The sequence below is a fragment of the Lasioglossum baleicum genome, unplaced genomic scaffold (genome assembly GCF_051020765.1).
Source record: "Lasioglossum baleicum unplaced genomic scaffold, iyLasBale1 scaffold0112, whole genome shotgun sequence".
NCBI lineage: Eukaryota > Metazoa > Arthropoda > Insecta > Hymenoptera > Halictidae > Lasioglossum > Lasioglossum baleicum.
Window position 1 is genome coordinate 176851 of NW_027469172.1, and position 72089 is coordinate 248939.

The 72089-nt window shown below is 46.8% G+C and overlaps 5 protein-coding genes across 5 annotated transcripts; 2 read left to right on the forward strand and 3 right to left on the reverse strand.

Moving 5' to 3' along the window:
• Positions 1 to 22939: 22939 nt before the first annotated feature.
• Positions 22940 to 26443, forward strand: LOC143219954 (uncharacterized). The gene has a single exon (XM_076445741.1). The coding sequence runs from the start codon at positions 22940 to 22942 to the stop codon at positions 26441 to 26443; it is 3504 nt and encodes a 1167-aa protein (XP_076301856.1).
• Positions 26444 to 27284: 841 nt separating this feature from the next.
• Positions 27285 to 29894, forward strand: LOC143219956 (uncharacterized). The gene has a single exon (XM_076445742.1). It carries the CDS (start codon positions 27285 to 27287, stop codon positions 29892 to 29894), a length of 2610 nt encoding a protein of 869 aa, XP_076301857.1.
• On the reverse strand, positions 29891 to 34933 carry LOC143219957 (uncharacterized). Its single transcript, XM_076445743.1, has one exon. The coding sequence runs from the start codon at positions 34931 to 34933 to the stop codon at positions 29891 to 29893; it is 5043 nt and encodes a 1680-aa protein (XP_076301858.1).
• Positions 34934 to 35774: 841 nt separating this feature from the next.
• LOC143219958 (uncharacterized) lies at positions 35775 to 41048 on the reverse strand. The gene has a single exon (XM_076445744.1). The coding sequence runs from the start codon at positions 41046 to 41048 to the stop codon at positions 35775 to 35777; it is 5274 nt and encodes a 1757-aa protein (XP_076301859.1).
• An 841-nt stretch (positions 41049 to 41889) lies between these two features.
• LOC143219959 (uncharacterized) lies at positions 41890 to 42669 on the reverse strand. The gene has a single exon (XM_076445746.1). It carries the CDS (start codon positions 42667 to 42669, stop codon positions 41890 to 41892), a length of 780 nt encoding a protein of 259 aa, XP_076301861.1.
• Between the last annotated feature and the right edge of the window lie 29420 nt (positions 42670 to 72089).

Sequence of the window (72089 nt, forward strand, 5' to 3'; positions counted from 1 at the left end):
GCATAATGCATAACGCATAATCCATAACGGATAACGCATAACCCATAACGCATAACGCATAACGGATAACGGATAACGCACAACGCATAACCCATACCGCACAACGCATAACCCATAACGCATAACGCATAACGCAAAACGCATAATGCATAACGCATAATCCATAACAGATAACGCATAACGCAAAGCCGATAACGCATAACGCATAACACATAACACATAGCGCATATCGCATAACGCATAACGCATAACCCATAACGGATAACGCATAACGCATAATGCATTACGCATAACCCATAACGGATAACGCATAACCCATAAAGCATAACGCATAACGCATAACGCAAAACGCAAAACGCATAACGCATATCGCATAACGCATAACGCATAACGCATAACGCATAACGCATAACGCACAACGCATAACGCATAACGCATAACGCATAACGCATAACGCATAACGCATAACGCATAACGCATAACGCATAACGCATAACGCATAACGCATAACGCATAACGCATAACGCATATCGCATAACGCATAACGCATAACGCATAACGCATAACGTATAACGCATAACGCATAACACATAGCGCATATCGCATAACGCATAATGCAAAAGTCATAACGCATAACGCATAATGCATAACGCATAATCCATAACGGATAACGCATAACCCATAACGCATAACGCATAACGCATAACGCATAACGCAAAGCCGATAATGCATAACGCATAACGCATAACACATAACGCATAATGCAAAATTCATAACGCATAATGCATAACGCATAATCCATAACGGATAACGCATAACCCATAACGCATAACGCATAACGCATAACGCATAACGCATAACGCATAACGCATAACGCATAACGCATAACGCATAACGCATAACGCATAACGCATAACCCATACCGCATTACGTATTACGCATAATGCATAACGCAAAACGCATAATCCATAACGGATGACGCATAACCCATAACGCATAACGCATAACGCAAAGCCGATAATGCATAACGCATAACGCATAACGCATAACGCATAACGCATAACGCATAACGCATAACGCATAACGCATAACGCATAACGCATAACGCATAACGCATAACGCATAACGCATAACGCATAACGCATAACGCATAACGCATAACGCATAACGCATAACGCATAACGCATAACGCATAACGCATAACGCATAACGCATAACGCATAACGCATAACGCATAACGCATAACGCATAACGCATAACGCATAACGCATAACGTATAACGCATAACGCATAACGCATAACGCATAACGCATAACGCATAACGCATAACGGATAACGGATAACGCACAACGCATAACCCGTACCGCATTACGCATTACGCATAATGCATAACGCAAAACGCATAATCCATAACGGATGACGCATAACCCATAACGCATAACGCATAACGCAAAGCCGATAATGCATAACGCATAACGCATAACACATAACGCATAATGCAAAATTCATAACGCATAATGCATAACGCATAATCCATAACGGATAACGCATAACCCATAACGCATAACGCATAACGGATAACGGATAACGCACAACGCATAACCCATACCGCACAACGCATAACCCATACCGCATTACGTATTACGCATAATGCATAACGCAAAACGCATAATCCATAACGGATGACGCATAACCCATAACGCATAACGCATAACGCAAAGCCGATAATGCATAACGCATAACGCATAACGCATAACGCATAACGCATAACGCATAACGCATAACGCATAACGCATAACGCATAACGCATAACGCATAACGCATAACGCATAACGCATAACGCATAACGCATAACGCATAACGCATAACGCATAACGCATAACGCATAACGCATAACGCATAACGCATAACGCATAACGCATAACGCATAACGCATAACGCATAACGCATAACGCATAACGCATAACGCATAACGCATAACGCATAACGCATAACGCATAACGCATAACGCATAACGCATAACGCATAACATATAACGCATAACGCATAACGCATAACGCATAACGCATAACGCATAACGCATAACGCATAACGCATAACGCATAACGCATAACGCATAACGCATAACGCATAACGCATAACGCATAACGCATAACGCATAACGCATAACGCATAACGCATAACGCATAACGCATAACGGATAACGGATAACGCACAACGCATAACCCATACCGCACAACGCATAACCCATAACGCATAACGCATAACGCAAAACGCATAATGCATAACGCATAACGCATAACGCATAACGCATAACGCATAACGCATAACGCATAACGCATAACGCATAACGCATAACGCATAACGCATAACGCATAACGCATAACGCATAACGCATAACGCATAACGCATAACGCATAACGCATAACGCATAACGCATAACGCATAACGCATAACGCATAACGCATAACGCATAACGCATAACGCATAACGCATAACGCATAACGCATAACGCATAACGCATAACGCATAACGCATAACGCATAACGCATAACGCATAACGCATAACGCATAACGCATAACGCATAACGCATAACGCATAACGCATAACGCATAACGCATAACGCATAACGCATAACGCATAACGCATAACGCATAACGCATAACGCATAACGCATAACGCATAACGCATAACGCATAACGCATAACGCATAACGCATAACGCATAACGGATAACGGATAACGCACAACGCATAACCCGTACCGCATTACGCATTACGCATAATGCATAACGCAAAACGCATAATCCATAACGGATGACGCATAACGCATAACGCAAAGCCGATAATGCATAACGCATAACGCATAACACATAACGCATAATGCAAAATTCATAACGCATAATGCATAACGCATAATCCATAACGGATAACGCATAACCCATAACGCATAACGCATAACGGATAACGGATAACGCACAACGCATAACCCATACCGCACAACGCATAACCCATAACGCATAACGCATAACGCAAAACGCATAATGCATAACGCATAATCCATAACAGATAACGCATAACGCAAAGCCGATAACGCATAACGCATAACACATAACACATAGCGCATATCGCATAACGCATAACGCATAACCCATAACGGATAACGCATAACGCATAATGCATTACGCATAACCCATAACGGATAACGCATAACCCATAAAGCATAACGCATAACGCATAACGCAAAACGCAAAACGCATAACGCATATCGCATAACGCATAACGCATAACGCATAACGCATAACGCATAACGCACAACGCATAACGCATAACGCATAACGCATAACGCATAACGCATAACGCATAACGCATAACGCATAACGCATAACGCATAACGCATAACGCATAACGCATAACGCATAACGCATAACGCATATCGCATAACGCATAACGCATAACGCATAACGCATAACGTATAACGCATAACGCATAACACATAGCGCATATCGCATAACGCATAATGCAAAAGTCATAACGCATAACGCATAATGCATAACGCATAATCCATAACGGATAACGCATAACCCATAACGCATAACGCATAACGCATAACGCATAACGCAAAGCCGATAATGCATAACGCATAACGCATAACACATAACGCATAATGCAAAATTCATAACGCATAATGCATAACGCATAATCCATAACGGATAACGCATAACCCATAACGCATAACGCATAACGCATAACGCATAACGCATAACGCATAACGCATAACGCATAACGCATAACGCATAACGCATAACGCATAACGCATAACGCATAACGCATAACCCATACCGCATTACGTATTACGCATAATGCATAACGCAAAACGCATAATCCATAACGGATGACGCATAACCCATAACGCATAACGCATAACGCAAAGCCGATAATGCATAACGCATAACGCATAACGCATAACGCATAACGCATAACGCATAACGCATAACGCATAACGCATAACGCATAACGCATAACGCATAACGCATAACGCATAACGCATAACGCATAACGCATAACGCATAACGCATAACGCATAACGCATAACGCATAACGCATAACGCATAACGCATAACGCATAACGCATAACGCATAACGCATAACGCATAACGCATAACGCATAACGCATAACGCATAACGCATAACGCATAACGCATAACGCATAACGCATAACGCATAACGCATAACGCATAACGCATAACGTATAACGCATAACGCATAACGCATAACGCATAACGCATAACGCATAACGCATAACGGATAACGGATAACGCACAACGCATAACCCGTACCGCATTACGCATTACGCATAATGCATAACGCAAAACGCATAATCCATAACGGATGACGCATAACCCATAACGCATAACGCATAACGCAAAGCCGATAATGCATAACGCATAACGCATAACACATAACGCATAATGCAAAATTCATAACGCATAATGCATAACGCATAATCCATAACGGATAACGCATAACCCATAACGCATAACGCATAACGGATAACGGATAACGCACAACGCATAACCCATACCGCACAACGCATAACCCATACCGCATTACGTATTACGCATAATGCATAACGCAAAACGCATAATCCATAACGGATGACGCATAACCCATAACGCATAACGCATAACGCAAAGCCGATAATGCATAACGCATAACGCATAACGCATAACGCATAACGCATAACGCATAACGCATAACGCATAACGCATAACGCATAACGCATAACGCATAACGCATAACGCATAACGCATAACGCATAACGCATAACGCATAACGCATAACGCATAACGCATAACGCATAACGCATAACGCATAACGCATAACGCATAACGCATAACGCATAACGCATAACGCATAACGCATAACGCATAACGCATAACGCATAACGCATAACGCATAACGCATAACGCATAACGCATAACATATAACGCATAACGCATAACGCATAACGCATAACGCATAACGCATAACGCATAACGCATAACGCATAACGCATAACGCATAACGCATAACGCATAACGCATAACGCATAACGCATAACGCATAACGCATAACGCATAACGCATAACGCATAACGCATAACGGATAACGGATAACGCACAACGCATAACCCATACCGCACAACGCATAACCCATAACGCATAACGCATAACGCAAAACGCATAATGCATAACGCATAACGCATAACGCATAACGCATAACGCATAACGCATAACGCATAACGCATAACGCATAACGCATAACGCATAACGCATAACGCATAACGCATAACGCATAACGCATAACGGATAACGGATAACGCACAACGCACGACGCATAACGCATAACGCATAACGCATAACGCATAACGCATAACGCATAACGCATAACGCATAACGCATAACGCATAACGCATAACGCATAACGCATAACGCATAACGCATAACGCATAACGCATAACGCATAACGCATAACGCATAACGCATAACGCATAACGCATAACGCATAACGCATAACGCATAACGCATAACGCATAACGCATAACGTATAACGCATAACGCATAACGCATAACGCATAACGCATAACGCATAACGCATAACGGATAACGGATAACGCACAACGCATAACCCGTACCGCATTACGCATTACGCATAATGCATAACGCAAAACGCATAATCCATAACGGATGACGCATAACCCATAACGCATAACGCATAACGCAAAGCCGATAATGCATAACGCATAACGCATAACACATAACGCATAATGCAAAATTCATAACGCATAATGCATAACGCATAATCCATAACGGATAACGCATAACCCATAACGCATAACGCATAACGGATAACGGATAACGCACAACGCATAACCCATACCGCACAACGCATAACCCATACCGCATTACGTATTACGCATAATGCATAACGCAAAACGCATAATCCATAACGGATGACGCATAACCCATAACGCATAACGCATAACGCAAAGCCGATAATGCATAACGCATAACGCATAACGCATAACGCATAACGCATAACGCATAACGCATAACGCATAACGCATAACGCATAACGCATAACGCATAACGCATAACGCATAACGCATAACGCATAACGCATAACGCATAACGCATAACGCATAACGCATAACGCATAACGCATAACGCATAACGCATAACGCATAACGCATAACGCATAACGCATAACGCATAACGCATAACGCATAACGCATAACGCATAACGCATAACGCATAACGCATAACGCATAACGCATAACGCATAACGCATAACGCATAACGCATAACGCATAACGCATAACGCATAACGCATAACGCATAACGCATAACGCATAACGCATAACGCATAACGCATAACGCATAACGCATAACGCATAACGCATAACGCATAACGCATAACATATAACGCATAACGCATAACGCATAACGCATAACGCATAACGCATAACGCATAACGCATAACGCATAACGCATAACGCATAACGCATAACGCATAACGCATAACGCATAACGCATAACGCATAACGCATAACGCATAACGCATAACGGATAACGGATAACGCACAACGCATAACCCATACCGCACAACGCATAACGCATAACGCATAACGCATAACGCATAACGCATAACGCATAACGCATAACGCATAACGCATAACGCATAACGCATAACGCATAACGCATAACGCATAACGCATAACGCATAACGCATAACGCATAACGCATAACGCATAACGCATAACGCATAACGCATAACGCATAACGCATAACGCATAACGCATAACGCATAACGCATAACGCATAACGCATAACGCATAACGCATAACGCATAACGCATAACGCATAACGCATAACGCATAACATATAACGCATAACGCATAACGCATAACGCATAACGCATAACGCATAACGCATAACGCATAACGCATAACGCATAACGCATAACGCATAACGCATAACGCATAACGCATAACGCATAACGCATAACGCATAACGCATAACGCATAACGCATAACGCATAACGCATAACGCATAACGCATAACGCATAACGCATAACGCATAACGCATAACGCATAACGCATAACGCATAACGCATAACGCATAACGCATAACGCATAACGCATAACGCATAACGCATAACGCATAACGCATAACGCATAACGTATAACGCATAACGCATAACGCATAACGCATAACGCATAACGCATAACGCATAACGGATAACGGATAACGCACAACGCATAACCCGTACCGCATTACGCATTACGCATAATGCATAACGCAAAACGCATAATCCATAACGGATGACGCATAACCCATAACGCATAACGCATAACGCAAAGCCGATAATGCATAACGCATAACGCATATCACATAACGCATAATGCAAAATTCATAACGCATAATGCATAACGCATAATCCATAACGGATAACGCATAACCCATAACGCATAACGCATAACGGATAACGGATAACGCACAACGCATAACCCATACCGCACAACGCATAACCCATAACGCATAACGCATAACGCAAAACGCATAATGCATAACGCATAATCCATAACAGATAACGCATAACCCATAACGCATAACGCAAAGCCGATAACGCATAACGCATAACACATAACACATAGCGCATATCGCATAACGCATAACGCATAACCCATAACGGATAACGCATAACGCATAATGCATTACGCATAACCCATAACGGATAACGCATAACCCATAAAGCATAACGCATAACGCATAACGCAAAACGCAAAACGCATAACGCATATCGCATAACGCATAACGCATAACGCATAACGCATAACGCATAACGCACAACGCATAACGCATAACGCATAACGCATAACGCATAACGCATAACGCATAACGCATAACGCATAACGCATAACGCATAACGCATAACGCATAACGCATAACGCATAACGCATATCGCATAACGCATAACGCATAACGCATAACGCATAACGTATAACGCATAACGCATAACACATAGCGCATATCGCATAACGCATAATGCAAAAGTCATAACGCATAACGCATAATGCATAACGCATAATCCATAACGGATAACGCATAACCCATAACGCATAACGCATAACGCATAACGCATAACGCATAACGCAAAGCCGATAATGCATAACGCATAACGCATAACACATAACGCATAATGCAAAATTCATAACGCATAATGCATAACGCATAATCCATAACGGATAACGCATAACCCATAACGCATAACGCAAAGCCGATAACGCATAACGCATAACACATAGCGCATATCGCATAACGCATAACGCATAACGCATAACGCATAACGCATAACGCATAACGCATAACGCATAACGCATAACGCATAACGCATAACGCATAACGCATAACGCATAACGCATAACGCATAACGCATAACGGATAACGGATAACGCACAACGCATAACCCATACCGCACAACGCATAACCCATAACGCATAACGCATAACGCAAAACGCATAATGCATAACGCATAACGCATAACGCATAACGCATAACGCATAACGCATAACGCATAACGCATAACGCATAACGCATAACGCATAACGCATAACGCATAACGCATAACGCATAACGCATAACGCATAACGCATAACGCATAACGCATAACGCATAACGCATAACGCATAACGCATAACGCATAACGCATAACGCATAACGCATAACGCATAACGCATAACGCATAACGCATAACGCATAACGCATAACGCATAACGCATAACGCATAACGCATAACGCATAACGCATAACGCATAACGCATAACGCATAACGCATAACGCATAACGCATAACGCATAACGCATAACGCATAACGCATAACGCATAACGCATAACGCATAACGCATAACGCATAACGCATAACGCATAACGCATAACGCATAACGCATAACGCATAACGCATAACGCATAACGGATAACGGATAACGCACAACGCATAACCCGTACCGCATTACGCATTACGCATAATGCATAACGCAAAACGCATAATCCATAACGGATGACGCATAACCCATAACGCATAACGCATAACGCAAAGCCGATAATGCATAACGCATAACGCATAACACATAACGCATAATGCAAAATTCATAACGCATAATGCATAACGCATAATCCATAACGGATAACGCATAACCCATAACGCATAACGCATAACGGATAACGGATAACGCACAACGCATAACCCATACCGCACAACGCATAACCCATAACGCATAACGCATAACGCAAAACGCATAATGCATAACGCATAATCCATAACAGATAACGCATAACGCAAAGCCGATAACGCATAACGCATAACACATAACACATAGCGCATATCGCATAACGCATAACGCATAACCCATAACGGATAACGCATAACGCATAATGCATTACGCATAACCCATAACGGATAACGCATAACCCATAAAGCATAACGCATAACGCATAACGCAAAACGCAAAACGCATAACGCATATCGCATAACGCATAACGCATAACGCATAACGCATAACGCATAACGCACAACGCATAACGCATAACGCATAACGCATAACGCATAACGCATAACGCATAACGCATAACGCATAACGCATAACGCATAACGCATAACGCATAACGCATAACGCATATCGCATAACGCATAACGCATAACGCATAACGCATAACGTATAACGCATAACGCATAACACATAGCGCATATCGCATAACGCATAATGCAAAAGTCATAACGCATAACGCATAATGCATAACGCATAATCCATAACGGATAACGCATAACCCATAACGCATAACGCATAACGCATAACGCATAACGCAAAGCCGATAATGCATAACGCATAACGCATAACACATAACGCATAATGCAAAATTCATAACGCATAATGCATAACGCATAATCCATAACGGATAACGCATAACCCATAACGCATAACGCATAACGCATAACGCATAACGCATAACGCATAACGCATAACGCATAACGCATAACGCATAACGCATAACGCATAACGCATAACGCATAACGCATAACGCATAACCCATACCGCATTACGTATTACGCATAATGCATAACGCAAAACGCATAATCCATAACGGATGACGCATAACCCATAACGCATAACGCATAACGCAAAGCCGATAATGCATAACGCATAACGCATAACGCATAACGCATAACGCATAACGCATAACGCATAACGCATAACGCATAACGCATAACGCATAACGCATAACGCATAACGCATAACGCATAACGCATAACGCATAACGCATAACGCATAACGCATAACGCATAACGCATAACGCATAACGCATAACGCATAACGCATAACGCATAACGCATAACGCATAACGCATAACGCATAACGCATAACGCATAACGCATAACGCATAACGCATAACGCATAACGCATAACGCATAACGTATAACGCATAACGCATAACGCATAACGCATAACGCATAACGCATAACGCATAACGGATAACGGATAACGCACAACGCATAACCCGTACCGCATTACGCATTACGCATAATGCATAACGCAAAACGCATAATCCATAACGGATGACGCATAACCCATAACGCATAACGCATAACGCAAAGCCGATAATGCATAACGCATAACGCATAACACATAACGCATAATGCAAAATTCATAACGCATAATGCATAACGCATAATCCATAACGGATAACGCATAACCCATAACGCATAACGCATAACGGATAACGGATAACGCACAACGCATAACCCATACCGCACAACGCATAACCCATACCGCATTACGTATTACGCATAATGCATAACGCAAAACGCATAATCCATAACGGATGACGCATAACCCATAACGCATAACGCATAACGCAAAGCCGATAATGCATAACGCATAACGCATAACGCATAACGCATAACGCATAACGCATAACGCATAACGCATAACGCATAACGCATAACGCATAACGCATAACGCATAACGCATAACGCATAACGCATAACGCATAACGCATAACGCATAACGCATAACGCATAACGCATAACGCATAACGCATAACGCATAACGCATAACGCATAACGCATAACGCATAACGCATAACGCATAACGCATAACGCATAACGCATAACGCATAACGCATAACGCATAACGCATAACGCATAACGCATAACGCATAACATATAACGCATAACGCATAACGCATAACGCATAACGCATAACGCATAACGCATAACGCATAACGCATAACGCATAACGCATAACGCATAACGCATAACGCATAACGCATAACGCATAACGCATAACGCATAACGCATAACGCATAACGCATAACGCATAACGCATAACGGATAACGGATAACGCACAACGCATAACCCATACCGCACAACGCATAACCCATAACGCATAACGCATAACGCAAAACGCATAATGCATAACGCATAACGCATAACGCATAACGCATAACGCATAACGCATAACGCATAACGCATAACGCATAACGCATAACGCATAACGCATAACGCATAACGCATAACGCATAACGCATAACGCATAACGCATAACGGATAACGGATAACGCACAACGCACGACGCATAACGCATAACGCATAACGCATAACGCATAACGCATAACGCATAACGCATAACGCATAACGCATAACGCATAACGCATAACGCATAACGCATAACGCATAACGCATAACGCATAACGCATAACGCATAACGCATAACGCATAACGCATAACGCATAACGCATAACGCATAACGCATAACGCATAACGCATAACGCATAACGCATAACGTATAACGCATAACGCATAACGCATAACGCATAACGCATAACGCATAACGCATAACGGATAACGGATAACGCACAACGCATAACCCGTACCGCATTACGCATTACGCATAATGCATAACGCAAAACGCATAATCCATAACGGATGACGCATAACCCATAACGCATAACGCATAACGCAAAGCCGATAATGCATAACGCATAACGCATAACACATAACGCATAATGCAAAATTCATAACGCATAATGCATAACGCATAATCCATAACGGATAACGCATAACCCATAACGCATAACGCATAACGGATAACGGATAACGCACAACGCATAACCCATACCGCACAACGCATAACCCATACCGCATTACGTATTACGCATAATGCATAACGCAAAACGCATAATCCATAACGGATGACGCATAACCCATAACGCATAACGCATAACGCAAAGCCGATAATGCATAACGCATAACGCATAACGCATAACGCATAACGCATAACGCATAACGCATAACGCATAACGCATAACGCATAACGCATAACGCATAACGCATAACGCATAACGCATAACGCATAACGCATAACGCATAACGCATAACGCATAACGCATAACGCATAACGCATAACGCATAACGCATAACGCATAACGCATAACGCATAACGCATAACGCATAACGCATAACGCATAACGCATAACGCATAACGCATAACGCATAACGCATAACGCATAACGCATAACGCATAACGCATAACGCATAACGCATAACGCATAACGCATAACGCATAACGCATAACGCATAACGCATAACGCATAACGCATAACGCATAACGCATAACGCATAACGCATAACGCATAACGCATAACGCATAACATATAACGCATAACGCATAACGCATAACGCATAACGCATAACGCATAACGCATAACGCATAACGCATAACGCATAACGCATAACGCATAACGCATAACGCATAACGCATAACGCATAACGCATAACGCATAACGCATAACGCATAACGGATAACGGATAACGCACAACGCATAACCCATACCGCACAACGCATAACGCATAACGCATAACGCATAACGCATAACGCATAACGCATAACGCATAACGCATAACGCATAACGCATAACGCATAACGCATAACGCATAACGCATAACGCATAACGCATAACGCATAACGCATAACGCATAACGCATAACGCATAACGCATAACGCATAACGCATAACGCATAACGCATAACGCATAACGCATAACGCATAACGCATAACGCATAACGCATAACGCATAACGCATAACGCATAACATATAACGCATAACGCATAACGCATAACGCATAACGCATAACGCATAACGCATAACGCATAACGCATAACGCATAACGCATAACGCATAACGCATAACGCATAACGCATAACGCATAACGCATAACGCATAACGCATAACGCATAACGCATAACGCATAACGCATAACGCATAACGCATAACGCATAACGCATAACGCATAACGCATAACGCATAACGCATAACGCATAACGCATAACGCATAACGCATAACGCATAACGCATAACGTATAACGCATAACGCATAACGCATAACGCATAACGCATAACGCATAACGCATAACGGATAACGGATAACGCACAACGCATAACCCGTACCGCATTACGCATTACGCATAATGCATAACGCAAAACGCATAATCCATAACGGATGACGCATAACCCATAACGCATAACGCATAACGCAAAGCCGATAATGCATAACGCATAACGCATAACACATAACGCATAATGCAAAATTCATAACGCATAATGCATAACGCATAATCCATAACGGATAACGCATAACCCATAACGCATAACGCATAACGGATAACGGATAACGCACAACGCATAACCCATACCGCACAACGCATAACCCATAACGCATAACGCATAACGCAAAACGCATAATGCATAACGCATAATCCATAACAGATAACGCATAACCCATAACGCATAACGCAAAGCCGATAACGCATAACGCATAACACATAACACATAGCGCATATCGCATAACGCATAACGCATAACCCATAACGGATAACGCATAACGCATAATGCATTACGCATAACCCATAACGGATAACGCATAACCCATAAAGCATAACGCATAACGCATAACGCAAAACGCAAAACGCATAACGCATATCGCATAACGCATAACGCATAACGCATAACGCATAACGCATAACGCACAACGCATAACGCATAACGCATAACGCATAACGCATAACGCATAACGCATAACGCATAACGCATAACGCATAACGCATAACGCATAACGCATAACGCATATCGCATAACGCATAACGCATAACGCATAACGCATAACGTATAACGCATAACGCATAACACATAGCGCATATCGCATAACGCATAATGCAAAAGTCATAACGCATAACGCATAATGCATAACGCATAATCCATAACGGATAACGCATAACCCATAACGCATAACGCATAACGCATAACGCATAACGCAAAGCCGATAATGCATAACGCATAACGCATAACACATAACGCATAATGCAAAATTCATAACGCATAATGCATAACGCATAATCCATAACGGATAACGCATAACCCATAACGCATAACGCAAAGCCGATAACGCATAACGCATAACACATAGCGCATATCGCATAACGCATAACGCATAACGCATAACGCATAACGCATAACGCATAACGCATAACGCAGAACGCATAACGCATAACGCATAACGCATAACGCATAACGCATAACGCATAACGCATAACGCATAACGCATAACGCATAACGCATAACGCATAACGCATAACGCATAACGCATAACGCATAACGCATAACGCATAACGCATAACGCATAACGCATAACGCATAACGCATAACGCATAACGCATGACGCATAACGCATAACGCATAACGCATAACGCATAACGCATAACGCATAACGCATAACGCATAACGCATAACGCATAACGCATAACGCATAACGCATAACGCATAACGCATAACGCATAACGCATAACGCATAACGCATAACGCATAACGCATAACGCATAACGCATAACGCATAACGCATAACGCATAACGCATAACGCATAACGCATAACGCATAACGCATAACGCATAACGCATAACGCATAACGCATAACGCATAACGCATAACGCATAACGCATAACGCATAACGCATAACGCATAACGCATAACGCATAACGCATAACGCATAACGCATAACGCATAACGCATAACGCATAACGCATAACGCATAACGGATAACGGATAACGCATAACGCATAACGCATAACGCATAACGCATAACGCATAACGCATAACGCATAACGCATAACGCATAACGCATAACGCATAACGCATAACGCATAACGCATAACGCATAACGCATAACGCATAACGCATAACGCATAACGCATAACGCATAACGCATAACGCATAACGTATAACGCATAACGCATAACGCATAACGCATAACGCATAACGCATAACGGATAACGGATAACGCACAACGCATAACCCGTACCGCATTACGCATTACGCATAATGCATAACGCAAAACGCATAATCCATAACGGATGACGCATAACCCATAACGCATAACGCATAACGCAAAGCCGATAATGCATAACGCATAACGCATAACACATAACGCATAATGCAAAATTCATAACGCATAATGCATAACGCATAATCCATAACGGATAACGCATAACCCATAACGCATAACGCATAACGGATAACGGATAACGCACAACGCATAACCCATACCGCACAACGCATAACCCATACCGCATTACGTATTACGCATAATGCATAACGCAAAACGCATAATCCATAACGGATGACGCATAACCCATAACGCATAACGCATAACGCAAAGCCGATAATGCATAACGCATAACGCATAACGCATAACGCATAACGCATAACGCATAACGCATAACGCATAACGCATAACGCATAACGCATAACGCATAACGCATAACGCATAACGCATAACGCATAACGCATAACGCATAACGCATAACGCATAACGCATAACGCATAACGCATAACGCATAACGCATAACGCATAACGCATAACGCATAACGCATAACGCATAACGCATAACGCATAACGCATAACGCATAACGCATAACGCATAACGCATAACGCATAACGCATAACGCATAACGCATAACGCATAACGCATAACGCATAACGCATAACGCATAACGCATAACGCATAACGCATAACGCATAACGCATAACGCATAACATATAACGTTTTGACTGGGGTTCGGTGTACGGGGGTGACGTCTCGTCACAGGAGCGGTGCTTGAACGAGCGAGGAGTGCCGTCTCGTCACAGGAACGGTGTTTGACCGTGGTTCGGTGCAGGAGGTGACGTCTCGTCACAGGAGCGGTGATAGAGGGGTGCGGAGTGCTTGGAGGTGACGTCTCGCCACGGGAACGGTACTACTGGAGGTAGTCGGTACAGGCGTCGACGTCTTCGTCGAGAGAACGGTACTACTGGAGGTAGTCGGTACAGGCGTCGACGTCTTCGTCGCGAACGGTACTACTGGAGGTCGTCGGTGCAGGCGTCGACGTCTTCGTCGAGGGAACGATAGCTGGGGATTCTGACGGGCTGGTTTCAACGTCTCGTTGAAGGAGCGGTACTTTACGGCGGACTGGTTACGACGTCGTCGTCGGAGGATCGGGTACCTGGTGTGTGGTGGTTGCTTAGGTCGCCTAAGCAGGACTGCGATAATTTGGCATATTTCGGAGGCCTTTTATACTCCCCCAAAATGTACTGTTTGGAGGTGAGGGTTGGTGGTGAGGTAAGGTGTGTTCTATGGTTTTTCATGTGTTTTGGTCTTTGGGTGGATGACACTTTGCTCAAGGAGTTTCGGAGGAGTGTTGTTTACGCCGGTGTGGATCGGTGGGTCTCGGGGAACCTCGGGTTCTTTCGGGGATCAGCTGTTCGTAACAAGCTTGCTTAGTGCAGGTTTGTTACACCCCCCTCTTTCTTCGGGTGAGCGAGCCAGCGAGACTTTATTTAAGTATAGCTGTAGTACAAAATGTCCTCCTTATTTACAGGTGTATCTATTATCTATTTTTGTATTATTTTGGGGTGGGTATTGTGGGGCAGTGGTGATGGGTTCCGCTGGCGGCGTGTCGGGGTCGGTTTGGTGTTGTGGTTCTCGGTTGCTGTCGGTTCTGTTGTTGGTGGATTGTTGGCTGGTTCTGCCGCAGGCTCCGGTGTCCTTGCCGGGGCGGTGTTTGCGGCCCGTCTTCTTCAGTGTTGCCGAAGAGGCCTACGCGTCTTTGGTAGAAATCTGTCTCCATCTTCCTGTGAACATAAGATATTTGAGTGTTTTTTCTGGGGCGTCCGCGGCGGCGGGGTTCGGGGGAATCGGGCGTGGTCGGGACATTTACGGTGGAGGGGATCGGTTCGGGTGTATTTTCTTCGTCCGTTTGGGCGATGTCTGGTGTCGGATCTGAGTTTGCCTCGGGTTTCAGATCCTGTATATGTATATGTCTCGTCCATTTACCGCGGCTGTCTCGCAGGTCGACAATGACCGGCGATATGATGCGTTCCACTATGTATGGTCCGCTGTATTTGGGGGCGAGCTTTGCGGCGATGCCCGCCCCTTTGTCTGACAGGGTATGTTCCTTTTTCCAGACTCTATCTCCTACTGTTGGCCTCCAGTTCCGGTGTCTCAGGTTATAGTATTTGGCCTGGCGTCCGAATGCTTGGGCCAGGTGTAGTTTTGCTAGTTCTTGTGCCTCGTGGAGATTTTTCCACCGGGCTTGCGGTCTGTCGGGCGTGGTTCCGGTTGCTGTGTGTCCGGGGACTCGGAGTTCTCGGCCGTGGTTCAGGTAGGCTGGACTGTACCCGGTGGATTCATGCCATGCCGTGTTTATGGCGAACCTGACTTCGTCCACTTTTTCGTCCCATCGGTCGTGTCGGTCTCCGGTGTACTGGGCGAGCATCGTTTTGACCACTTTGTTGGCTCTTTCTACCGGGTTACATTGCGGAGAGTAGGGTGGCGTGCGCCGGTGTTCGACGCCCGCGGTGCGTAGCATGCTGGTGAACGGTTCCCCGATAAATTGTCGTCCGTTGTCGGAGATTATTGTTTGCGGGGCGCCGTGTCGTAGTATGATATCTTTTTGGATAGCGGCGGCCACGGCGCTACTGGTTGCCTTTCGTAGGGGTGTTAGTTCAACCCATTTGGTAAAGCGATCCAGCGCCACCAGTAACCATATGTGTCCCCGGCGGGATCGTGGTAGTGGGCCGACGAGGTCTACTGAAACCGTGTGCCACGGTTGTGTCCCTGGGTTGGCGTGTAGCTGCCCCGGTGGTGCTAGCGGGGGTGATTTGTACTGCTGGCAGTTCGTACATCCTCGTACGTATCGGGCGGTTTCCCGAAACATGCCCGGCCAATAGAATCTCTGTGCGAGCCGGACGATTGTTTTTGCCACTCCTAGATGCCCGGCCGTGGGGTCGTCGTGGTATTGCTGGAGGAGCGTTTCCCGTTCGTTTATGGGTACGCATAGTTTCCATGCGGATCCGGGTTCGGGCTCGTTGTAGTCGAGCTGGTGCAATATGTGGCGTTGCAATTTTCCGTCATGGATCCGGTATTCCGGTTCTGCTGCGGGGTTCTCTCGGACGGCGGCTATTTTTTTCTCGTACCATGTGTCGGTGCGTTGTTTTGGCCGTAACAGGCTTACGCCCGGTGCTGGTTCGATTCTGGACAACGTGTCTGCTACATGGTTTAGTTTCCCGGGTCGGTATTTGACGGTGAAATCAAACTGTTGCAATTCCAGGGCCCATCGGGCGAGTCGGCCGGTCGGGTTGTCAATCTGGCGAAGCCATCTTAGTGCCTGGTGGTCTGTGACCACCGTGAAGTGGTAGCCTTCCAGGTATGGCTTCATTTTCCGGATGCCCCAGACTACGGCGAGGCATTCCTTTTCCGTGGCGCTGTAATTGCGCTCGGTTGCGCTCAGCGTATGGCTGGCGTAGGCGATAACCCTCTCGTTGTCGTCTGGTCCCTGTGTGAGGACGATTCCGAGCCCATGATCGCTGGCATCTGTTTGCAGGGTGAACGGCTCGTTGAAGTTCGGGCAAGCCAATATCGGTGCGGCGATGAGTTTGTCCTTCATTTTCTGGAAGGCGTTATCCTCTATTTCTGTCCATTTCCACTTCGCGTTTTTTCTGGTGAGCTGTGTCAGCGGTTCCATAAGCTCCGCGAAGTTTGGGATGAAACGCCGGTACCACGATGCCATACCGTGGAATCTTCGGATTTCTCGTATCGTCTTTGGTGTGGCGAGCTGGGCGATTGCGCTGGTTTTCTCGGGGTCGGTCCGGATGCCTTGCTGGTCGACTATATGGCCTAGATATCGTAGACTGTCGACGCAGAAGCGGCACTTATCCGGGTTTAGTCGCAGCCCGGCGGTACGTAGACGGTGGAATACTTCTCGGAGGTGCCGTAAGTGTTCTTTAAACGTCCTGCTGACGATAATAATGTCGTCGAGGTATGCGAACGCGTAAGGTTCGAGCTCGGGACCGATGATTTGGTCCAGCAGCCGTTGGAAGGTGGCCGGCGCGGAGTGTAGTCCGAACGGCATGACGGTAAACTGGAATAGCCCCTTACCCGGAACGGTAAAGGCGGTGAGGGGTCGGCTGGCGCGTTCTAGCGGTACTTGCCAGTAACCATTTTTAAGGTCGAGGGTGGTCAGGAACCTTGCTCCTCGTAGCTTGTCGAGGGTGGCCTGTATATGTGGTAACGGGTAGGCGTCTTTTTCCGTTCGTTCGTTTAGTTTCCGGAAGTCGACACAGAATCGGGGTTTGCCGTCTTTCTTTTTGACCACTACTACGGGAGAGCTCCATGGGCTGCTGGATGGTTCGATTACTCCTTCCTTCCTCATTTTGTCCACTTCTTCGTTAATTATGGCTTGCATGGCCGGGTTTCGTGGCCGGTATCGCTGCTTAATGGGCGTCTCGTCCATAAGTTTGATTCGGTGTTGGATAAGGGTGGTGCGCCCTGGGACGGTTTCGAATTTTCCCATTTCGTCTTCTAGAAAGGCCTGGAGTTGGGCTTGGTCGGTTTCCTGTGGTCTTCGGAGGCCTACTTGAAGGCAGGGCTCGGCCCTGCAGTAGGCAGGCCAGGAGGCGATACCGGGAGGCGGTTTCAGTTCCAGGTTCATGTCTGCTATTGCTTGGATCCCGAGTAATACTGGTGGTCCCATATTTGGTAGGACGGTGAATTCGTGGGTCCAGGTTTGCTCGTCGCTTGAAAACGGGAGTCGGATGGTGCCGGCGGGCTGTGTATCGGATCCATCTGCCAATGAGATCATGCCGGTTCGGGGGGTGGTCTGGAGGCCTTGCTCTTGTGCCCATTCCTTAACTTCTTCGTTGATGCACGAGATCTGCGACCCTGTGTCTAATAATGCCTCGACTTCTCGTCCGAGTACTTTTATCCTGATGAACGGGCGTGGGGTGTACTTTATATACGGGACTGGCGGTTGCCCGTCTGCGTCGAGTCCCTTGGTCCGTTTCCCGGAGGGTGGCACTCCCGGGTCAGCACTCCGTCGCGACCGCAGCGTGAGCAGAAACGCCTGTACTTGTTTCTGCATTCAAATCGGTCGTGGCCTCGTTGTTTGCAGCGCCAGCAATGTGTGCTCCGGTGGTAGGTGTCTACTGGGATCGAGCTTACCTCGTTTTCCGACGTCAAGCTTAGACGGGCGAGTCGGTCCTCGATGGTGTCGAGTGGTCGTTCGGTGGTCGTTGGTTGGTCCTCGCTGGTTATCGCAGCGGTGGTTCGGAGGAACGGCCGGGCGTACTGTCGTTTCCGTTCACTTGCTCTTTCGATCCGTTGCGCTTGTCGAATCAGATCGTCGATGTTCTTTAGGCGGTCGGGGTCGATGGCGATCATATAATCGGGAATCATATTTTCGAATATGATTTCTAGGTGGTCCTCCTCTGCTATGCCGGCCCGTCGTAGGAGAGTCATAATGGCGTTCACGTAGGTTATGATTGGTTCGTTGGGTTTTTGCACCCGTTCGCGGGCCTCGCGTTCCCGTTGTAGCCGCGTTTTGTTGGGTGAGAAATGTTCGATGAATTTCTCCATGCATTGTGTCCAGGAGCGTATCTGGGAGCGGTTGTTGCGGAACCAGTTTTGAGCTTCCCCTCGTAATAATTCGGGCAGCCCGCGGAGGAGTTCGGCGTCAGAGAGTCGGTATGTTGCCTGTAATTCGTCGATTCTTTCGACGAATGCATAAGGGTCTTTTCCGTCGGTCGTATGTCCCCATTTTCGCATGCGGTCAATGTTTCTGCAGGGATCCAGTAATTCGGAGAACGGGTAGGTTGGCTGGCTGGGGCCGGGCTGCAGGTTGGCCGCAAAGGGCGTTGGTCTGTCCGTGTCATTCATTGTGCGAGGTGGGGTAATTTGCTGGGCTAGATATTCTTTCCAGCGTTGCCGTCGGTCCTCCGACGTTCCGGTGATCGGTAGTTTGTGTCGGCGGAGGTTTGCGAGGATTCGTGCAGGCGTGGGGCGCAGTGACGATTTCTTCGGCATGCCCTGCCGTGTTTGAAAATTTTCCGCGGCCCGGGGCGGGGTACCGTGGGTACACCAGAGATGTCGCGTCGCGTACTTGTCGCGAGCGGTCTTGTCGCGGCGTAACGACACCCGGCGGCGTGTGTATCACCTGTTATTCGCGCGCGACAACACGTGTGCCCGGTAACCTAAAAAAATTCCTTCGGTTTCGTCGCCTTGTTTTTATTTTCGTCGTGTGTTCTTTTCACCAGGTCCCTGTTCGGGCGCCATGTAACGGGGCCGCTTGCTCGCGTGCTCGGTTCTTTCCGTCCGGAGTTTTCTTAGTGCGGGAATAGCTCGCCGTGCCGGGGTTCGCGTAGTGCGGGCCGGAGCGGGAAGACGTGGTGAAATGGTACGAAATAAACAAGACGGTGTTTCGTGATAAAGCTAGCTTGCCACCTCGTAATTTCGGTGATACTGGGTGGTGATCGCAGGATCGCCGTGGTGCGGTAGGTAGCGGGTTTCGTAGGACCGGCGTTACCGGGGTTCGGTGTCAGGGGTGACGTCCCGTCACGGGAAATGGTGCTTGGCCGGGGTTCAGTGTAAGGGGGTGACGTCTCGTCACAGGAACGGTGTTCGAACGGAGTTTGGTGCAAGGGGGTGACGTCTCGTCACAAGAACGGTGTTTTGAACGGGGGTTCGGTGCAAGGGGGTGACGTCTCGTCACAGGAACGGTGTTCGAACGGAGTTTGGTGCAAGGGGGTGACGTCTCGTCACAGGAACGGTGTTTGAACGGGGTTTCGGGGCAAGGGGTGACGTCTCGTCACAGGAACGGTGTTTGAACGGGGGTTCGGTGCACGGGGGGGGACGTCTTCGTCACGGGAGCGGTGTTTTGACTGGGGTTCGGTGTACGGGGGTGACGTCTCGTCACAGGAGCGGTGCTTGAACGAGCGAGGAGTGCCGTCTCGTCACAGGAACGGTGTTTGACCGTGGTTCGGTGCAGGAGGTGACGTCTCGTCACAGGAGCGGTGATAGAGGGGTGCGGAGTGCTTGGAGGTGACGTCTCGCCACGGGAACGGTACTACTGGAGGTAGTCGGTACAGGCGTCGACGTCTTCGTCGAGAGAACGGTACTACTGGAGGTAGTCGGTACAGGCGTCGACGTCTTCGTCGCGAACGGTACTACTGGAGGTCGTCGGTGCAGGCGTCGACGTCTTCGTCGAGGGAACGATAGCTGGGGATTCTGACGGGCTGGTTTCAACGTCTCGTTGAAGGAGCGGTACTTTACGGCGGACTGGTTACGACGTCGTCGTCGGAGGATCGGGTACCTGGTGTGTGGTGGTTGCTTAGGTCGCCTAAGCAGGACTGCGATAATTTGGCATATTTCGGAGGCCTTTTATACTCCCCCAAAATGTACTGTTTGGAGGTGAGGGTTGGTGGTGAGGTAAGGTGTGTTCTATGGTTTTTCATGTGTTTTGGTCTTTGGGTGGATGACACTTTGCTCAAGGAGTTTCGGAGGAGTGTTGTTTACGCCGGTGTGGATCGGTGGGTCTCGGGGAACCTCGGGTTCTTTCGGGGATCAGCTGTTCGTAACAAGCTTGCTTAGTGCAGGTTTGTTACACGTATTCTGTCACGTGAACACCCCGGAAAACCATCGCGTCGCGGTTACCACGCATCACGGGACAATCACGGATCCACTCGAACGTGCGTTAACTCGTTTTTGGGAAACGGAAGCGGTCCCTGAAACGCGTATCCTCACTCCCTTGGAAATAGAATGCGAGCGGCACTTCGAAAAAACCTACTCGCGCGACGCTACCGGCAGATTCGTGGTGCGGTTACCGTTTCTCAAGTCGGTCCCCGAGGACTTCCTCGGAGATTCACTCCGAGGAGCCACCGCGTCACTGGCACGTCTGACCCGGAAACTACGCGAAAACGAGGCGGTAAAATGCGAATATAATGCGTTCATCCGCGAGTATGAGTCGCTCGGCCACATGAACCGTCTCGATGGCGTCGACCGTTCCAGGAATTACATTCCACATCGCGCCGTTCTCCGAGAGGAAAGCTTGACTACAAAGCTCCGAGTCGTTTTTAATGCGTCGAGCCAAACGTCTAGCGGATACTCCTTAAACGACATCCTACTTACTGGTCCGAAGTTACAGTTAGATATCACTCACATCTTATTAGCGTGGCGAATCCACAAATATGTTCTAGTGGCGGACATTGAGAAAATGTTCCGTCAAATTCTCATCCACCCACAAGATCGCAAATATCAATGCATCTTGTGGAGAAGCGAATCTACCGGTAATCTCGAGACGTTCGAATTGAATACGGTAACCTACGGAACCGCCTGCGCCCCGTACCTCTCGATGCGCGTTATACAAGAAGTAAACAAGTTGGAAGGTTCGGAATACCCCCTCGCGTCCCCGATTCTTCGCAACAGTGTTTATGTCGACGACGTATTCATGGGCGCGCCGGACAAACAGCTGCTCGAACAGACTAGAATACAAGTCTGTCAGCTGTTGTCTCGAGGCGGATTCAATCTGCGAAAATGGGCGGGCAACGATGCCGAATCCCTGCGAAATATTCCCGCAGCCACACATTCACACGCGGTGGATCTGCGAATATTCAATGCTTCGGAACTCAAAGTCCTCGGAATCAGGTGGATCCCCTCGGACGACACGTTCTATTTTGACTTACAAAAACTGGCGGTCAGAAAGGAGAAGATGAGCAAGCGCGAATTGCTCTCGGAGATTGCGACGTTGTTCGACCCTCTAGGATGGTTGTCTCCAATTGTTGTTCGAGCCAAAATCTTGATGCAGCAACAATGGCTCGAACGAATCAGCTGGGATGACTGCGTATCGGACGACACCCGCGAAACCTGGAACCTCTTCTGTATGGACTGGCGTGCTTTAACCGCAATGAGGGTCCCGCGGTGGATCCAGTACGCCCCTGACTCACTCGAAATCCAACTACATGGATTCAGCGACGCATCTCGTGCCGCCTTTTCATGCGCGATTTACGCCCGCGTAACGTCGCTCACCGGCGAAACGCATACCACGCTGCTCACAGCTAAATCGCGAGTAGCTCCAATAAAAACTGTCTCTATCCCTATCCTCGAGTTAAACGGAGCCGTCATGCTAACTGAATTGGCCGCTCACGTGACCCACTCGATCGGGATACCGGTAACGAAGACAGTTTGCTGGACGGACTCCACGATTGTCCTCGCATGGTTGCGGAAACACCCAGCAGCTTGGAAGACCATGGTGGCCAACAGGACGTCCAAGATCCACTCCACACTGCCGAATGCCGTCTGGAGACACGTGCCGACGCACTACAATCCTGCAGACCTGAATTCGCGTGGTGTAAGTGCCGAAGCACTGCTGTCATCGACGCTGTGGATCGAGGGTCCATCGTGGTTGAAGAGGGACGAAGAAGACTGGCCCGTTCAGCAGACCTACGAAACGGAGGAGGAAAAATGTAAAACCGCCGTACATAATACGGTCACAATCAAAGATTGGGATGCTCTGTCTCGCTTCTCTAGCTGGCAACGCCTAATCCGCGTATTCTGTCACGTGCGGCGATTTATAAACACGGTGCGAAAGCAAACAAGCACCGCGCCCCCCTCGTTCCTCACCGTCTCGGAGCTACGCGATTCGGAAATAACAATACTGCGAATAATCCAACGCAGCTCGTTCGCAACCGAAATCGCCGCGTTCGCGCGGAACAAACCGTTGACCAGTGGCTCGTCGCTTTTGCCGCTCAGCCCTTTCATCGACCAATGCGGAGTCGTACGCGTAGGCGGGAGGCTCAGAAACTCCTTTCTGCCTTGGGAAACGAAGCACCCCGCGATATTGCCGAAACATCACGTTTCCGACCTCATTATTCGGGAATCGCATCTTCTCTCCTTGCATGGCGGAAATCAAATCACGACGTACACAACAAGACAAAAATATTGGATCCTAGGGTTGCGTAATTCGGTCCGTCGCGTGATTCATAAGTGCGTCAAATGCGCGCGTTGGCGGGCGGAAACTGCAACGCAGGTAATGCAAGACCTCGTGACGTCACGTTGCCGTCCGTCCCCTCCATTCTCTCACATTGGAGTCGATTACGCCGGTCCCTACCAAGTACGAGACGCACCCGGGCGCGGAAAGCGAACTTATAAAAAATACATTGCAGTATTTATCTGTTTTGCTACTCACGCGGTCCATTTAGAGTTGGTTGATGATTGCTCCACGGCTGCCTTCCTCGCAGCCTTCGACCGCTTCACGTCCAGACGTGGTGTTCCTCAGACGATCACTAGCGACAATGGCACGAATTTCGTAGGCGCGTCCAACGAACTCGCTCGACACTTCGTCGAAGTCACAAATTCGCCGGAATTGAAAAATCGATGCTCCACTCTTCTTATTCAGTGGAAGTTCTATCCCCCGGGCGCTCCTCATCACGGAGGAATGCAGGAAGCCGCAGTCCGGTCAACCAAGCATCATCTTCGTCGTATCATGGGGTCGTTCGCGTCAACCTCCGAAGAGATGTCCACACTGCTTTGCAAGGTGGAAGCCACGTTAAACTCGCGTCCGATTACTCGGGTGCGCGACGACCCAGAGTGTCTTGAAATCCTTACGCCAGGGCACTTTTTAACCGGTAGTCCGCTGATTTCACGTCCGGTTCCTCCCGTGATTGACGAGCCGACAACGCACTTATCACGATGGCAACAAGTGCAAAAATTCCACGAACTGCTGTGGCGCGTATGGTCCCGCGAGTACTTGCAGGAACTGCAGTCGCGGTACAAATGGCAAACTGAACAAAAGGATCTGACTGTAGGAGCGGTAGTCCTCTTGGACAACCCCCTACTACCTCCTAACAAATGGGAATTAGGGAGGGTCGTAAAAACGTTCCCAGGTAAAGACGGCCACGTACGAGTGGTGGAGGTTAAGACCGCGTCCTCAACATATAAACGACCCATCACTCGTGTCTGCCAGTTACCAGTAAACAACTGAAGGCACCCCCCGAATAATGTTGTCGAGCGTGCGACGTCACGACCTACGTGACATAACAGTCGCGGCCGGCCGTCGGCCCAGGTGTCGTCATCCGAAACATTGTAAATATTGTAAATAGTTAGTATGTGTGTGTATGTGTACGTATGTATGGGGAGCTCTTCGAGATATATAGATTATCCGTTTCTGTTGCGCGACCGCGCAAGGCGGGCGGTTTGTTAAACGCGAACGATACAGTTTCGTATGATTCAGCGCCGCGACCACCCCCCTCGTCGTCCCTACAGCACCGCGGCGAGTCTTCACCTCGAAGCGAGCTCCCGTATGTGTGTACGGTGGGGGAATCCACCGATTACCGGTAAATAGGACCCCCAGCCAGTTTGAAGGCGCGTTCCGTTGTAACCTCCTCTGCGAGTACACACGCGAATTATATAATAGCTACGAGCAAGTTTCAAAAACGACCGATAATCTCCTCTGCGAGAAACACATAGAATAATCTCCCCTGCGAGCTCTGTTCTTTCGGGTTAAAGTGCGTCCGTAGCCTCAGCAACAATAAAGTGCTTGTTTTGTGAACCGTAACACGCGGGTGGAACGATTGACTGAAACCTCTCACGAATATCCAATCTCCGACCGAATTTTCTCCTGTCCTTCTTCACGCGAGTCCAACGCATTTATCATTCACGGATCCTCAGTTCCCTAAAGGGTTCGTGTAACAGTTTTTGGTCCTTCGAGCCGGATTAGTGAAGAAACCTGGATCGTTCGGAAAACGTTAGAGGCGAAACCAACCGTCCATTTCAAACGTTCGTGTCGGGTCTCGTGACTTTCAAAGTAAAAACACGCTGTGAACATGAATACAAGTGTCACGGAGACCTTCGAAGCGGTGCTGGAGCGGCAAACACAGGCGTTTGCTCAACTCACGAAAATATTGGCGAATACGAAGAAAAAAGGGGTCGACAACTACACCGTGGAGTATCTGGACACCAGGCTGACCATGTATCAGGAGACCTGGACCCAGATTACTTCTTTCAACGGGTACCTCCAAGCGTACCGGAAAGCGGACCGGACGAAAGAAGACCTACCTTACTTCAAGGCCGGAACAATGGATCGGATGGAGGACGCGTACCTTGATGGCTGGTCCTACCTACGGGAGCAGCTGGCCCATCTACGCCCCCCCATCACACCCCCTGCGGCGAATTCATCTATGGCGTTTCCAGCTAGCATGGTAACTCGTCCCGCGCATGTTAAATTACCCCGGATCGAACTCCCGAAATTTGACGGCGATTACACGCGTTGGAAATCGTTCGAATCGCGATTCAATTCCGCGGTAATTGTAAACGAAACCTTGACGGGCTCAGAACGATTGCAGTACTTGCTTAGCGCATTGTCGGGCGAAGCACTAGAATCGATACAGCACCTCGATGTAACGGACGCGAACTTCCAGATCGGCTGGACACGTCTCAAGGAAATTTACGATAACGAACGAGTCATTGTACATACGCTGATGCAAAAACTTTATTCCTTGAAATCGATCAAATTGTCGCAGCTCGACTCGCTGAATCAGTTCACGATTCATTATCGTAACACCCTCGAGGCGTTGTACAAGTTAGGTAGAGGCACGAAAGAGGATCATCTCGTTTATTTCGTTTCGAGCAAGTTCGACCGCGAATTAGAAACGGAGTGGAACAAAACCCTCGGAGATGCACGAACCTACCCAACATACGCGGCGATGGAAAAGTTTGTTTTAGAACAAACCGCGGCGGTTAAGATGTCCAATCAACCGACGCAACAACTACAATCCTCCGCGGGTCCTGCGAAACCGTTACGACAAAAAACGAACGCGCACGTGATTGAAGAAAGTAGGCCGTCTCCTACTTGCTTTCTTTGCAAAGAAGCGCACGTACCCCGCGACTGTAGCATGTTCCGTAGCCTCTCGCCACTAGCGCGCTTCGAGACGCTGAAAAGTCAACACGCGTGCATAAATTGCCTCGGCGCGAATCACACCGTGTCGAATTGCCCGAGCACAAACGTGTGTAGACAGTGTGGTGAAAAGCACCACACATTGCTGCACCGCGGAGAATCCAGGGCCCTCAGCAGACCCAAAACGAGTGGTTACCGAAACCATGCATCTTCGGTCCAGCCCTCGAGATTAGACGCGTCTACCACTCTTCAGACACCGTTATCGGCTCAAGCCCCTGCGCGGCCCGTGAATTCAGAAGAAATCGGTAGTAACGTTGCGACACATTTCGCCGAAGCCAGTCCGAATGGCATTCAGACTGTCCTACTGGCTACCGCAATGGTCAAAGTTTTCGCGCCCAACGGTCAGTCGCGATTAGCCCGCGCGCTATTAGACCAGGGGTCTCAATCCTCGTTCGTGTCCACCAATCTTGTACAGCAGCTACGTTTACAAAAAGTCCGAGCACCGATTTCCGTGACTGGTCTCGGCGGCGAACGAACAAGCACCATTGATTATAGTGTGCAACTGCAGATAGGTTCGTCCAAACAGGAGTCACCAGCACTGTTAACCCGTGCGTTCATAGTGCGCGGTATAACGCAGTACGCGCCGCCGGCGATCCAGATGGAAAATTACAGCGCCCTGTTCGATCTCGCGCTCGCGGACCCCGAGCCCGCATCAAAGCAACGTATCGAATTGCTCCTAGGCGCGGATATCTTCGCGCAAATTCTACGACCTGGCGTTCGACTCCCCAGTAACCAAGGACCGATTGCGCAAAATACGGTATTCGGTTGGATCTTGTCCGGATGCATCAACACCCCGGAAAACCATCGCGTCGCGGTTACCACGCATCACGGGACAATCACGGATCCACTCGAACGTGCGTTAACTCGTTTTTGGGAAACGGAAGCGGTCCCTGAAACGCGTATCCTCACTCCCTTGGAAATAGAATGCGAGCGGCACTTCGAAAAAACCTACTCGCGCGACGCTACCGGCAGATTCGTGGTGCGGTTACCGTTTCTCAAGTCGGTCCCCGAGGACTTCCTCGGAGATTCACTCCGAGGAGCCACCGCGTCACTGGCACGTCTGACCCGGAAACTACGCGAAAACGAGGCGGTAAAATGCGAATATAATGCGTTCATCCGCGAGTATGAGTCGCTCGGCCACATGAACCGTCTCGATGGCGTCGACCGTTCCAGGAATTACATTCCACATCGCGCCGTTCTCCGAGAGGAAAGCTTGACTACAAAGCTCCGAGTCGTTTTTAATGCGTCGAGCCAAACGTCTAGCGGATACTCCTTAAACGACATCCTACTTACTGGTCCGAAGTTACAGTTAGATATCACTCACATCTTATTAGCGTGGCGAATCCACAAATATGTTCTAGTGGCGGACATTGAGAAAATGTTCCGTCAAATTCTCATCCACCCACAAGATCGCAAATATCGATGCATCTTGTGGGTGGATGAGAATTTGACGGAACATTTTCTCAATGTCCGCCACTAGAACATATTTGTAAATACCACGAACAGCAGTTCGTGGAATTTTTGCACTTGTTGCCATCGTGATAAGTGCGTTGTCGGCTCGTCAATCACGGGAGGAACCGGACGTGAAATCAGCGGACTACCGGTTAAAAAGTGCCCTGGCGTAAGGATTTCAAGACACTCTGGGTCGTCGCGCACCCGAGTAATCGGACGCGAGTTTAACGTGGCTTCCACCTTGCAAAGCAGTGTGGACATCTCTTCGGAGGTTGACGCGAACGACCCCATGATACGACGAAGATGATGCTTGGTTGACCGGACTGCGGCTTCCTGCATTCCTCCGTGATGAGGAGCGCCCGGGGGATAGACCTTCCACTGAATAAGAAGAGTGGAGCATCGATTTTTCAATTCCGGCGAATTTGTGACTTCGACGAAGTGTCGAGCGAGTTCGTTGGACGCGCCTACGAAATTCGTGCCATTGTCGCTAGTGATCGTCTGAGGAACACCACGTCTGGACGTGAAGCGGTCGAAGGCTGCGAGGAAGGCAGCCGTGGAGCAATCATCAACCAACTCTAAATGGACCGCGTGAGTAGCAAAACAGATAAATACTGCAATGTATTTTTTATAAGTTCGCTTTCCGCGCCCGGGTGCGTCTCGTACTTGGTAGGGACCGGCGTAATCGACTCCAATGTGAGAGAATGGAGGGGACGGACGGCAACGTGACGTCACGAGGTCTTGCATTACCTGCGTTGCAGTTTCCGCCCGCCAACGCGCGCATTTGACGCACTTATGAATCACGCGACGGACCGAATTACGCAACCCTAGGATCCAATATTTTTGTCTTGTTGTGTACGTCGTGATTTGATTTCCGCCATGCAAGGAGAGAAGATGCGATTCCCGAATAATGAGGTCGGAAACGTGATGTTTCGGCAATATCGCGGGGTGCTTCGTTTCCCAAGGCAGAAAGGAGTTTCTGAGCCTCCCGCCTACGCGTACGACTCCGCATTGGTCGATGAAAGGGCTGAGCGGCAAAAGCGACGAGCCACTGGTCAACGGTTTGTTCCGCGCGAACGCGGCGATTTCGGTTGCGAACGAGCTGCGTTGGATTATTCGCAGTATTGTTATTTCCGAATCGCGTAGCTCCGAGACGGTGAGGGACGAGGGGGGCGCGGTGCTTGTTTGCTTTCGCACCGTGTTTATAAATCGCCGCACGTGACAGAATACGCGGATTAGGCGTTGCCAGCTAGAGAAGCGAGACAGAGCATCCCAATCTTTGATTGTGACCGTATTATGTACGGCGGTTTTACATTTTTCCTCCTCCGTTTCGTAGGTCTGCTGAACGGGCCAGTCTTCTTCGTCCCTCTTCAACCACGATGGACCCTCGATCCACAGCGTCGATGACAGCAGTGCTTCTGCACTTACACCACGCGAATTCAGGTCTGCAGGATTGTAGTGCGTCGGCACGTGTCTCCAGACGGCATTCGGCAGTGTGGAGTGGATCTTGGACGTCCTGTTGGCCACCATGGTCTTCCAAGCTGCTGGGTGTTTCCGCAACCATGCGAGGACAATCGTGGAGTCCGTCCAGCAAACTGTCTTCGTTACCGGTATCCCGATCGAGTGGGTCACGTGAGCGGCCAATTCAGTTAGCATGACGGCTCCGTTTAACTCGAGGATAGGGATAGAGACAGTTTTTATTGGAGCTACTCGCGATTTAGCTGTGAGCAGCGTGGTATGCGTTTCGCCGGTGAGCGACGTTACGCGGGCGTAAATCGCGCATGAAAAGGCGGCACGAGATGCGTCGCTGAATCCATGTAGTTGGATTTCGAGTGAGTCAGGGGCGTACTGGATCCACCGCGGGACCCTCATTGCGGTTAAAGCACGCCAGTCCATACAGAAGAGGTTCCAGGTTTCGCGGGTGTCGTCCGATACGCAGTCATCCCAGCTGATTCGTTCGAGCCATTGTTGCTGCATCAAGATTTTGGCTCGAACAACAATTGGAGACAACCATCCTAGAGGGTCGAACAACGTCGCAATCTCCGAGAGCAATTCGCGCTTGCTCATCTTCTCCTTTCTGACCGCCAGTTTTTGTAAGTCAAAATAGAACGTGTCGTCCGAGGGGATCCACCTGATTCCGAGGACTTTGAGTTCCGAAGCATTGAATATTCGCAGATCCACCGCGTGTGAATGTGTGGCTGCGGGAATATTTCGCAGGGATTCGGCATCGTTGCCCGCCCATTTTCGCAGATTGAATCCGCCTCGAGACAACAGCTGACAGACTTGTATTCTAGTCTGTTCGAGCAGCTGTTTGTCCGGCGCGCCCATGAATACGTCGTCGACATAAACACTGTTGCGAAGAATCGGGGACGCGAGGGGGTATTCCGAACCTTCCAACTTGTTTACTTCTTGTATAACGCGCATCGAGAGGTACGGGGCGCAGGCGGTTCCGTAGGTTACCGTATTCAATTCGAACGTCTCGAGATTACCGGTAGATTCGCTTCTCCACAAGATGCATTGATATTTGCGATCTTGTGGGTGGATGAGAATTTGACGGAACATTTTCTCAATGTCCGCCACTAGAACATATTTGTGGATTCGCCACGCTAATAAGATGTGAGTGATATCTAACTGTAACTTCGGACCAGTAAGTAGGATGTCGTTTAAGGAGTATCCGCTAGACGTTTGGCTCGACGCATTAAAAACGACTCGGAGCTTTGTAGTCAAGCTTTCCTCTCGGAGAACGGCGCGATGTGGAATGTAATTCCTGGAACGGTCGACGCCATCGAGACGGTTCATGTGGCCGAGCGACTCATACTCGCGGATGAACGCATTATATTCGCATTTTACCGCCTCGTTTTCGCGTAGTTTCCGGGTCAGACGTGCCAGTGACGCGGTGGCTCCTCGGAGTGAATCTCCGAGGAAGTCCTCGGGGACCGACTTGAGAAACGGTAACCGCACCACGAATCTGCCGGTAGCGTCGCGCGAGTAGGTTTTTTCGAAGTGCCGCTCGCATTCTATTTCCAAGGGAGTGAGGATACGCGTTTCAGGGACCGCTTCCGTTTCCCAAAAACGAGTTAACGCACGTTCGAGTGGATCCGTGATTGTCCCGTGATGCGTGGTAACCGCGACGCGATGGTTTTCCGGGGTGTTGATGCATCCGGACAAGATCCAACCGAATACCGTATTTTGCGCAATCGGTCCTTGGTTACTGGGGAGTCGAACGCCAGGTCGTAGAATTTGCGCGAAGAGATCCGCGCCTAGGAGCAATTCGATACGTTGCTTTGATGCGGGCTCGGGGTCCGCGAGCGCGAGATCGAACAGGGCGCTGTAATTTTCCATCTGGATCGCCGGCGGCGCGTACTGCGTTATACCGCGCACTATGAACGCACGGGTTAACAGTGCTGGTGACTCCTGTTTGGACGAACCTATCTGCAGTTGCACACTATAATCAATGGTGCTTGTTCGTTCGCCGCCGAGACCAGTCACGGAAATCGGTGCTCGGACTTTTTGTAAACGTAGCTGCTGTACAAGATTGGTGGACACGAACGAGGATTGAGACCCCTGGTCTAATATCGCGCGGGCTAATCGCGACTGACCGTTGGGCGCGAAAACTTTGACCATTGCGGTAGCCAGTAGGACAGTCTGAATGCCATTCGGACTGGCTTCGGCGAAATGTGTCGCAACGTTACTACCGATTTCTTCTGAATTCACGGGCCGCGCAGGGGCTTGAGCCGATAACGGTGTCTGAAGAGTGGTAGACGCGTCTAATCTCGAGGGCTGGACCGAAGATGCATGGTTTCGGTAACCACTCGTTTTGGGTCTGCTGAGGGCCCTGGATTCTCCGCGGTGCAGCAATGTGTGGTGCTTTTCACCACACTGTCTACACACGTTTGTGCTCGGGCAATTCGACACGGTGTGATTCGCGCCGAGGCAATTTATGCACGCGTGTTGACTTTTCAGCGTCTCGAAGCGCGCTAGTGGCGAGAGGCTACGGAACATGCTACAGTCGCGGGGTACGTGCGCTTCTTTGCAAAGAAAGCAAGTAGGAGACGGCCTACTTTCTTCAATCACGTGCGCGTTCGTTTTTTGTCGTAACGGTTTCGCAGGACCCGCGGAGGATTGTAGTTGTTGCGTCGGTTGATTGGACATCTTAACCGCCGCGGTTTGTTCTAAAACAAACTTTTCCATCGCCGCGTATGTTGGGTAGGTTCGTGCATCTCCGAGGGTTTTGTTCCACTCCGTTTCTAATTCGCGGTCGAACTTGCTCGAAACGAAATAAACGAGATGATCCTCTTTCGTGCCTCTACCTAACTTGTACAACGCCTCGAGGGTGTTACGATAATGAATCGTGAACTGATTCAGCGAGTCGAGCTGCGACAATTTGATCGATTTCAAGGAATAAAGTTTTTGCATCAGCGTATGTACAATGACTCGTTCGTTATCGTAAATTTCCTTGAGACGTGTCCAGCCGATCTGGAAGTTCGCGTCCGTTACATCGAGGTGCTGTATCGATTCTAGTGCTTCGCCCGACAATGCGCTAAGCAAGTACTGCAATCGTTCTGAGCCCGTCAAGGTTTCGTTTACAATTACCGCGGAATTGAATCGCGATTCGAACGATTTCCAACGCGTGTAATCGCCGTCAAATTTCGGGAGTTCGATCCGGGGTAATTTAACATGCGCGGGACGAGTTACCATGCTAGCTGGAAACGCCATAGATGAATTCGCCGCAGGGGGTGTGATGGGGGGGCGTAGATGGGCCAGCTGCTCCCGTAGGTAGGACCAGCCATCAAGGTACGCGTCCTCCATCCGATCCATTGTTCCGGCCTTGAAGTAAGGTAGGTCTTCTTTCGTCCGGTCCGCTTTCCGGTACGCTTGGAGGTACCCGTTGAAAGAAGTAATCTGGGTCCAGGTCTCCTGATACATGGTCAGCCTGGTGTCCAGATACTCCACGGTGTAGTTGTCGACCCCTTTTTTCTTCGTATTCGCCAATATTTTCGTGAGTTGAGCAAACGCCTGTGTTTGCCGCTCCAGCACCGCTTCGAAGGTCTCCGTGACACTTGTATTCATGTTCACAGCGTGTTTTTACTTTGAAAGTCACGAGACCCGACACGAACGTTTGAAATGGACGGTTGGTTTCGCCTCTAACGTTTTCCGAACGATCCAGGTTTCTTCACTAATCCGGCTCGAAGGACCAAAAACTGTTACACGAACCCTTTAGGGAACTGAGGATCCGTGAATGATAAATGCGTTGGACTCGCGTGAAGAAGGACAGGAGAAAATTCGGTCGGAGATTGGATATTCGTGAGAGGTTTCAGTCAATCGTTCCACCCGCGTGTTACGGTTCACAAAACAAGCACTTTATTGTTGCTGAGGCTACGGACGCACTTTAACCCGAAAGAACAGAGCTCGCAGGGGAGATTATTCTATGTGTTTCTCGCAGAGGAGATTATCGGTCGTTTTTGAAACTTGCTCGTAGCTATTATATAATTCGCGTGTGTACTCGCAGAGGAGGTTACAACGGAACGCGCCTTCAAACTGGCTGGGGGTCCTATTTACCGGTAATCGGTGGATTCCCCCACCGTACACACATACGGGAGCTCGCTTCGAGGTGAAGACTCGCCGCGGTGCTGTAGGGACGACGAGGGGGGTGGTCGCGGCGCTGAATCATACGAAACTGTATCGTTCGCGTTTAACAAACCGCCCGCCTTGCGCGGTCGCGCAACAGAAACGGATAATCTATATATCTCGAAGAGCTCCCCATACATACGTACACATACACACACATACTAACTATTTACAATATTTACAATGTTTCGGATGACGACACCTGGGCCGACGGCCGGCCGCGACTGTTATGTCACGTAGGTCGTGACGTCGCACGCTCGACAACATTATTCGGGGGGTGCCTTCAGTTGTTTACTGGTAACTGGCAGACACGAGTGATGGGTCGTTTATATGTTGAGGACGCGGTCTTAACCTCCACCACTCGTACGTGGCCGTCTTTACCTGGGAACGTTTTTACGACCCTCCCTAATTCCCATTTGTTAGGAGGTAGTAGGGGGTTGTCCAAGAGGACTACCGCTCCTACAGTCAGATCCTTTTGTTCAGTTTGCCATTTGTACCGCGACTGCAGTTCCTGCAAGTACTCGCGGGACCATACGCGCCACAGCAGTTCGTGGAATTTTTGCACTTGTTGCCATCGTGATAAGTGCGTTGTCGGCTCGTCAATCACGGGAGGAACCGGACGTGAAATCAGCGGACTACCGGTTAAAAAGTGCCCTGGCGTAAGGATTTCAAGACACTCTGGGTCGTCGCGCACCCGAGTAATCGGACGCGAGTTTAACGTGGCTTCCACCTTGCAAAGCAGTGTGGACATCTCTTCGGAGGTTGACGCGAACGACCCCATGATACGACGAAGATGATGCTTGGTTGACCGGACTGCGGCTTCCTGCATTCCTCCGTGATGAGGAGCGCCCGGGGGATAGAACTTCCACTGAATAAGAAGAGTGGAGCATCGATTTTTCAATTCCGGCGAATTTGTGACTTCGACGAAGTGTCGAGCGAGTTCGTTGGACGCGCCTACGAAATTCGTGCCATTGTCGCTAGTGATCGTCTGAGGAACACCACGTCTGGACGTGAAGCGGTCGAAGGCTGCGAGGAAGGCAGCCGTGGAGCAATCATCAACCAACTCTAAATGGACCGCGTGAGTAGCAAAACAGATAAATACTGCAATGTATTTTTTATAAGTTCGCTTTCCGCGCCCGGGTGCGTCTCGTACTTGGTAGGGACCGGCGTAATCGACTCCAATGTGAGAGAATGGAGGGGACGGACGGCAACGTGACGTCACGAGGTCTTGCATTACCTGCGTTGCAGTTTCCGCCCGCCAACGCGCGCATTTGACGCACTTATGAATCACGCGACGGACCGAATTACGCAACCCTAGGATCCAATATTTTTGTCTTGTTGTGTACGTCGTGATTTGATTTCCGCCATGCAAGGAGAGAAGATGCGATTCCCGAATAATGAGGTCGGAAACGTGATGTTTCGGCAATATCGCGGGGTGCTTCGTTTCCCAAGGCAGAAAGGAGTTTCTGAGCCTCCCGCCTACGCGTACGACTCCGCATTGGTCGATGAAAGGGCTGAGCGGCAAAAGCGACGAGCCACTGGTCAACGGTTTGTTCCGCGCGAACGCGGCGATTTCGGTTGCGAACGAGCTGCGTTGGATTATTCGCAGTATTGTTATTTCCGAATCGCGTAGCTCCGAGACGGTGAGGAACGAGGGGGGCGCGGTGCTTGTTTGCTTTCGCACCGTGTTTATAAATCGCCGCACGTGACAGAATACGCGGATTAGGCGTTGCCAGCTAGAGAAGCGAGACAGAGCATCCCAATCTTTGATTGTGACCGTATTATGTACGGCGGTTTTACATTTTTCCTCCTCCGTTTCGTAGGTCTGCTGAACGGGCCAGTCTTCTTCGTCCCTCTTCAACCACGATGGACCCTCGATCCACAGCGTCGATGACAGCAGTGCTTCGGCACTTACACCACGCGAATTCAGGTCTGCAGGATTGTAGTGCGTCGGCACGTGTCTCCAGACGGCATTCGGCAGTGTGGAGTGGATCTTGGACGTCCTGTTGGCCACCATGGTCTTCCAAGCTGCTGGGTGTTTCCGCAACCATGCGAGGACAATCGTGGAGTCCGTCCAGCAAACTGTCTTCGTTACCGGTATCCCGATCGAGTGGGTCACGTGAGCGGCCAATTCAGTTAGCATGACGGCTCCGTTTAACTCGAGGATAGGGATAGAGACAGTTTTTATTGGAGCTACTCGCGATTTAGCTGTGAGCAGCGTGGTATGCGTTTCGCCGGTGAGCGACGTTACGCGGGCGTAAATCGCGCATGAAAAGGCGGCACGAGATGCGTCGCTGAATCCATGTAGTTGGATTTCGAGTGAGTCAGGGGCGTACTGGATCCACCGCGGGACCCTCATTGCGGTTAAAGCACGCCAGTCCATACAGAAGAGGTTCCAGGTTTCGCGGGTGTCGTCCGATACGCAGTCATCCCAGCTGATTCGTTCGAGCCATTGTTGCTGCATCAAGATTTTGGCTCGAACAACAATTGGAGACAACCATCCTAGAGGGTCGAACAACGTCGCAATCTCCGAGAGCAATTCGCGCTTGCTCATCTTCTCCTTTCTGACCGCCAGTTTTTGTAAGTCAAAATAGAACGTGTCGTCCGAGGGGATCCACCTGATTCCGAGGACTTTGAGTTCCGAAGCATTGAATATTCGCAGATCCACCGCGTGTGAATGTGTGGCTGCGGGAATATTTCGCAGGGATTCGGCATCGTTGCCCGCCCATTTTCGCAGATTGAATCCGCCTCGAGACAACAGCTGACAGACTTGTATTCTAGTCTGTTCGAGCAGCTGTTTGTCCGGCGCGCCCATGAATACGTCGTCGACATAAACACTGTTGCGAAGAATCGGGGACGCGAGGGGGTATTCCGAACCTTCCAACTTGTTTACTTCTTGTATAACGCGCATCGAGAGGTACGGGGCGCAGGCGGTTCCGTAGGTTACCGTATTCAATTCGAACGTCTCGAGATTACCGGTAGATTCGCTTCTCCACAAGATGCATTGATATTTGCGATCTTGTGGGTGGATGAGAATTTGACGGAACATTTTCTCAATGTCCGCCACTAGAACATATTTGTGGATTCGCCACGCTAATAAGATGTGAGTGATATCTAACTGTAACTTCGGACCAGTAAGTAGGATGTCGTTTAAGGAGTATCCGCTAGACGTTTGGCTCGACGCATTAAAAACGACTCGGAGCTTTGTAGTCAAGCTTTCCTCTCGGAGAACGGCGCGATGTGGAATGTAATTCCTGGAACGGTCGACGCCATCGAGACGGTTCATGTGGCCGAGCGACTCATACTCGCGGATGAACGCATTATATTCGCATTTTACCGCCTCGTTTTCGCGTAGTTTCCGGGTCAGACGTGCCAGTGACGCGGTGGCTCCTCGGAGTGAATCTCCGAGGAAGTCCTCGGGGACCGACTTGAGAAACGGTAACCGCACCACGAATCTGCCGGTAGCGTCGCGCGAGTAGGTTTTTTCGAAGTGCCGCTCGCATTCTATTTCCAAGGGAGTGAGGATACGCGTTTCAGGGACCGCTTCCGTTTCCCAAAAACGAGTTAACGCACGTTCGAGTGGATCCGTGATTGTCCCGTGATGCGTGGTAACCGCGACGCGATGGTTTTCCGGGGTGTTGATGCATCCGGACAAGATCCAACCGAATACCGTATTTTGCGCAATCGGTCCTTGGTTACTGGGGAGTCGAACGCCAGGTCGTAGAATTTGCGCGAAGAGATCCGCGCCTAGGAGCAATTCGATACGTTGCTTTGATGCGGGCTCGGGGTCCGCGAGCGCGAGATCGAACAGGGCGCTGTAATTTTCCATCTGGATCGCCGGCGGCGCGTACTGCGTTATACCGCGCACTATGAACGCACGGGTTAACAGTGCTGGTGACTCCTGTTTGGACGAACCTATCTGCAGTTGCACACTATAATCAATGGTGCTTGTTCGTTCGCCGCCGAGACCAGTCACGGAAATCGGTGCTCGGACTTTTTGTAAACGTAGCTGCTGTACAAGATTGGTGGACACGAACGAGGATTGAGACCCCTGGTCTAATAGCGCGCGGGCTAATCGCGACTGACCGTTGGGCGCGAAAACTTTGACCATTGCGGTAGCCAGTAGGACAGTCTGAATGCCATTCGGACTGGCTTCGGCGAAATGTGTCGCAACGTTACTACCGATTTCTTCTGAATTCACGGGCCGCGCAGGGGCTTGAGCCGATAACGGTGTCTGAAGAGTGGTAGACGCGTCTAATCTCGAGGGCTGGACCGAAGATGCATGGTTTCGGTAACCACTCGTTTTGGGTCTGCTGAGGGCCCTGGATTCTCCGCGGTGCAGCAATGTGTGGTGCTTTTCACCACACTGTCTACACACGTTTGTGCTCGGGCAATTCGACACGGTGTGATTCGCGCCGAGGCAATTTATGCACGCGTGTTGACTTTTCAGCGTCTCGAAGCGCGCTAGTGGCGAGAGGCTACGGAACATGCTACAGTCGCGGGGTACGTGCGCTTCTTTGCAAAGAAAGCAAGTAGGAGACGGCCTACTTTCTTCAATCACGTGCGCGTTCGTTTTTTGTCGTAACGGTTTCGCAGGACCCGCGGAGGATTGTAGTTGTTGCGTCGGTTGATTGGACATCTTAACCGCCGCGGTTTGTTCTAAAACAAACTTTTCCATCGCCGCGTATGTTGGGTAGGTTCGTGCATCTCCGAGGGTTTTGTTCCACTCCGTTTCTAATTCGCGGTCGAACTTGCTCGAAACGAAATAAACGAGATGATCCTCTTTCGTGCCTCTACCTAACTTGTACAACGCCTCGAGGGTGTTACGATAATGAATCGTGAACTGATTCAGCGAGTCGAGCTGCGACAATTTGATCGATTTCAAGGAATAAAGTTTTTGCATCAGCGTATGTACAATGACTCGTTCGTTATCGTAAATTTCCTTGAGACGTGTCCAGCCGATCTGGAAGTTCGCGTCCGTTACATCGAGGTGCTGTATCGATTCTAGTGCTTCGCCCGACAATGCGCTAAGCAAGTACTGCAATCGTTCTGAGCCCGTCAAGGTTTCGTTTACAATTACCGCGGAATTGAATCGCGATTCGAACGATTTCCAACGCGTGTAATCGCCGTCAAATTTCGGGAGTTCGATCCGGGGTAATTTAACATGCGCGGGACGAGTTACCATGCTAGCTGGAAACGCCATAGATGAATTCGCCGCAGGGGGTGTGATGGGGGGGCGTAGCTGGGCCAGCTGCTCCCGTAGGTAGGACCAGCCATCAAGGTACGCGTCCTCCATCCGATCCATTGTTCCGGCCTTGAAGTAAGGTAGGTCTTCTTTCGTCCGGTCCGCTTTCCGGTACGCTTGGAGGTACCCGTTGAAAGAAGTAATCTGGGTCCAGGTCTCCTGATACATGGTCAGCCTGGTGTCCAGATACTCCACGGTGTAGTTGTCGACCCCTTTTTTCTTCGTATTCGCCAATATTTTCGTGAGTTGAGCAAACGCCTGTGTTTGCCGCTCCAGCACCGCTTCGAAGGTCTCCGTGACACTTGTATTCATGTTCACAGCGTGTTTTTACTTTGAAAGTCACGAGACCCGACACGAACGTTTGAAATGGACGGTTGGTTTCGCCTCTAACGTTTTCCGAACGATCCAGGTTTCTTCACTAATCCGGCTCGAAGGACCAAAAACTGTTACACGAACCCTTTAGGGAACTGAGGATCCGTGAACGATAAATGCGTTGGACTCGCGTGAAGAAGGACAGGAGAAAATTCGGTCGGAGATTGGATATTCGTGAGAGGTTTCAGTCAATCGTTCCACCCGCGTGTTACGGTTCACAAAACAAGCACTTTATTGTTGCTGAGGCTACGGACGCACTTTAACCCGAAAGAACAGAGCTCGCAGGGGAGATTATTCTACGTGTTTCTCGCAGAGGAGATTATCGGTCGTTTTTGAAACTTGCTCGTAGCTATTATATAATTCGCGTGTGTACTCGCAGAGGAGGTTACAACGGAACGCGCCTTCAAACTGGCTGGGGGTCCTATTTACCGGTAATCGGTGGATTCCCCCACCGTACACACATACGGGAGCTCGCTTCGAGGTGAAGACTCGCCGCGGTGCTGTAGGGACGACGAGGGGGGTGGTCGCGGCGCTGAATCATACGAAACTGTATCGTTCGCGTTTAACAAACCGCCCGCCTTGCGCGGTCGCGCAACAGAAACGGATAATCTATATATCTCGAAGAGCTCCCCATACATACGTACACATACACACACATACTAACTATTTACAATATTTACAATGTTTCGGATGACGACACCTGGGCCGACGGCCGGCCGCGACTGTTATGTCACGTAGGTCGTGACGTCGCACGCTCGACAACATTATTCGGGGGGTGCCTTCAGTTGTTTACTGGTAACTGGCAGACACGAGTGATGGGTCGTTTATATGTTGAGGACGCGGTCTTAACCTCCACCACTCGTACGTGGCCGTCTTTACCTGGGAACGTTTTTACGACCCTCCCTAATTCCCATTTGTTAGGAGGTAGTAGGGGGTTGTCCAAGAGGACTACCGCTCCTACAGTCAGATCCTTTTGTTCAGTTTGCCATTTGTACCGCGACTGCAGTTCCTGCAAGTACTCGCGGGACCATACGCGCCACAGCAGTTCGTGGAATTTTTGCACTTGTTGCCATCGTGATAAGTGCGTTGTCGGCTCGTCAATCACGGGAGGAACCGGACGTGAAATCAGCGGACTACCGGTTAAAAAGTGCCCTGGCGTAAGGATTTCAAGACACTCTGGGTCGTCGCGCACCCGAGTAATCGGACGCGAGTTTAACGTGGCTTCCACCTTGCAAAGCAGTGTGGACATCTCTTCGGAGGTTGACGCGAACGACCCCATGATACGACGAAGATGATGCTTGGTTGACCGGACTGCGGCTTCCTGCATTCCTCCGTGATGAGGAGCGCCCGGGGGATAGAACTTCCACTGAATAAGAAGAGTGGAGCATCGATTTTTCAATTCCGGCGAATTTGTGACTTCGACGAAGTGTCGAGCGAGTTCGTTGGACGCGCCTACGAAATTCGTGCCATTGTCGCTAGTGATCGTCTGAGGAACACCACGTCTGGACGTGAAGCGGTCGAAGGCTGCGAGGAAGGCAGCCGTGGAGCAATCATCAACCATAACATATAACGCATAACGCATAACGCATAACGCATAACGCATAACGCATAACGCATAACGCATAACGCATAACGCATAACGCATAACGCATAACGCATAACGCATAACGCATAACGCATAACGCATAACGCATAACGCATAACGCATAACGCATAACGCATAACGGATAACGGATAACGCACAACGCATAACCCATACCGCACAACGCATAACCCATAACGCATAACGCATAACGCAAAACGCATAATGCATAACGCATAATCCAGAACAGATAACGCATAACCCATAACGCATAACGCAAAGCCGATAACGCATAACGCATAACACATAACACATAGCGCATATCGCATAACGCATAACGCATAACCCATAACGGATAACGCATAACGCATAATGCATTACGCATAACCCATAACGGATAACGCATAACCCATAAAGCATAACGCATAACGCATAACGCAAAACGCAAAACGCATAACGCATATCGCATAACGCATAACGCATAACGCATAACGCATAACGCATAACGCACAACGCATAACGCATAACGCATAACGCATAACGCATAACGCATAACGCATAACGCATAACGCATAACGCATAACGCATAACGCATAACGCATAACGCATAACGCATAACGCATAACGCAAAGCCGATAATGCATAACGCATAACGCATAACACATAACGCATAATGCAAAATTCATAACGCATAATGCATAACGCATAATCCATAACGGATAACGCATAACCCATAACGCATAACGCATAACGCATAACGCATAACGCAAAGCCGATAATGCATAACGCATAACGCATAACACATAACGCATAATGCAAAATTCATAACGCATAATGCATAACGCATAATCCATAACGGATAACGCATAACCCATAACGCATAACGCAAAGCCGATAACGCATAACGCATAACACATAGCGCATATCGCATAACGCATAACGCATAACCCATAACCCATAACGCATAACGCAAAACGCGTAACGCATAACGCATAATGCATTAAGCATAACCCATAACGGATAACGCATAACGCATGACGCATAACGCAAAGCCGATAACGCATAACGTATGACGCATAACGCAAAGCCGACAACGCATAATGCATTACGCATAACCCATAAAGCATAACGCATAACGCAAAACGCAAAACGCAAAACGCATAACGCATATCGCATAACGCATAACGCATAACGCATAACGCATAACGCATAACGCATAACGCATAACGCATAACGCATAACGCATAACGCATAACGCATAACGCATAACGGATAACGGATAACGCACAACGCATAACCCATACCGCATTACGCATTACGCATAATGCATAACGGATAACGGATAACGCACAACGCATAACCCATAACGCATTAACCATAACGCATAATACATAACGCATAATCCATAACGGATAACGCATAACGCAAAGCCGATAACGCATATCGCATAACGCATAACGCATAACGCATAACGCATAACGCATAACGCATAACGCATAACGCATAACGCATAACGCATAACGCATAACGCATAACGCATAACGCATAACGCATAACGCATAACGCATAACGCATAACGCATAACGCATAACGCATAACGCATAACGCATAACGCAAAGCCGATAACGCATAACGCATTACGCACAACCCATAAAGCATAACGCATAACGCATAACGCAAAACGCATAACGCATATCGCATAACGCATAACGCATAACGCATAACGCATAACGCATAACGCATAACGCATAACGCATAACGCATAACGCATAACGCATAACGCATAACGCATAACGCATAACGCATAACGCATAACGCATAACGCATAACGCATAACGCATAACGCATAACGCATAACGCATAACGCATAACGCATAACGCATAACGCATAACGCATAACGCATAACGCATAACGCATAACGCATAACTCATAACGCATAACGCATAACGCATAACGCATAACGCATAACGCATAACGCATAACGCATAACGCATAACGCATAACGCATAACGCATAACGCATAACGCATAACGCATAACGCATAACGCATAACGCATAACGGATAACGCACAACGCATAACCCATAACGCATTAACCATAACGCATAATACATAACGCATAATCCATAACGGATAACGCATAACGCAAAGCCGATAACGCATAACGCATTACGCACAACCCATAAAGCATAACGCATAACGCATAACGCAAAACGCATAACGCATATCGCATAACGCATAACGCATAACGCATAACGCATAACGCATAACGCATAACGCATAACGCATAACGCATAACGCATAACGCATAACGCATAACGCATAACGCATAACGCATAACGCATAACGCATAACGCATAACGCATAACGCATAACGCATAACGCATAACGCATAACGCATAACGCATAACGCATAACGCATAACGCATAACGCATAACGCATAACGCATAACGCATAACGCATAACGCATAACGGATAACGGATAACGCACAACGCATAACCCATACCGCACAACGCATAACCCATAACGCATAACGCATAACGCAAAACGCATAATGCATAACGCATAATCCAGAACAGATAACGCATAACCCATAACGCATAACGCAAAGCCGATAACGCATAACGCATAACACATAACACATAGCGCATATCGCATAACGCATAACGCATAACCCATAACGGATAACGCATAACGCATAATGCATTACGCATAACCCATAACGGATAACGCATAACCCATAAAGCATAACGCATAACGCATAACGCAAAACGCAAAACGCATAACGCATATCGCATAACGCATAACGCATAACGCATAACGCATAACGCATAATGCACAACGCATAACGCATAACGCATAACGCATAACGCATAACGCATAACGCATAACGCATAACGCATAACGCATAACGCATAACGCATAACGCATAACGCATAACGCATAACGCATAACGCAAAGCCGATAATGCATAACGCATAACGCATAACACATAACGCATAATGCAAAATTCATAACGCATAATGCATAACGCATAATCCATAACGGATAACGCATAACCCATAACGCATAACGCATAACGCATAACGCATAACGCAAAGCCGATAATGCATAACGCATAACTCATAACGCATAACGCATAACGCATAACGTATGACGCATAACGCAAAGCCGATAGCGAATAACGCATAACGCATAACGCGTAACGCATAACGGATAACGCACAACTCATAACCCATAACGCATTAACCATAACGCATAATACATAACGCATAATCCATAACGGATAACGCATAACCCATAACGCATAACGCAAAGCCGATAACGCATAACGCATTACGCATAACCCATAAAGCATAACGCATAACGCATAACGCATATCGCATAACGCATAACGCATAACGCATAACGCATAACGCATAACGCATAACGCATAACGCATAACGGATAACGGATAACGCACAACGCATAACCCATACCGCATTACGCATTACGCATAATGCATAACGGATAACGGATAACGCACAACGCATAACCCATAACGCATTAACCATAACGCATAATACATAACGCATAATCCATAACGGATAACGGATAACGCACAACGCATAACCCATAACGCATTAACCATAACGCATAATACATAACGCATAATCCATAACGGATAACGCATAACGCAAAGCCGATAACGCATAACGCATTACGCACAACCCATAAAGCATAACGCATAACGCATAACGCAAAACGCATAACGCATATCGCATAACGCATAACGCATAACGCATAACGCATAACGCATAACGCATAACGCATAACGCATAACGCATAACGCATAACGCATAACGCATAACGCATAACGCATAACGCATAACGCATAACGGATAACGGATAACGCACAACGCATAACCCGTACCGCATTACGCATTACGCATAATGCATAACGCAAAACGCATAATCCATAACGGATGACGCATAACCCATAACGCATAACGCATAACGCAAAGCCGATAATGCATAACGCATAACGCATAACACATAACGCATAATGCAAAATTCATAACGCATAATGCATAACGCATAATCCATAACGGATAACGCATAACCCATAACGCATAACGCATAACGGATAACGGATAACGCACAACGCATAACCCATACCGCACAACGCATAACCCATACCGCATTACGTATTACGCATAATGCATAACGCAAAACGCATAATCCATAACGGATGACGCATAACCCATAACGCATAACGCATAACGCAAAGCCGATAATGCATAACGCATAACGCATAACGCATAACGCATAACGCATAACGCATAACGCATAACGCATAACGCATAACGCATAACGCATAACGCATAACGCATAACGCATAACGCATAACGCATAACGCATAACGCATAACGCATAACGCATAACGCATAACGCATAACGCATAACGCATAACGCATAACGCATAACGCATAACGCATAACGCATAACGCATAACGCATAACGCATAACGCATAACGCATAACGCATAACGCATAACGCATAACGCATAACGCATAACGCATAACGCATAACGCATAACGCATAACGCATAACGCATAACGCATAACGCATAACGCATAACGCATAACGCATAACGCATAACGCATAACGCATAACGCATAACGCATAACGCATAACGCATAACGCATAACGCATAACGCATAACGCATAACGCATAACGCATAACGCATAACGCATAACGCATAACGCATAACGCATAACGCATAACGCATAACGCATAACGCATAACGCATAACGGATAACGGATAACGCACGACGCATGACGCATAACGCATAACGCATAACGCATAACGCATAACGCATAACGCAAAACGCATAACGCATAACGCATAACGCATAACGCATAACGCATAACGCATAACGCATAACGCATAACGCATAACGCATAACGCATAACGCATAACGCATAACGCATAACGTATAACGCATAACGCATAACGCATAACGCATAACGCATAACGCATAACGGATAACGGATAACGCACAACGCATAACCCGTACCGCATTACGCATTACGCATAATGCATAACGCAAAACGCATAATCCATAACGGATGACGCATAACCCATAACGCATAACGCATAACGCAAAGCCGATAATGCATAACGCATAACGCATAACACATAACGCATAATGCAAAATTCATAATGCATAATGCATAACGCATAATCCATAACGGATAACGCATAACCCATAACGCATAACGCATAACGGATAACGGATAACGCACAACGCATAACCCATACCGCACAACGCATAACCCATACCGCATTACGTATTACGCATAATGCATAACGCAAAACGCATAATCCATAACGGATGACGCATAACCCATAACGCATAACGCATAACGCAAAGCCGATAATGCATAACGCATAACGCATAACGCATAACGCATAACGCATAACGCATAACGCATAACGCATAACGCATAACGCATAACGCATAACGCATAACGCATAACGCATAACGCATAACGCATAACGCATAACGCATAACGCATAACGCATAACGCATAACGCATAACGCATAACGCATAACGCATAACGCATAACGCATAACGCATAACGCATAACGCATAACTCATAACGCATAACGCATAACGCATAACGCATAACGCATAACGCATAACGCATAACGCATAACGCATAACGCATAACGCATAACGCATAACGCATAACGCATAACGCATAACGCATAACGCAGAACGCATAACGCATAACGCATAACGCATAACGCATAACGCATAACGCATAACGCATAACGCATAACGCATAACGCATAACGCATAACGCATAACGCATAACGCATAACGCATAACTCATAACGCATAACGCATAACGCATAACGTATGACGCATAACGCAAAGCCGATAGCGAATAACGCATAACGCATAACGCGTAACGCATAACGGATAACGCACAACTCATAACCCATAACGCATTAACCATAACGCATAATACATAACGCATAATCCATAACGGATAACGCATAACCCATAACGCATAACGCAAAGCCGATAACGCATAACGCATTACGCATAACCCATAAAGCATAACGCATAACGCATAACGCAAAACGAATAACGCATATCGCATAACGCATAACGCATAACGGATAACGGATAACGCACAACGCATAACCCATAACGCATTAACCATAACGCATAATACATAACGCATAATCCATAACGGATAACGGATAACGCACAACGCATAACCCATAACGCATTAACCATAACGCATAATACATAACGCATAATCCATAACGGATAACGCATAACGCAAAGCCGATAACGCATAACGCATTACGCACAACCCATAAAGCATAACGCATAACGCATAACGCAAAACGCATAACGCATATCGCATAACGCATAACGCATAACGCATAATGCATAACGCATAACGCATAACGCATAACGCATAACGCATAACGCATAACGCATAACGCATAACGCATAACGCATAACGCATAACGCATAACGCATAACGCATAACGCATAACGCATAACGCATAACGCATAACGCATAACGCATAACGCATAACGCATAACGCATAACGCATAACGCATAACGCATAACGCATAACGCATAACGCATAACGCATAACGCATAACGCATAACGCATAACGCATAACGCATAACGCATAACGCATAACGCATAACGCATAACGCATAACGCATAACGCATAACGCATAACGCATAACGCATAACGCATAACGCATAACGCATAACGCATAACGCATAACGCATAACGCATAACGCATAACGCATATCGCATAACGCATAACGCATAACGCATAACGCATAACGCATAACGCATAACGCATAACGCATAACGCATAACGCATAACGCATAACGCATAACGCATAACGCATAACGCATAACGCATAACGCATAACGCATAACGCATAACGCATAACGCATAACGCATAACGCATAACGCATAACGCATAACGCATAACGCATAACGCATAACGCATAACGCATAACGCATAACGCATAACGCATAACGCATAACGCATAACGCATAACGCATAACGCATAACGCATAACGCATAACGCATAACGCATAACGCATAACGCATAACGCATAACGCATAACGCATAACGCATAACGCATAACGCATAACGCATAACGCATAACGCATAACGCATAACGCATAACGCATAACGCATAACGCATAACGCATAACGCATAACGCATAACGCATAACGCAGAACGCATAACGCATAACGCATAACGCATAACGCATAACGCATAACGCATAACGCATAACGCATAACGCATAACGCATAACGCATAACTCATAACGCATAACGCATAACGCATAACGTATGACGCATAACGCAAAGCCGATAGCGAATAACGCATAACGCATAACGCGTAACGCATAACGGATAACGCACAACTCATAACCCATAACGCATTAACCATAACGCATAATACATAACGCATAATCCATAACGGATAACGCATAACCCATAACGCATAACGCAAAGCCGATAACGCATAACGCATTACGCATAACCCATAAAGCATAACGCATAACGCATAACGCAAAACGAATAACGCATATCGCATAACGCATAACGCATAACGGATAACGGATAACGCACAACGCATAACCCATAACGCATTAACCATAACGCATAATACATAACGCATAATCCATAACGGATAACGCATAACGCAAAGCCGATAACGCATAACGCATGACGCACAACCCATAAAGCATAACGCATAACGCATAACGCATAACGCAAAACGCATAACGCATATCGCATAACGCATAACGCATAACGCATAACGCATAACGCATAACGCATAACGCATAACGCATAACGCATAACGCATAACGCATAACGCATAACGCATAACGCATAACGCATAACGCATAACGCATAACGCATAACGCATAACGCATAACGCATAACGCATAACGCATAACGCATAACGCATAACGCATAACGCATAACGCATAACGCATAACGCATAACGCATAACGCATAACGCATAACGCATAACGCATAACGCATAAAGCATAACGCATAACGCATAACGCATATCGCATAACGCATAACGCATAACGCATAACGCATAACGCATAACGCATAACGGATAACGGATAACGCACAACGCATAACCCATACCGCATTACGCATTACGCATAATGCATAACGGATAACGGATAACGCACAACGCATAACCCATAACGCATTAACCATAACGCATAATACATAACGCATAATCCATAACGGATAACGGATAACGCACAACGCATAACCCATAACGCATTAACCATAACGCATAATACATAACGCATAATCCATAACGGATAACGCATAACGCAAAGCCGATAACGCATAACGCATTACGCACAACCCATAAAGCATAACGCATAACGCATAACGCAAAACGCATAACGCATATCGCATAACGCATAACGCATAACGCATAACGCATAACGCATAACGCATAACGCATAACGCATAACGCATAACGCATAACGCATAACGCATAACGCATAACGCATAACGCATAACGCATAACGCATAACGCATAACGGATAACGGATAACGCACAACGCATAACCCGTACCGCATTACGCATTACGCATAATGCATAACGCAAAACGCATAATCCATAACGGATGACGCATAACCCATAACGCATAACGCATAACGCAAAGCCGATAATGCATAACGCATAACGCATAACACATAACGCATAATGCAAAATTCATAACGCATAATGCATAACGCATAATCCATAACGGATAACGCATAACCCATAACGCATAACGCATAACGGATAACGGATAACGCACAACGCATAACCCATACCGCACAACGCATAACCCATACCGCATTACGTATTACGCATAATGCATAACGCAAAACGCATAATCCATAACGGATGACGCATAACCCATAACGCATAACGCATAACGCAAAGCCGATAATGCATAACGCATAACGCATAACGCATAACGCATAACGCATAACGCATAACGCATAACGCATAACGCATAACGCATAACGCATAACGCATAACGCATAACGCATAACGCATAACGCATAACGCATAACGCATAACGCATAACGCATAACGCATAACGCATAACGCATAACGCATAACGCATAACGCATAACGCATAACGCATAACGCATAACGCATAACGCATAACGCATAACGCATAACGCATAACGCATAACGCATAACGCATAACGCATAACGCATAACGCATAACGCATAACGCATAACGCATAACGCATAACGCATAACGCATAACGCATAACGCATAACGCATAACGCATAACGCATAACGCATAACGCATAACGCATAACGCATAACGCATAACGCATAACGCATAACGCATAACGCATAACGCATAACGCATAACGCATAACGCATAACGCATAACGCATAACGCATAACGCATAACGCATAACGCATAACGCATAACGCATAACGCATAACGCATAACGCATAACGCATAACGCATAACGCATAACGCATAACGCATAACGCATAACGCATAACGCATAACGCATAACGCATAACGCATAACGCATAACGCATAACGCATAACGCATAACGCATAACGCATAACGCATAACGCATAACGCATAACGCATAACGCATAACGCATAACGCATAACGCATAACGCATAACGCATAACGCATAACGCATAACGCATAACGCATAACGCATAACGCATAACGCATAACGCATAACGCATAACGCATAACGCATAACGCATAACGCATAACGCATAACGCATAACGCATAACGGATAACGCACAACGCATAACCCATAACGCATTTACCATAACGCATAATACATAACGCATAATCCATAACGGATAACGCATAACGCAAAGCCGATAACGCATAACGCATTACGCACAACCCATAAAGCATAACGCATAACGCATAACGCAAAACGCATAACGCATATCGCATAACGCATAACGCATAACGCATAACGCATAACGCATAACGCATAACGCATAACGCATAACGCATAACGCATAACGCATAACGCATAACGCACAACGCACAACGCACAACGGACAACGCATAACGCATAACGCATAACGCACAACGCACAACGCAGAACGCATAACGCATCACGCATAACGCATAACGCATAACGCATAACGCATAACGCATAACGCATAACGCATAACGCATAACGCATAACGCATAACGCACAACGCACAACGCATAACGCAGAACGCATAACGCATAACGCATAACCTACAAAGCATAACGCAGAGCCCATTACGCATAACGCATAACGCATAACGCATAACGCATAACGCATAACGCATAACGCATAACGCATAACGCATAACGCATAACGCATAACGCATAACGCATAACGCATAACGCATAACGCATAACGCATAACGCATAACGCATAACGCATAACGCATAACGCATAACGCATAACGCATAACGCATAACGCATAACGCATAACGCATAACGCATAACGCATAACGCATAACGCATAACGCATAACGCATAACGCATAACGCATAACGCATAACGCATAACGCATAACGCATAACGCATAACGCATAACGCATAACGCATAACGCATAACGCATAACGCATAACGCATAACGCATAACGCATAACGCATAACGCATAACGCATAACGCATAACGCATAACGCATAACGCATAACGCATAACGCATAACGCATAACGCATAACGCATAACGCATAACGCATACCGCATAACGCATAACGCATAACGCATAACGCATAACGCATAACGCATAACGCATAACGCATAACGCATAACGCATAACGCATAACGCATAACGCATAACGCATAACGCATAACGCATAACTCATAACGCATAACGCATAACGCATAACGCATAACGCTTAACGCATAACGCATAACGCATAACGCATAACTCATAACGCATAACGCATAACGCATAACGCATAACGCATAACGCATAACGCATAACGCATAACGCATAACGCATAACGCAGAACGCATAACGCAGAACGCATAACGCACAACGCACAACGCACAACGCACAACGCATAACGCATAACGCATAACGCAGAACGCATAACGCACAACGCACAACGCATAACGCATAACGCATAACGCATAACGCATAACGCATAACGCATAACGCATAACGCATAACGCATAACGCATAACGCATAACGCATAACGCATAACGCATAACGCATAACGCATAACGCATAACGCATAACGCATAACGCATAACGCATAACGCATAACGCACAACGCAGAACGCATAACGCATAACGCATAACGCATAACGCATAACGCATAACGCATAACGCACAACGCATAACGCATAACGCACAACGCACAACGCACAACGCATAACGCATAACGCATAACGCATAACGCATAACGCACAACGCACAACGCACAACGCACAACGCACAACGCATAACGCATAACGCATAACGCATAACGCATAACGCATAACGCATAACGCATAACGCACAACGCATAACGCAGAGCCCATAACGCATAACGCATAACCCATAACCCATAACGCATATCGCATAACTCATAACGCATAACGCACAACGCAGAGCCCATAACGCATTACGCATAACGCATAAGGCACAACGCATAACGCATAACGCAAATCCATAACACATAACGCATAACGCACAACGCATAACGCATAACGCATAAAGCATATCGCATAACGCATAACGCATAACGCCTAACTCATATCCTACAAAGCATAACGCATAACGCATAACGCATAACGCATAACGCATAACGCATAACGCATAACGCATAACGCATAAGGCATAACGCATAACGTATAACGCATAACGCATAACGCATAACGCATAACGCATAACGCATAACGCATAACGCATAACGCATAACGCATAACGCATAACGCATAACGCATAACGCATAACGCATAACGCATAACGCATAACGCATAACGCATAACGCATAACGCATAACGCATAACGCATAACGCATAACGCATAACGCATAACGCATAACGCATAACGCATAACGCATAACGCATAACGCATAACGCATAACGCATAACGCATAACGCATAACGCATAACGCATAACGCATAACGCATAACGCATAACGCATAACGCATAACGCATAACGCATAACGCATAACGCATAACGCATAACGCATAACGCATAACGCATAACGCATAACGCATAACGCATAACGCATAACGCATAACGCATAACGCATAACGCATAACGCATAACGCATAACGCATAACGCATAACGCATAACGCATAACGCATAACGCATAACGCATAACGCAAAACGCATAACGCATAACGCATAACGCATAACGCATAACTCATAACGCATAACGCATAACGCAGAGCCCATAACGCATAACGCATAACCCATTTCGCATAACGCATAACGCATAACGCATAACGCATAACGCACAACGCACAACGCACAACGCACAACGCACAACGCACAACGCATAAGGCACAACGCATAACGCATAACGCAAATCCATAACACATAACGCATAACGCACAACGCATAACGCATAACGCATAAAGCATATCGCATAACGCATAACGCCTAACTTATATCCTACAAAGCATAACGCATAACGCACAACGCACAACGCACAACGCACAACGCACAACGCACAACGCATAAGGCACAACGCATAACGCATAACGCAAATCCATAACACATAACGCATAACGCACAACGCATAACGCATAACGCATAACGCATAACGCATAACGCATAACGCATAACGCATAACGCATAACGCATAACGCATAACGCATAACGCATAACGCATAACGCATAACGCATAACGCATAACGCATAACGCATAACGCATAACGCATAACGCATAACGCATAACGCATAACGCATAACGCATAACGCATAACGCATAACGCATAACGCATAACGCATAACGCATAACGCATAACGCATAACGCATAACGCATAACGCATAACGCATAACGCATAACGCACAACGCATAACGCATAACGCATAACGCACAACGCACAACGCACAACGCATAACGCATAACGCATAACGCAGAACGCATAACGCACAACGCACAACGCACAACGCACAACGCACAACGCATAACGCATAACGCATAACGCATAACGCACAACGCATAACGCAGAGCCCATAACGCATAACGCATAACCCATAACCCATAACGCATATCGCATAACTCATAACGCATAACGCACAACGCAGAGCCCATAACGCATAACGCATAACGCATAAGGCACAACGCATAACGCATAACGCAAATCCATAACACATAACGCATAACGCACAACGCATAACGCATAACGCATAAAGCATATCGCATAACGCATAACGCCTAACTCATATCCTACAAAGCATAACGCATAACGCATAACGCATAACGCATAACGCATAACGCATAACGCATAACGCATAACGCATAACGCATAACGCATAACGCATAACGCATAACGCATAACGCATAACGCATAACGCATAACGCATAACGCATAACGCATAACGCATAACGCATAACGCATAACGCATAACGCATAACGCATAACGCATAACGCATAACGCATAACGCATAACGCATAACGCATAACGCATAACGCATAACGCATAACGCATAACGCATAACGCATAACGCATAACGCATAACGCATAACGCATAACGCATAACGCATAACGCATAACGCATAACGCATAAGGCATAACGCATAACGCATAACGCATAACGCATAACGCATAACGCATAACGCATAACGCATAACGCATAACGCATAACGCATAACGCATAACGCATAACGCATAACGCATAACGCATAACGCATAACGCATAACGCAAAACGCATAACGCATAACGCATAACGCATAACGCATAACGCATAACTCATAACGCACAACGCATAACGCATAACGCATAACGCATAACGCATAACGCATAACGCATAACGCATAACGCATAACGCATAACGCATAACGCATAACGCATAACGCATAACGCACAACGCACAACGCACAACGCACAACGCACAACGCATAACGCATAACGCATAACGCATAACGCATAACGCATAACGCATAACGCATAACGCACAACGCATAACGCAGAGCCCATAACGCATAATGCATAACCCATAACGCATATCGCATAACTCATAACGCATAACGCACAACGCAGAGCCCATAACGCATAACGCATAACGCATAACGCATAACGCATAACGCATAACGCATAACGCATAACGCATAACGCATAACGCATAACGCATAACGCATAACGCATAACGCATAACGCATAACGCATAAGGCATAACGCATAACGCATAACGCATAACGCATAACGCATAACGCATAACGCATAACGCATAACGCATAACGCATAACGCATAACGCATAACGCATAACGCATAACGCATAACGCATAACGCATAACGCATAACGCATAACGCATAACGCATAACGCATAACGCATAACGCATAACGCATAACGCATAACGCATAACGCATAACGCATAACGCATAACGCATAACGCATAACGCATAACGCATAACGCATAACGCATAAGGCATAACGCATAACGCATAACGCATAACGCATAACGCATAACGCATAACGCATAACGCATAACGCATAACGCATAACGCATAACGCATAACGCATAACGCATAACGCATAACGCATAACGCAAAACGCATAACGCATAACGCATAACGCATAACGCATAACGCATAACGCATAACGCATAACGCAAAACGCATAACGCATAACGCATAACGCATAACGCATAACGCATAACTCATAACGCATAACGCATAACGCATAACGCATAACGCATAACGCATAACGCATAACGCATAACGCATAACGCATAACGCATAACGCATAACGCATAACGCATAACGCATAACGCATAACGCATAACGCATAACGCATAACGCATAACGCATAACGCATAACGCATAACGCATAACGCATAACGCATAACGCATAACGCATAACGCATAACGCATAACGCATAACGCATAACGCATAACGCATAACGCATAACGCATAACGCATAACGCAGAACGCATAACGCATAACGCATAACGCATAACGCACAACGCACAACGCACAACGCACAACGCACAACGCACAACGCATAACGCATAACGCATAACGCATAACGCATAACGCATAACGCATAACGCATAACGCATAACGCACAACGCATAACGCAGAGCCCATAACGCATAATGCATAACCCATAACGCATATCGCATAACTCATAACGCATAACGCACAACGCAGAGCCCATAACGCATAACGCATAACGCATAACGCATAACGCATAAGGCACAACGCATAACGCATAACGCAAATCCATAACACATAACGCATAACGCACAACGCATAACGCATAACGCATAACGCATATCGCATAACGCATAACGCCTAACTCATATCCTACAAAGCATAACGCATAACGCATATCGCATAACGCAGAACGCATAACGCATAACGCATAACGCATAACGCATAACGCATAACGCATAACGCATAACGCATAACGCATAACGCATAACGCATAACGCATAACGCATAACGCATAACGCATAACGCATAACGCATAACGCATAACGCATAACGCATAACGCATAACGCATAACGCATAACGCATAACGCATAACGCATAACGCATAACGCATAACGCATAACGCATAACGCATAACGCATAACGCATAACGCATAACGCATAACGCATAACGCATAACGCATAACGCATAACGCATAACGCATAACGCATAACGCATAACGCATAACGCATAACGCATAACGCATAACGCATAACGCATACCGCATAACGCATAACGCATAACGCATAACGCATAACGCATAACGCATAACGCATAACGCATAACGCATAACGCATAACGCATAACGCATAACGCATAACGCATAACGCATAACGCATAACGCATAACGCATAACGCATAACGCATAACGCATAACGCATAACGCATAACGCATAACGCATAACGCATAACGCATAACTCATAACGCATAACGCATAACGCATAACGCATAACGCATAACGCATAACTCATAACGCATAACGCATAACGCATAACGCATAACGCATAACGCTTAACGCATAACGCATAACGCATAACGCATAACTCATAACGCATAACGCATAACGCATAACGCATAACGCATAACGCATAACGCATAACGCAGAACGCATAACGCAGAACGCATAACGCACAACGCACAACGCACAACGCACAACGCACAACGCATAACGCATAACGCATAACGCATAACGCAGAACGCATAACGCACAACGCACAACGCATAAACGCATAACGCATAACGCATAACGCATAACGCATAACGCATAACGCATACGCATAACGCATAACGCATAACGCATAACGCATAACGCATAACGCATAACGCATAACGCACAACGCAGAACGCATAACGCATAACGCATAACGCATAACGCATAACGCATAACGCATAACGCATAACGCATAACGCACAACGCATAACGCATAACGCACAACGCACAACGCACAACGCATAACGCATAACGCATAACGCATAACGCATAACGCACAACGCACAACGCACAACGCACAACGCACAACGCATAACGCATAACGCATAACGCATAACGCATAACGCATAACGCATAACGCATAACGCATAACGCATAACGCACAACGCATAACGCAGAGCCCATAACGCATAACGCATAACCCATAACCCATAACGCATATCGCATAACTCATAACGCATAACGCACAACGCAGAGCCCATAACGCATAACGCATAACGCATAAGGCACAACGCATAACGCATAACGCAAATCCATAACACATAACGCATAACGCACAACGCATAACGCATAACGCATAAAGCATATCGCATAACGCATTACGCCTAACTCATATCCTACAAAGCATAACGCATAACGCATAACGCATAACGCATAACGCATAACGCATAACGCATAACGCATAACGCATAACGCATAACGCATAACGCATAACGCATAACGCATAAGGCATAACGCATAACGCATAACGCATAACGCATAACGCATAACGCATAACGCATAACGCATAACGCATAACGCATAACGCATAACGCATAACGCATAACGCATAACGCATAACGCATAACGCATAACGCATAACGCATAACGCATAACGCATAACGCATAACGCATAACGCATAACGCATAACGCATAACGCATAACGCATAACGCATACCGCATAACGCATAACGCATAACGCATAACGCATAACGCATAACGCATAACGCATAACGCATAACGCATAACGCATAACGCATAACGCATAACGCATAACGCATAACGCATAACGCATAACGCATAACGCATAACGCATAACGCATAACGCATAACGCATAACGCATAACGCATAACGCATAACGCATAACGCATAACGCATAACGCATAACGCATAACGCATAACGCATAACGCATAACGCATAACGCATAACGCATAACGCATAACGCATAACGCATAACGCATAACGCATAACGCATAACGCATAACGCATAACGCATAACGCATAACGCATAACGCATAACGCATAACGCATAACGCATAACGCATAACGCATAACGCATAACGCATAACGCATAACGCATAACGCATAACGCATAACGCATAACGCATAACGCATAACGCATAACGCATAACGCATAACGCATAACGCATAACGCATAACGCATAACGCATAACGCATAACGCATAACGCATAACGCATAACGCATAACGCATAACGCATAACGCATAACGCATAACGCATAACGCATAACGCATAACGCATAACGCATAACGCATAACGCATAACGCATAACGCATAACGCATAACGCATAACGCATAACGCATAACGCATAACGCATAACGCATAACGCATAACGCATAACGCATAACGCATAACGCATAACGCATAACGCATAACGCATAACGCATAACGCATAACGCATAACGCATAACGCATAACGCATAACGCATAACGCATAACGCATAACGCATAACGCATAACGCATATCGCATAACGCATAACGCATAACGCATAACGCATAACGCATAACGCATAACGCATAACGCATAACGCATAACGCATAACGCATAACGCATAACGCATAACGCATAACGCATAACGCATAACGCATAACGCATAACGCATAACGCATAACGCATAACGCATAACGCATACCGCATAACGCATAACGCATAACGCATAACGCATAACGCATAACGCATAACGCATAACGCATAACGCATAACGCATAACGCATAACGCATAACGCATAACGCATAACGCATAACGCATAACGCATAACGCATAACGCATAACGCATAACGCATAACGCATAACGCATAACGCATAACGCATAACGCATAACGCATAACGCATAACGCATAACGCATAACGCATAACTCATAACGCATAACGCATAACGCATAACGCATAACGCATAACGCATAACTCATAACGCATAACGCATAACGCATAACGCATAACGCATAACGCTTAACGCATAACGCATAACGCATAACGCATAACTCATAACGCATAACGCATAACGCATAACGCATAACGCATAACGCATAACGCATAACGCATAACGCAGAACGCATAACGCAGAACGCATAGCGCACAACGCACAACGCACAACGCACAACGCACAACGCACAACGCATAACGCATAACGCATAACGCATAACGCAGAACGCATAACGCACAACGCACAACGCATAACGCATAACGCATAACGCATAACGCATAACGCATAACGCATAACGCATAACGCATAACGCATAACTCATAACGCATAACGCATAACGCATAACGCATAACGCATAACGCATAACGCATAACGCAGAACGCATAACGCAGAACGCATAACGCACAACGCACAACGCACAACGCACAACGCATAACGCATAACGCATAACGCATAACGCAGAACGCATAACGCACAACGCACAACGCATAACGCATAACGCATAACGCATAACGCATAACGCATAACGCATAACGCATAACGCATAACGCATAACGCATAACGCATAACGCATAACGCATAACGCATAACGCACAACGCAGAACGCATAACGCATAACGCATAACGCATAACGCATAACGCATAACGCATAACGCATAACGCATAACGCACAACGCATAACGCATAACGCACAACGCACAACGCACAACGCATAACGCATAACGCATAACGCATAACGCACAACGCACAACGCACAACGCACAACGCACAACGCATAACGCATAACGCATAACGCATAACGCATAACGCATAACGCATAACGCATAACGCATAACGCATAACGCACAACGCATAACGCAGAGCCCATAACGCATAACGCATAACCCATAACCCATAACGCATATCGCATAACTCATAACGCATAACGCACAACGCAGAGCCCATAACGCATAACGCATAACGCATAAGGCACAACGCATAACGCATAACGCAAATCCATAACACATAACGCATAACGCACAACGCATAACGCATAACGCATAAAGCATATCGCATAACGCATTACGCCTAACTCATATCCTACAAAGCATAACGCATAACGCATAACGCATAACGCATAACGCATAACGCATAACGCATAACGCATAACGCATAACGCATAACGCATAACGCATAACGCATAACGCATAACGCATAAGGCATAACGCATAACGCATAACGCATAACGCATAACGCATAACGCATAACGCATAACGCATAACGCATAACGCATAACGCATAACGCATAACGCATAACGCATAACGCATAACGCATAACGCATAACGCATAACGCATAACGCAAAACGCATAACGCATAACGCATAACGCATAACGCATAACGCATAACGCATAACGCATAACGCAAAACGCATAACGCATAACGCATAACGCATAACGCATAACGCATAACTCATAACGCATAACGCATAACGCATAACGCATAACGCATAACGCATAACGCATAACGCATAACGCATAACGCATAACGCATAACGCATAACGCATAACGCATAACGCAGAACGCACAACGCAGAACGCATAACGCATAACGCATAACGCATAACGCATAACGCATAACGCATAACGCATAACGCATAACGCACAACGCATAACGCATAACGCACAACGCACAACGCACAACGCATAACGCATAACGCATAACGCATAACGCATAACGCACAACGCACAACGCACAACGCACAACGCACAACGCATAACGCATAACGCATAACGCATAACGCATAACGCATAACGCATAACGCATAACGCATAACGCATAACGCACAACGCATAACGCAGAGCCCATAACGCATAACGCATAACCCATAACCCATAACGCATATCGCATAACTCATAACGCATAACGCACAACGCAGAGCCCATAACGCATAACGCATAACGCATAAGGCACAACGCATAACGCATACACATAACGCATAACGCACAACGCATAACGCATAACGCATAAAGCATATCGCATAACGCATAACGCCTAACTCATATCCTACAAAGCATAACGCATAACGCATAACGCATAACGCATAACGCATAACGCATAACGCATAACGCATAACGCATAACGCATAACGCATAACGCATAACGCATAACGCATAACGCATAACGCATAAGGCATAACGCATAACGCATAACGCATAACGCATAACGCATAACGCATAACGCATAACGCATAACGCATAACGCATAACGCATAACGCATAACGCATAACGCATAACGCATAACGCATAACGCATAACGCAAAACGCATAACGCATAACGCATAACGCATAACGCATAACGCATAACGCATAACGCATAACGCAAAACGCATAACGCATAACGCATAACGCATAACGCATAACGCATAACTCATAACGCATAACGCATAACGCATAACGCATAACGCATAACGCATAACGCATAACGCATAACGCATAACGCATAACGCATAACGCATAACGCATAACGCATAACGCATAACGCATAACGCATAACGCATAACGCATAACGCATAACGCATAACGCATAACGCATAACGCATAACGCATAACGCATAACGCATAACGCATAACGCATAACGCATAACGCATAACGCATAACGCATAACGCATAACGCATAACGCATAACGCATAACGCATAACGCATAACGCATAACGCATAACGCATAACGCATAACGCAGAACGCATAACGCATAACGCATAACGCATAACGCACAACGCACAACGCACAACGCACAACGCACAACGCACAACGCATAACGCATAACGCATAACGCATAACGCATAACGCATAACGCATAACGCATAACGCACAACGCATAACGCAGAGCCCATAACGCATAATGCATAACCCATAACGCATATCGCATAACTCATAACGCATAACGCACAACGCAGAGCCCATAACGCATAACGCATAACGCATAACGCATAACGCATAACGCATAAGGCACAACGCATAACGCATAACGCAAATCCATAACACATAACGCATAACGCACAACGCATAACGCATAACGCATAACGCATATCGCATAACGCATAACGCCTAACTCATATCCTACAAAGCATAACGCATAACGCATATCGCATAACGCAGAACGCATAACGCATAACGCATAACGCATAACGCATAACGCATAACGCATAACGCATAACGCATAACGCATAACGCATAACGCATAACGCATAACGCATAACGCATAACGCATAACGCATAACGCATAACGCATAACGCATAACGCATAACGCATAACGCATAACGCATAACGCATAACGCATAACGCATAACGCATAACGCATAACGCATAACGCATAACGCATAACGCATAACGCATAACGCATAACGCATAACGCATAACGCATACCGCATAACGCATAACGCATAACGCATAACGCATAACGCATAACGCATAACGCATAACGCATAACGCATAACGCATAACGCATAACGCATAACGCATAACGCATAACGCATAACGCATAACGCATAACGCATAACGCATAACGCATAACGCATAACGCATAACGCATAACGCATAACGCATAACTCATAACGCATAACGCATAACGCATAACGCATAACGCATAACGCATAACGCATAACTCATAACGCATAACGCATAACGCATAACGCATAACGCATAACGCTTAACGCATAACGCATAACGCATAACGCATAACTCATAACGCATAACGCATAACGCATAACGCATAACGCATAACGCATAACGCATAACGCAGAACGCATAACGCAGAACGCATAACGCACAACGCACAACGCACAACGCATAACGCATAACGCATAACGCAGAACGCATAACGCACAACGCACAACGCATAACGCATAACGCATAACGCATAACGCATAACGCATAACGCATAACGCATAACGCATAACGCATAACGCATAACGCATAACGCATAACGCATAACGCATAACGCATAACGCATAACGCATAACGCACAACGCAGAACGCATAACGCATAACGCATAACGCATAACGCATAACGCATAACGCATAACGCATAACGCATAACGCATAACGCATAACGCACAACGCATAACGCATAACGCACAACGCACAACGCACAACGCATAACGCATAACGCATAACGCATAACGCATAACGCACAACGCACAACGCACAACGCACAACGCACAACGCATAACGCATAACGCATAACGCATAACGCATAACGCATAACGCATAACGCATAACGCATAACGCATAACGCATAACGCACAACGCATAACGCAGAGCCCATAACGCATAACGCATAACCCATAACCCATAACGCATATCGCATAACTCATAACGCATAACGCACAACGCAGAGCCCATAACGCATAACGCATAACGCATAAGGCACAACGCATAACGCATAACGCAAATCCATAACACATAACGCATAACGCACAACGCATAACGCATAACGCATAAAGCATATCGCATAACGCATAACGCCTAACTCATATCCTACAAAGCATAACGCATAACGCATAACGCATAACGCATAACGCATAACGCATAACGCATAACGCATAACGCATAACGCATAACGCATAACGCATCACGCATAACGCATAACGCATAACGCATAACGCATAACGCATAACGCATAACGCATAACGCATAACGCATAACGCATAACGCATAACGCATAACGCATAACGCATAACGCATAACGCATAACGCATAACGCATAACGCATAACGCATAACGCATAACGCATAACGCATAACGCATAACGCATAACGCATAACGCATAACGCATAACGCATAACGCATAACGCATAACGCATAACGCATAACGCATAACGCATAACGCATAACGCATAACGCATAACGCATAACGCATAACGCATAACGCATAACGCATAACGCATAACGCATAACGCATAACGCATAACGCATAACGCATAACGCATAACGCATAACGCATAACGCATAACGCATAACGCATAACGCATAACGCATAACGCATAACGCATAACGCATAACGCATAACGCATAACGCATAACGCATAACGCATAACGCATAACGCATAACGCATAACGCATAACGCATAACGCATAACGCAAAACGCATAACGCATAACGCATAACGCATAACGCATAACTCATAACGCATAACGCATAACGCAGAGCCCATAACGCATAACGCATAACCCATTTCGCATAACGCATAACGCATAACGCATAACGCATAACGCACAACGCACAACGCACAACGCACAACGCACAACGCACAACGCATAAGGCACAACGCATAACGCATAACGCAAATCCATAACACATAACGCATAACGCACAACGCATAACGCATAACGCATAAAGCATATCGCATAACGCATAACGCCTAACTCATATCCTACAAAGCATAACGCATAACGCATAACGCATAACGCATAACGCATAACGCATAACGCATAACGCATAACGCATAACGCATAACGCATAACGCATAACGCATAACGCATAACGCATAACGCATAACGCATAACGCATAACGCATAACGCATAACGCATAACGCATAACGCATAACGCATAACGCATAACGCATAACGCATAACGCATAACGCATAACGCATAACGCATAACGCATAACGCATAACGCATAACGCATAACGCATAACGCATAACGCATAACGCATAACGCATAACGCATAACGCATAACGCATAACGCATAACGCATAACGCATAACGCATAACGCATAACGCATAACGCATAACGCATAACGCATAACGCATAACGCATAACGCATAACGCATAACGCATAACGCATAACGCATAACGCATAACGCATAACGCATAACGCATAACGCATAACGCATAACGCATAACGCATAACGCATAACGCATAACGCACAACGCATAACGCATAACGAAAATCCATAACACATAACGCATAACGCATAACGCATAACGCATAACGCATAACGCATACCGCATAACGCACAACGCATTACGCATAACGCATAACGCATAACGCATAACGCATAACGCATAACGCATAACGCATAACGCATAACGCATAACGCATAACGCACAACGCACAACGCACAACGGACAACGCATAACGCATAACGCATAACGCATAACGCACAACGCACAACGCAGAACGCATAACGCATAACGCATAACGCATAACGCATAACGCATAACGCATAACGCATAACGCATAACGCATAACGCATAACGCATAACGCATAACGCATAACGCACAACGCACAACGCATAACGCAGAACGCATAACGCATAACCTACAAAGCATAACGCAGAGCCCATTACGCATAACGCATAACGCATAACGCATAACGCATAACGCATAACGCATAACGCATAACGCATAACGCATAACGCATAACGCATAACGCATAACGCATAACGCATAACGCATAACGCATAACGCATAACGCATAACGCATAACGCATAACGCATAACGCATAACGCATAACGCATAACGCATAACGCATAACGCATAACGCATAACGCATAACGCATAACGCATAACGCATAACGCATAACGCATAACGCATAACGCATATCGCATAACGCATAACGCATAACGCATAACGCATAACGCATAACGCATAACGCATAACGCATAACGCATAACGCATAACGCATAACGCATAACGCATAACGCATAACGCATAACGCATAACGCATAACGCATAACGCATAACGCATAACGCATAACGCATAACGCATAACGCATAACGCATAACGCATAACGCATAACGCATAACGCATACCGCATAACGCATAACGCATAACGCATAACGCATAACGCATAACGCATAACGCATAACGCATAACGCATAACGCATAACGCATAACGCATAACGCATAACGCATAACGCATAACGCATAACGCATAACGCATAACGCATAACGCATAACGCATAACGCATAACGCATAACGCATAACGCATAACGCATAACGCATAACGCATAACGCATAACGCATAACGCATAACTCATAACGCATAACGCATAACGCATAACGCATAACGCATAACGCATAACTCATAACGCATAACGCATAACGCATAACGCATAACGCATAACGCTTAACGCATAACGCATAACGCATAACGCATAACTCATAACGCATAACGCATAACGCATAACGCATAACGCATAACGCATAACGCATAACGCATAACGCATAACGCAGAACGCATAACGCAGAACGCATAGCGCACAACGCACAACGCACAACGCACAACGCATAACGCATAACGCATAACGCAGAACGCATAACGCACAACGCACAACGCATAACGCATAACGCATAACGCATAACGCATAACGCATAACGCATAACGCATAACGCATAACGCATAACGCATAACGCATAACGCATAACGCATAACGCATAACGCATAACGCATAACGCACAACGCAGAACGCATAACGCATAACGCATAACGCATAACGCATAACGCATAACGCATAACGCATAACGCATAACGCACAACGCATAACGCATAACGCACAACGCACAACGCACAACGCATTACGCATAACGCATAACGCATAACGCATAACGCACAACGCACAACGCACAACGCACAACGCACAACGCATAACGCATAACGCATAACGCATAACGCATAACGCATAACGCATAACGCATAACGCATAACGCACAACGCATAACGCAGAGCCCATAACGCATAACGCATAACCCATAACCCATAACGCATATCGCATAACTCATAACGCATAACGCACAACGCAGAGCCCATAACGCATAACGCATAACGCATAAGGCACAACGCATAACGCATAACGCAAATCCATAACACATAACGCATAACGCACAACGCATAACGCATAACGCATAAAGCATATCGCATAACGCATAACGCCTAACTCATATCCTACAAAGCATAACGCATAACGCATAACGCATAACGCATAACGCATAACGCATAACGCATAACGCATAACGCATAACGCATAACGCATAACGCATAACGCATAACGCATAACGCATAACGCATAACGCATAACGCATAACGCATAACGCATAACGCATAACGCATAACGCATAACGCATAACGCATAACGCATAACGCATAACGCATAACGCATAACGCATAACGCATAACGCATAACGCATAACGCATAACGCATAACGCATAACGCATAACGCATAACGCATAACGCATAACGCATAACGCATAACGCATAACGCATAACGCATAACGCATAACGCATAACGCATAACGCATAACGCATAACGCATAACGCATAACGCATAACGCATAACGCATAACGCATAACGCATAACGCATAACGCATAACGCATAACGCATAACGCATAACGCATAACGCATAACGCATAACGCATAACGCATAACGCATAACGCATAACGCATAACGCATAACGCATAACGCATAACGCATAACGCATAACGCATAACGCATAACGCATAACGCATAACGCATAACGCATAACGCATAACGCATAACGCATAACGCATAACGCATAACGCATAACGCATAACGCATAACGCATAACGCATAACGCATAACGCATAACGCATAACGCATAACGCATAACGCATAACGCATAACGCATAACGCATAACGCATAACGCATAACGCAAAACGCATAACGCATAACGCATAACGCATAACGCATAACTCATAACGCATAACGCATAACGCAGAGCCCATAACGCATAACGCATAACCCATTTCGCATAACGCATAACGCATAACGCATAACGCATAACGCACAACGCACAACGCACAACGCACAACGCACAACGCACAACGCATAAGGCACAACGCATAACGCATAACGCAAATCCATAACGCATAACGCATAACGCACAACGCATAACGCATAACGCATAAAGCATATCGCATAACGCATAACGCCTAACTCATATCCTACAAAGCATAACGCATAACGCATAACGCATAACGCATAACGCATAACGCATAACGCATAACGCATAACGCATAACGCATAACGCATAACGCATAACGCATAACGCATAACGCATAACGCATAACGCATAACGCATAACGCATAACGCATAACGCATAACGCATAACGCATAACGCATAACGCATAACGCATAACGCATAACGCATAACGCATAACGCATAACGCATAACGCATAACGCATAACGCATAACGCATAACGCATAACGCATAACGCATAACGCATAACGCATAACGCATAACGCATAACGCAAAACGCATAACGCATAAGGCATAACGCATAACGCATAACGCATAACGCATAACGCATAACGCATAACGCATAACGCATAACGCATAACGCATAACGCATAACGCATAACGCATAACGCATAACGCATAACGCATAACGCATAACGCATAACGCATAACGCATAACGCATAACGCATAACGCATAACGCATAACGCAAAACGCATAACGCATAACGCATAACGCATAACTCATAACGCATAACGCATAACGCATAACGCATAACGCATAACGCATAACGCATAACGCATAACGCATAACGCATAACGCATAACGCATAACGCATAACGCATAACGCATAACGCACAACGCACAACGCACAACGCACAACGCACAACGCACAACGCACAACGCATAACGCATAACGCATAACGCATAACGCATAACGCATAACGCACAACGCAGAACGCATAACGCATAACGCATAACGCATAACGCATAACGCATAACGCATAACGCATAACGCACAACGCATAACGCATAACGCATAACGCACAACGCACAACGCACAACGCATAACGCATAACGCATAACGCATAACGCATAACGCACAACGCACAACGCACAACGCACAACGCACAACGCATAACGCAGAGCCCATAACGCATAATGCATAACCCATAACGCATATCGCATAACTCATAACGCATAACGCACAACGCAGAGCCCATAACGCATAACGCATAACGCATAACGCATAACGCATAACGCATAACGCATAACGCATAAGGCACAACGCATAACGCATAACGCAAATCCATAACACATAACGCATAACGCACAACGCATAACGCATAACGCATAACGCATATCGCATAACGCATAACGCCTAACTCATATCCTACAAAGCATAACGCATAACGCATAACGCATAACGCAGAACGCATAACGCACAACGCACAACGCATAACGCATAACGCATAACGCATAACGCATAACGCATAACGCATAACGCATAACGCATAACGCATAACGCATAACGCATAACGCATAACGCATAACGCATAACGCATAACGCATAACGCATAACGCATAACGCATAACGCATAACGCATAACGCATAACGCATAACGCATAACGCAGAACGCATAACGCATAACGCATAACGCATAACGCACAACGCACAACGCACAACGCACAACGCACAACGCACAACGCATAACGCATAACGCATAACGCATAACGCATAACGCATAACGCATAACGCATAACGCATAACGCACAACGCATAACGCAGAGCCCATAACGCATAATGCATAACCCATAACGCATATCGCATAACTCATAACGCATAACGCACAACGCAGAGCCCATAACGCATAACGCATAACGCATAACGCATAACGCATAAGGCACAACGCATAACGCATAACGCAAATCCATAACACATAACGCATAACGCACAACGCATAACGCATAACGCATAACGCATAACGCATA

What these genes read in the sequence shown, in the direction of transcription:
- LOC143219958 (XM_076445744.1), bottom strand. Translation starts at nt 41,048, where the DNA reads ATGAATACAAGTGTCACGGAGACCTTCGAAGCGGTGCTGGAGCGGCAA.
- LOC143219959 (XM_076445746.1), bottom strand. Translation starts at nt 42,669, where the DNA reads ATGGTTGATGATTGCTCCACGGCTGCCTTCCTCGCAGCCTTCGACCGC.
- LOC143219956 (XM_076445742.1), top strand. Translation starts at nt 27,285, where the DNA reads ATGAATACAAGTGTCACGGAGACCTTCGAAGCGGTGCTGGAGCGGCAA.
- LOC143219954 (XM_076445741.1), top strand. Translation starts at nt 22,940, where the DNA reads ATGACACTTTGCTCAAGGAGTTTCGGAGGAGTGTTGTTTACGCCGGTG.
- LOC143219957 (XM_076445743.1), bottom strand. Translation starts at nt 34,933, where the DNA reads ATGAATACAAGTGTCACGGAGACCTTCGAAGCGGTGCTGGAGCGGCAA.